Source organism: Primulina tabacum, chromosome 9 (assembly GCF_025594145.1).
Source record: "Primulina tabacum isolate GXHZ01 chromosome 9, ASM2559414v2, whole genome shotgun sequence".
NCBI lineage: Eukaryota > Viridiplantae > Streptophyta > Magnoliopsida > Lamiales > Gesneriaceae > Primulina > Primulina tabacum.
This window is the reverse complement of record NC_134558.1, coordinates 3461970-3533345: the sequence shown is the minus strand read 5'-3', so window position 1 is coordinate 3533345 and position 71376 is coordinate 3461970. Positions and strand designations below refer to the sequence as shown.

At 38.4% G+C, this 71376-nt stretch overlaps 6 protein-coding genes and 2 long non-coding RNA genes across 13 annotated transcripts in view; 5 read left to right on the top strand and 3 right to left on the bottom strand.

Annotated features, from left to right (window-relative positions):
- Positions 1 to 1340: 1340 nt before the first annotated feature.
- Positions 1341 to 4627, top strand: LOC142556868 (NAC domain-containing protein 19-like). Its single transcript, XM_075668366.1, has 4 exons — positions 1341 to 1570; positions 1678 to 1982; positions 2079 to 2727; positions 4473 to 4627. Exons 1-4 carry the CDS (start codon positions 1396 to 1398, stop codon positions 4625 to 4627), a joined length of 1284 nt encoding a protein of 427 aa, XP_075524481.1. The 5' UTR covers positions 1341 to 1395.
- A 3046-nt stretch (positions 4628 to 7673) lies between these two features.
- On the top strand, positions 7674 to 8117 carry LOC142556867 (uncharacterized). The gene has a single exon (XM_075668364.1). The coding sequence runs from the start codon at positions 7674 to 7676 to the stop codon at positions 8115 to 8117; it is 444 nt and encodes a 147-aa protein (XP_075524479.1).
- Positions 8118 to 16896: 8779 nt separating this feature from the next.
- LOC142556866 (uncharacterized) lies at positions 16897 to 17316 on the top strand. The gene has a single exon (XM_075668363.1). The coding sequence runs from the start codon at positions 16897 to 16899 to the stop codon at positions 17314 to 17316; it is 420 nt and encodes a 139-aa protein (XP_075524478.1).
- A 7582-nt stretch (positions 17317 to 24898) lies between these two features.
- LOC142556733 (uncharacterized) lies at positions 24899 to 28469 on the bottom strand. Its single transcript, XM_075668214.1, has 5 exons — positions 28166 to 28469; positions 26865 to 28054; positions 25657 to 26070; positions 25354 to 25562; positions 24899 to 25264 (listed from the first exon to the last, which is right to left on the bottom strand). The coding sequence occupies exons 1-5, from the start codon at positions 28279 to 28281 to the stop codon at positions 25019 to 25021; spliced, it is 2175 nt and encodes a 724-aa protein (XP_075524329.1). The 5' UTR covers positions 28282 to 28469; the 3' UTR covers positions 24899 to 25018.
- A 2267-nt stretch (positions 28470 to 30736) lies between these two features.
- On the top strand, positions 30737 to 34272 carry LOC142504606 (uncharacterized). 2 transcript variants are annotated; one of them, XM_075617476.1, is made up of 4 exons: positions 30737 to 30835; positions 31322 to 31895; positions 32022 to 32247; positions 32359 to 32912. In XM_075617476.1, exons 2-4 carry the CDS (start codon positions 31419 to 31421, stop codon positions 32793 to 32795), a joined length of 1140 nt encoding a protein of 379 aa, XP_075473591.1. In that variant the 5' UTR covers positions 30737 to 30835; positions 31322 to 31418; the 3' UTR covers positions 32796 to 32912. The 2 variants fall into 2 exon arrangements, with proteins under 2 accessions (XP_075473591.1, XP_075473592.1); XM_075617477.1 differs by lacking the exons at positions 31322 to 31895; positions 32022 to 32247; positions 32359 to 32912 and adding exons at positions 33027 to 33416; positions 33492 to 34272 and having other exon boundaries at positions 30743 to 30835.
- Positions 30738 to 38151, bottom strand: LOC142504607 (uncharacterized). The gene is made up of 4 exons (XR_012804252.1): positions 37761 to 38151; positions 37531 to 37593; positions 35459 to 36939; positions 30738 to 30808 (listed from the first exon to the last, which is right to left on the bottom strand). It is a non-coding gene; the product is annotated as an uncharacterized LOC142504607 (long non-coding RNA).
- An 11967-nt stretch (positions 38152 to 50118) lies between these two features.
- On the top strand, positions 50119 to 52406 carry LOC142556731 (uncharacterized). 2 transcript variants are annotated; one of them, XR_012822675.1, is made up of 2 exons: positions 50119 to 51536; positions 51696 to 52406. It is a non-coding gene; the product is annotated as an uncharacterized LOC142556731 (long non-coding RNA). The 2 variants fall into 2 exon arrangements; XR_012822674.1 differs by having other exon boundaries at positions 50119 to 51564.
- A 9877-nt stretch (positions 52407 to 62283) lies between these two features.
- LOC142556758 (uncharacterized) overlaps positions 62284 to 71376 on the bottom strand; it is an 11682-nt gene continuing 2589 nt past the window's right edge. For all 4 annotated transcript variants that reach the window (XM_075668246.1, XM_075668243.1, XM_075668245.1 and 1 more), the window contains exons 3-8: positions 64957 to 65028; positions 63907 to 63971; positions 63678 to 63834; positions 63411 to 63503; positions 62816 to 62905; positions 62284 to 62672 (exon numbers count right to left, since the gene is read on the bottom strand). In XM_075668246.1, coding sequence (XP_075524361.1) covers positions 62526 to 62672; positions 62816 to 62905; positions 63411 to 63503; positions 63678 to 63834; positions 63907 to 63971; positions 64957 to 65028 — 624 coding nt within the window. In that variant the 3' untranslated portion in view covers positions 62284 to 62525. The remainder of the gene's footprint in view (positions 62673 to 62815; positions 62906 to 63410; positions 63504 to 63677; positions 63835 to 63906; positions 63972 to 64956; positions 65029 to 71376) is intronic.

Here is a 71376-nt window from a genome sequence, read left to right as displayed (position 1 = left end):
CAATTTAGTTCCTCCATAATTTGTCAAATTTCACTTTATTCCATCGATAATGATAAAAAAATTGTACACACACGCATCGCGTGTGCAGAGTAACTAGTATTTATTATCGCTACGCATGAGAGCATCAATGTTAAATAAACAATATTATGTGACTTTTGTGGTTTTAGGCTAAAAAACAAAACTAAATCCAAATCATTATATGAAAACAAGTATCGACAAATTACATTATCAAATTTCACTTTATTCCATCGATAATGATAAAAAAATTGTACACACACGCATCGCGTGTGCAGAGTAACTAGTATTTATTATCGCTACGCATGAGAGCATCAATGTTAAATAAACAATATTATGTGACTTTTGTGGTTTTAGGCTAAAAAACAAAACTAAATCCAAATCATTATATGAAAACAAGTATCGACAAATTACATTATTAAAACAGAAACCAAAATACATTAGTATTTGAATAGCTTAGTGATTTTAATTATTCCCTTCATAAGTTATTTCTGGCCAACCCTATGTACAAATATATCTTTCGTCAATTATTTTAATTCAAATAAACATATTGTTTAAATCTGACAAGTCAGTGGAATAGAAGCCTGGGAATGGAATAGAAGAGGCATTTGTGGATCCTTAGACTGATTCCACCAAATATTAATTATATATATTCTTAATTATGGGAATTTACTGATTTAATAATTATTTGAATATAGTTTTGAGCTTTTGCATTGGGAGTTGGCTTTGGTCCACATTTTCACACAAAATTTGAAATATTAAATCGAAACATATGTTAATTAGAAGCTTGCTTTGTCTTGACTTTAAAATATATTTAATAAAACTCAAACTTTGACATATGGAAATCATTATTGCATTCTAACAAGGGCTGGTTATTTTTAAATTCCTTTGGATTCTGAGATTTGGACTTCAATCTTGAACACAATTTGGGATGAAAGGAAGACGAGTCGGATTTCGGAGTTGCTCGATTGGTTTTCGCCCGACTCATATACATAGATTAGGAGTTTTTCCAGTCAAATCCCCAACCATATATAAACTTTCTAAATAAGAGTCAATTTATCAAGAATCCCATCAAACTGAAATAAATATATTTTCTTGACTTGTGATTTTCTTGATAGTTGTTCTTAATGGATTTAATCAGTTTTTTTAAGCTTATATATTAGTACAAGCAATTTTAGAGAAACAAGCTCCTTAAACTCTACCAGAAATGGCGGCTGATCCTTCGGTTCTTGGGATGCAAGCCAGGGCTTCATATACTGCATAATACTCTCGCATTTAGTATTAGGTTTAAACTTAAAAGTGTACATCATATATGCACAAGATTTTTTAAAGTTCTTGTCCTGAAAATTTGCTTCAGAATCTACATATATTTTGAATAACATGGAGGAGAGAAACGGCGAAGTGGATGATATTTTGCTGCCAGGGTTCAGATTTCATCCAACTGATGAAGAACTTGTAGGGTTTTATCTGAAAAAGAAGATCCAACAGAAACCGCTCTCCATCGAGCTTATAAAGCAACTCGATATCTATAAGTTTGATCCATGGGATCTTCCAAGTAAGTTCAAGAAATACATGACCACATTCTTGATATCTCTTCACCCATGTGCTACGTGGACCTTCGATGTTAGATTTGATTTGTGTAAGAATATTGTGTATATATAGAGTTGGCGGCGACCGGAGAAAAAGAATGGTACTTCTACTGTCCCAGGGACAGAAAATACAGGAACAGTACACGTCCTAACCGTGTTACCGGCGCTGGATTTTGGAAAGCCACGGGCACAGACAGGCCAATCTACTCCTCCGAAGGATCGAAATGCATCGGCTTGAAAAAATCCCTTGTCTTCTACAAAGGCAGAGCGACTAAAGGGATCAAAACTGATTGGATGATGCATGAGTTTCGGTTACCTTCTGTCTCAGACTCAGCTTTATCCACAAGATATTTGGACAAATTACAAATTCCCGCAAATGTAAGAACCTTAAACTTTGTACCCGCTGTTCATCTTTTTCTTACGACAATAATGAAAAAAATTGTGATGTACGTATATGTTTGTTAGTTTTTTCAGGAAGCATGGGCGATATGTCGGATTTTCAAGAAAGCTAACTCGAATACACAAAGGGCTATCTCTAATTCTTGGGAGTCTCCAGCATCGGATACAAACCCTGTTCTTGTAAACAAGATTGAGTTCAGTTCCAGCAATGTGACATGTTCAGATCAAACAAAATATCCACCCGTTGGATTCAGTTTCTCCGGCAGTGACGTTCAACAGTTATCCGCTGCTAGTTTCTCTCTTCCTCAACCATGCAAACTAGTTTATGATCAAATGGAAGACAAACCAAATCAAATATCAATTTTTCATGGATATACATCTGATCCAGTCTCACAATGTACCATTAATGACACTTCAAATTCCTTGCTGCTGGAGAATATCTCGAGATCCATGCTTGAATATTTTGATACGGGCTCAGATATAACAGATTTTAGCACGTTGAGTGAGCAATGCCACCACATCTCAGCTGTGTTTGCCGAGGATGCACAAGGAAATCTTGGCCAACGTGAAGAGTTGGTGCAAAATCATGTGGAACAATTTGATGTGAATATGGGATTTGGTTTTAGTTTTCCATCGAGTTTAGGTGATGCATGGAGGTCTAATTTGCTGTGGGATTCTTCTCCTTGTCCTAGTGAATTGTCTGCTAACTATTCTACAGACAATTGTAACGGTTGACCCGTGGTAGCTAGTAATAGTACATTGCATGGTTCTTTCATTTGTTTCTAAATTTACCATTTCTTTTTAGTTTTCTACATTTTTTGGTACTGATACCTTGTAGTGATGCAAAACAACTAAAATCTGAATCGTGTAGGATCACAAAAATAATTTTGACAAAGTTAAAAATTACGTCCATATAAATATTTAACCTAAAAATTAACTTACTTAAAAAAAGATAAATGTTAATTCAGTAGTCTGTCAATAGGGGTTTCTCTTTAAAATGAATGATCCGCTCGGAAATCTCGTATGTGAATTTTTTGGCCCCATCTCCAAAGAACACTTATTTTTGACATGCCTTTCAAAAAAAATGAAGATAAAGCCCCAAAAAACAAACTCCTTGGCTAAAAGAGTGTCCAAAAATGATCTCAGGCCCAAGTGGAAACTTCAGGTCTTGGATGAAAGCTTTTCCTTCGCATTCCTGTATCTTCAAAACTTTCTTCACAATCTTTCACCCACACCAAGAAAGCTCTAATGATCCTGATAAACCATAAAACCACAACAACAATCGTTTGCACGGACCGCTGTCATTTAAATGCATGGAAGGGTCAAAGACTGGAAAAACAAAAGCCTGCCTTTCCCTCACAGCACCACCAGCCAATAGTTCTCCACCGAAAGCACGGCTGACAACCTTCAGATTCTGGATAATCTAGATCTCTTGTACTCGGCAGGTCTCAACTCTCAAGTGAGGCATCTGGTAATCATGAAAAAGGGTCGGATCAATGGAAATCATTACATAAACAGGATTTGAAGATAAATTGACAAGTAGAAAGCTCAGGCAAAACTCCCAAGATAGAACAAATACTTCCCTATGTAATCAATCATGGTATTCTATGTGCCAAACCAGATACATCAGTTCTCAGAATTTTCGTTCAATTCAATCCCATGAGCTTATTTTGAGCACAAACAAAAGGGTCGCAATTCGTAAATGGACTCCTGAATAAAGATCACCACTCACTTTTACCAGTTGTTGAAAATTATCCTTGTCATGTATTAACATGAAACAAATCAAGACAATGGATAACATTTGTAAGTAGATGGGGAAGTTCATTAGAGCCTCTACAAAAATCTCAGACCCATGAAGCCAAGATGCTAACTAGAGTGATACCTCGTGGATGAGCCCACTACCCTTGGCCCATCCCTAGCCCAAATGGAAGACAGACCCATTAAAATCAGGTTTGAGTGTTTAGTTAATTCATTCACTATATTGTTTTTCAGCAACATCCTTAGCTGCTCTCCACTTATATCCTCAGCCTCTGACTTGAGCGTCGGAGGGGCTACGCTAGGACACCCTCCTGGCCCCCTTCTAACAGTCTTATTCGTGATTTCAGGCTCGGGACAAATTTGAAACATGCGTCTGGACTAGTGACACTTGCTAGAATCGGACCCAAAATTTCCCGTGAGTATCACTTGGCGCCGTCTGTGGGAACATTTGTGTTGAGACGTGGAGATGGTAGGGAGGAGAGGGAGCAGAAGAGTTAACTCAGCATCATCGCGTCCTCAGATAGGGACCTGAACAATCTCATGCTGAGGCGAGGCATGAATAGCCGCGTCTCGAGACGAGGCAGGAACAACCCCGTCAGGAGACAAGAACTGAACAACCTCATCACGGGACTAGGACCGAGCAACCCTGTCCCAATGAGAATGTGGGAAACTTGACCCTGAAACAATTGAGTCAATTTATTACCCGGACAGTGGACGAGGCCATGAAGAGGAACCAAGAATCTATGTTCGCTGAGGAGCAGGCCACTCTCCAGGAGCGAGAGGAAAATGCTGAGGGCCAGCAGAGCAGGATTGAAGAGACACAGCCCCTCTCAAGCGAAGAGAATATGGATATGGGAGAGATGTGAAAGGAAATACGGATGTTGAAGCAGCAGTTGGGGAGCAGAGCGCCGGTACCCAAGAGAGGGAGTCCTTTTTTCACTAGCCATCTTGAAAGAAGGGCTTCTTCCAAATTTCCGACAGTCAAACGTGGGAGAGTATGACAGACATACCCGAAGAAAACTTGGGGAGATTTGAGAATGCGGCTTTTTTGCATCAGTATTCGGATGGAGTCAGGTGCAGGATGTTTCTGGGCACGTTGGTGAGGTCAGCCCAGCAATGGTTTAATACCCTGCAGCCCAACTCCATACAGTCTTTCGAGGATTTTTCTACAGCTTTCTTGCACTGATTTGCTAGCAGCAAGCGGCACCGAAAAAATTATTCGAGCCTATTTGTGATGAAACAACAAGAGTCTGAAACTTTGCGAGAATTTGTCCAGCGTTTCAATAGCGCAGCGCTGGAAATACCAGCGGCTACTCCTGACATCATGATAAGTGCTTTTACCCAAGGGCTGAGGGGAGGAGAATTTTTCAAGTCTTTGGTCAAGAAACCTCCGTCGAGCTATGATGATTTGTTGGCTCGGGCGGGGAAGTATGTGCATCTAAAGGACGCCCAGTGGTACAACAGGACGGAGCAGCGGCCAGGGGGAGGAAGAGTTGAGGGAGCGGAGAGAGGAGGAAGGAAGAGGGGTGCAGGTGAAAGGGAGGAGGACAGAACTAGAGGTAGAGGGCAATTTTCCTCACATGTTCCTCTGAATAGGAGTCCGGATAAAGTGATGGAGGTGAGAGAATCAGGGGAGAGGGGGGAGAAGTCGCAGAGAATGGAGAGTAGTGCTAGGTTTCCGCCGCTGGGTAGGCAAGAAGAGTCTTCATTCGGGAGTGAGCTGAGATCTCGCCCTTCCCCTAGGTGAGGTCGAGGCCCTCCGTGGATAAATCAGATGGTTGGAGAGCAGAGGAGGGAAGGTCGAGGTCAGGATATGCCTCGGGAGCCCGTCGAACCGAGGAGGGGAGTGAATGAGGTCAACCACCCTACGAGAGGAATGATTCATATGATCTCGGGGGGGTACCACTGATGGAGATTTCGGGCGAGCTCGGAAAGCGCATGGGAGAAGGTTGGAGAACTTTGAAATATCTAGAGGTACAGACTTACCCCAGGATCCTGTCATCAATTTTTGGGCCGGAAGACCTCCGAGGCGTTGTGGCTCCACATAATGATGCCTTTGTGGTGACGACCACAGTTGTCAATTATGATGTGGCACGGATCTTTATTGATAATGGCAGCTCCATGAATATCTTGTTCAAGAGCACTCTGGATCAGATGAAGGTGGAGGGATTTGAGTTTGAGCCAATCTGATCTAATCCTCTATATGGGTTTGCATGACATGCCATCCCGCCGCTGGGTCATATTGTCCTTCCTCTATCTTTGGGACATGAACCTCGGCGAGTAACAAAGATGACAACATTTACCATGGTGGACACCCCCTAAGCGTACAATGGAATTCTGGGGCGACCAACCCAAAAAGATTTCAGAGCGGTGGCGTCCACATATCATCAGAAGCTAAAGTTTCCTGTAGAGAAGGGGGTTGGAGTCATGTGCGGGGACCAGAAAGTTGCACGTCGGGGTTATGAAGGAATAATAAAAGAAGAGGGAAAGAGGGCACGTGTGGAGGTTAATATGATCAGAAGAGGAAGGAGCGGGTTGCCCGTGGTGAGGAAGGAGGTTCAGGAGGTGATGGATGAAGAGCCGGAGGTCATAACATTGGGACTCGGAAATAAGATGCTCAGAATAGCCCCTGACCTTGACACAAGGGTTAGGGAGGAACTCATTACTTTCTTACATGCCAATCTCAGCGTGTTCGCTTGGTCAGCTCAAGAGCTCACTGGGACGACCCTGGGTGTGGCGGAGCATCGGTTGAACATCTTTCCGAATGTCCGCCCCGTAAAATAGAAGAAAAGACACTTCGGATCTGAGAAAGATAAAGTTATACGAAAATAGGTGGGTGAGTTGCTTGAGGCTGGGCACATTCGGGAAGTGCAATTTCCTACTTGGCTATCGAATGTCGTCCTAGTCCCAAAGAGTTAAGGGAAGTGGAGGATGTGTGTGGACTTCAAAGACCTCAACAAGGCATGTCCTGAAGATTGTTATCATTTGCCCCGAATAGATCAAATTGGTGGACTCCACAGCTGGACACCAATATCTGTGCATGTTAGATGCTTATCAGGGGTACCACCAAATCCCCTTGGCTGCGGAGGACCAGGATAAAGTGAGTTTTATCACTTCTGAAGGGACTTTTTGTTACGTGATCATGCCCTTCGGACTCAAAAATGCTGGAGCCACATATCAACGATTGATGGATAAAGTCTTTTCTGAGCAGGTGGGAACGAATGTCGAAGTGTACGTGGACGACATCATGGTCAAGTCGAAGGATCCAACTCAGCTCATACCTGATTTATTGGAGACCTTTTCCACCCTCAGGTTCTATGGGCTGAAGTTGAACTCTCTAAAGTGTATATTTGGGGTGAGGAGTGGGAAGTTTCTGGGTTATATGGTGACAGAGAGGGGGATTGAGGCTAACCCCGATAAGGTTCGAGCTATTCAAGATATGGTTCCTCCTCGAGGACTCAATGATGTGCAAAAGTTAACAGGGAGGATTGCTGCGCTGGCGAGGATTATCTCGAGATCTGCTCACAGAAGCTTACCGTTCTTCCGGACTTTGCAAAAGGCGAAAAAATTTGAATGGAATCCGGATTGTGAGAAAGCTTTTGGAGATTTGAAAAAGCACCTTGCTGAGTTGTCTGTTCTGGCCAAACCGGCAGCAGGTGAGCCCTTGTGGGTATATCTATCTGTCACCGAGGGAGCTGTAAGTTCGGTCCTTGTCAAGCTAGAGGGATCAAATCAACAGCCAGTCTATTATGTCTCACATGCACTCAAGGGGCAGAGAAAAGGTACTCAAGGTTGGAAAAACTGGCTTTGGCCTTAATGATGACAACGAGACGTTTGAGACCCTACTTCCTATCTCATCCAATTGTGGTTCTCACCAATAGTCCATTGGAGAGGATCTTAACTCATTCAGATATGTCTGACCGTTTGATTAAGTGGACTACTGAACTGGGAGAGTATGATATTCAGTATGAGCCGAGAACATCTATTAAAGCGCAGGCCTTAGCCGATTTTTTGGCTGAGACTGTACATCAGGAGAATGAGGACCCTTGGAAAGTGTATGTGGATGACTCCTCGTCAAAGGCTGGAAGTGGAGTGGGAGTAGTACTGATTTCGCCAGCTGGGGAGGAGGTGAAGTTAGCGGTAAGGTTGGACTTTCGAGCATCCAACAATGAGGCAGAGTATGAGGCTGTGTTTGCAGGACTTCGAGCAGCCAGAAACGTGGGAGCTACCCGGGTACTTATTTTTTCTGACTCACATCTGGTAGCACAGCAGATGAAGGGAGTATATGATGTGAAAGATGAAAAACTTATTGAGTATGCTCAAGAAGTGGACAGATTCAGAGAGAAATTCACATAGATTACGTTTGAACAGATTCCTAGGAAAGAAAATGAAAAGGCGGACACTCTATAGACAAAATGGCTGGAACAATGGGAATTTGGAAGAATAGAAATGTGGTATTCCAAATCGAACTCACACCTCACACGAGTTCGCCTGCAGCTGAACAAGAGGATGAGGATTGGAGGACTGGTATTGTTGCGTGTTTTCTTGATTGCTCGCAAGCGCACGATATCAAATTATAGTAAAATGTAAGTAGAGTACGAGTGTCGATCCCACGAGGAATGTAAACTAAAATTATATCAATGCTTGTAATTAAAATAGTCTCAACTTTTAGATAAATTAAAAGAGATTTGGTTTACTCAAATGAATTAATTGAAAATAGATAACTAATCAAATCACCGAGTTGAGAAATAACAATGAGAGAAAATATCTAGAGAAATGATTTCACCAAGTTTCCACGATAATTTTTCCCAGTTTAATTTATATTCATGAATTCCAATTATTTAATGACTAAGAACACTTAATTATTTTATTCCCCATTTCCCAAGTGACGAATAAAATGTATCAATCAAACTTCGATTCGATTATTCCTAATAAAATCTAAGTTTAATTGATAAATGCAAACAATGTTCTTACCTAATCCTCGCTAAAGTTATGGCCAGTAAATTGTAGTGAAATAAACACAGAGAAACACAATTAAATATAAAATGAAATTCAATCATATGAAATAACCACGTCAAATTATCGTATCCACGAAGCTACATCATTCTCTAGACTGCAGAATTAGTTCATCACGAAATCGAAATAAAAACAATGCATGTTCAAAGTTTTAGACATCGAAATGCGAGAAAATATAAACACGAAAGAACAGATAACAAATCCGAAGTATCGTCTCTGTCCCCAGATTCGTCGTTCTTCGTATTTGTAATCGATCTATGCGCGCCTGGTCTTCGTCTCGTGTTAGCTCCGACTCTTTTCTCTGTATGTTCTCTAAAAACGGCGTCCCCTCTTCTGAACCCTCGATTTCCTTTTTATCCCCCCGTCTGGGCCGCGAGTCGAAGCCCATTTAATCTTGTTTCGCCGCTATTAGCGCCGCGGCGCTGAGTAAGTGGCGCCTAGGCGCCCGTCAATTATGAAGGTTAGCGCCGCGGCGCTTGTTCCTTAGCGCCTAAGCGCTTGACTCTCGGCTTTTAGCGCCTAGGCGCTGTTTAGGCAGCGCCTCGGCGCTTATACTTCGGCACTGATGCGCCGTGGCGCCTCTTGGGCAGCGCCTAGGCGCTTGTGTTTCGCACAAATGAGCGCTGTGGCGCTAGTTTTGGCGCTGTGGTTCTCGTCTATCGCAGTTTTACGCTCAAAAACATCTATAATTGCTCTAAACCATCAACTAGTTGTATATCCCCTGCACTACACAAAAACAACAAAAAACCATGCGTAATTCTGTTCGAAACCAGCATAGATCAAAAGGATTAACATATAAATTAAGTGCAATTCTTGTACTTATCAAACCCTCTAAACTTGAACTTTTGCTAGTCCCGAGCAAAATAAAGTAAAAATAGGAATGCAGACTTAAGCAAGAAGGTAATACTGACAACTATAGTCATGGATATACAAAAAGTGACAGTGGCCTCAGATTTATTTATTTTCATGTGATTCGTATTTGCTCGAGAGTCACGTGCGTGTGTGATGTGTCAATGTTTATTTACCTCATCGAATGCGCAAATAGATTCACAATGCCTAATCGCCTTATAAACTTAAGAAATCCTCAACTCGGTGCAACTCACACTTCATTAACATACACATTTACTTACACAGATCACAAAGGACTTTATTGGTGATTATTTGGCTCAAAAGATAGTCAACATAAGTATACCAAAGATGAAGTCACACAATGAGATGCTTGCATGCAAATGATTAAAGTCTATACTCGTTAACCATGTTTATCATGGTATCCATAAGCTTGACTTGAACAAATTTTCTCCACTAGTATATTGGATAAATGTGACAAGGTTAATAGGTCTTGTAGGCTTGTAACGTTAGGCTACGGCTCATGACTACAATAAAGGTATGGAGATCAAGATTTGAGAGAAATATTTGAACTTCATCAATTTCACTCATTTTCATTCTCTTTTCATTCACCATCCACTTATTATATTTTTCTCATTCATATCTTTCCTCTCCCATATATTTTCTTTTTCACATCTCTTTTTTTCTTTTTTTTTTGAACTCCTTTCTGCACATTCAATTTTTTATTTTTCTTTTCAAGGAGTATTTGAATCATTCCAACGCCAATGAACTTATTTCTCTCAAAATTTAGGTAGGACAATAAGTGCATAAGTTTCATTGGGTAGTTGTTGTTGGATGTAGAATAGATACAAGTGGGGGCTAATTGTGTGTCATTGACACACACCACTTGATTTTTAGTAGGCTCAAAGTGGGACACTGGGGATATTTCATTTTTTTTTGATAGGCTCAAAGGCTCAAAACGGCTCCAAAGATCGCCTAAATCATTCCTATGTCACATATTATCCGTATTTCGCCTCGAAAAGTGTTCAAACAAGTTCTAGACTTCTGTCAATCCATTAGTCAACTCATACAAACCAATCACACACAATTTTCAATCAAAATGATAAATGAAATAGGTGCACAAAGAAAAAAACAAGCATCTCAATCTACTCGAGGCTCGATGAGCTAACAATTGATAATGAATAAGGAAGATAGGCCCAAAGATATTGAGAAAAATTTCCTAGATCATCTCTGTGTTCGAAAAAGTGTCAGTTAATGTCAAGCGAGAATTACTAAAAATCAGACTTCTCTCGTTTAATTAGCATCACAGGCACACAAATTTTCTCTGAGCACCGATAATATCAACAAACATGACAGTGCATTAAAATGTGACTCCCAAGTAATCATGAAAACATTCCTGCTTCAGACTCACGATTTTATTTTCATCATCGGCCTCACGATAGCTTATCCATGACTAGTCCTAACAATTTTAACATGCAATAAACAATTTTTTTTTTAAACGAGAAGTGCAGGGAATAACTGATCAAGCAATTCCTAAAATAAGAACGAAAACTGAAACTCAAAAGTAACAAAGAGTAAAGCAGAGTAAATAAAAAGTAACGACAGTAGACGACCCCCCCAAACTTAAGTACGTGCATTGTCCCCAATGTACAGTAATAAAGCAAGAAAAACAGGGGAGTACGTATCTCATACAGCAAGTATCAGGACTCGCTGTCCTTGCCTGACAGCTCAGGCTCCTCCTCATCATCATCAGGTCCATGTCCAAATGTAAGCGGCGGTGGGAATGACTCACCAGATGGACTAGTAGCAGGGTAATGCTGCGCAAGCACGCAATGATAATCATACACGTACTCCTGGTGCTCGCACGTCATCCACAATAATCTCTCCAACTTACGCTCGACTTCATCCATCCGGGGGCTGTCAGTCTGTGCACGTGAATTCTGTGGGGCAGGCTGTGTCGGTGCACCACTGCCTGAAGCTTCTCTTGAACCACGAATAACCATTTGTCTTCTCCTATCCATCGGGAGGGGTCCAGACAGTGATATATCACCTTTTGTATGCAGTAATGTCTCATTATCATCCCACATGACCCCCGCTGCATGACAGAGGTCGGTGATAGTCGATGAATGGGGCATGCTAATAGTGGATGTACCTCTAGCCGCCTGCAAAATAGATGTCATAATCACCCGGCTTGCGTCCACTGTCCTGCCGGTGAGGATACAAAAGACCAATGCTGCCTTTGTCTTTGTCACGTCAGACACATGCCCAGATGGCATCAACCGCGAGGCCACAAAGTGATACCAGTTGTAGGCCTCCCTTTTCATCGACGTCGCTGGGAATCTGACCGGGGCTCGTTGATTGTTGAGTTTCCAAACTGTACCCGGTTCACAAAGTGTGTTTATGACTGTGTCGTCGGGGTACGGTTCTCTCATGAACAGTGTGTACCCGTCTGTCTCATAATCTGGCATCGAATACAGCGAATTGATCGTTGTGCTGTCGAAGGCAACCATCCGCCCTCGAATCCTCACGTGAATTTTCTCATGCTTAACTTTCAGATTCGCATAAAACTCCCTCACAGGGGACATCACAGCATCAGCCGGGGGCTTAACAAATTCGCCCCAATTCATTGCTCGAGCACGAGTCAATGTAGCACAATTTGGGTGGCTCTGATCCATGCCGCGCTCTCTATGCATGTTTTTCTCTAATAGTTTCATATAATTCTCGGCGGCAACTGCATCCCAGAACCGTCGTCTATCAAAGCTGGCATTAGACGACTCGCCCTCCCCAGATGGACCCTGTTTACTTTTTTTTTTCGGAGGCATTTTTCAATTCAAAATCAACTCGCTCAACACCTTTCCACAATAACTCAAACAATATTCCAATAATCAAGCAACCACAGTATTAACACAAGCAATCAATTACCAATCCCGCCAACATGCACTATTCCAAATCCAATAATTCTTAACAACAACTCACAGAGGCAATTTTTCAAACACCTTATGTGTACCAACCCAAGAATACAATTACTCTAAATCACGAGCAAAAGCGTCAAGAATCACAATACCTTACGATATGGTATCCACACGATGATTGCAATTTGGTCGGTGTCGGCTCGATGTAGAAGTTACGTCAAAATTCTTCTCCAAAGGCCTTAAGAGTAGGATATGAAGATGGATTTTGCTTGGGAGAGATTAGTGTGGTGTCTCGTGGTGTTTAGAGAAGGAATACGGTGGTGGTGGCGACGTTTTCTCGATGGAGGCGCTTGGGAGACGGCGGCATTTTCTCTGAGTTTGATTTAGAAGAATGAACTGAACCCTCTTTTTTTTAAAAAAAAAACACGAACTAGCGCCGCGGCGCTGAGTAAGTAGCGCCGCGGTGCTTAACCTTTCGGCTTTAAGCGCTGCGGCGCTTCCTTGGCCGCGCCTAGGCGCCATTCAGGTGCAACTTTTGCCAAAGTGAGTTCGTTGCTTGCCTTGTTTCAACTTGTACCTACATAAAAACACATAAATCAGTATCTAATCTTCACATGCCAAATTAAATAAAAAGATAACGTAAAATCAGTTATACTACTGAAAATAAAAGAAAAGCAAATAAAAAAAACGAAAGCAATAAAAGATACTGGTTGGGTTGCCTCCCAACAAGCGCTTGGTTTAACGTCGTCAGCCCGACTATCACTAGACTGCTCAAGGTGGGTCGTATGATTTCTTGGATGCCCTTATTGCCACCAGTTGACCTTCAACTTCAATGGTCATCTTTGCTCATTTCACGTCAATGCTGGCTCCAACAGCAGCCAATAATGGTCGTCCTAGAATGACGTGAACGTTTTGACTATTCTCCATGTCAAGTACCACGAACTCTGCTAGAACCTTCAATTTGTCGATCTGAAGTTCAACATATTCCACAATACCCAACGGTGTCCTGATCGATTTATCTGACATCTGTAAGCTTAGTCCCGTGGGCCTCATCCTGCTCAATCCAAGTTTCTCGTAGAGAGAACTTGGCATTATATTTATGCTCTCTCCTGAGTCACAGATAGTTTTTTCCACTAAATGACCCCCTATTTCACATGGCATAATAAATTCATCGGGATCTAGCAACTTCTGAGGACGATTTCTTCGTGTTCCTTCGGTAAATTCACCTTCCACCTGATCTGCAAACTCATTATTAGTGTGTAGGTTCTTGAGATCTTCAAGACCTTTTTTCTATTGAAATTCAGCTTGTAATTGTAAAAATCTCTGGGGGTAGGGAAGTAAAGAAATATCAATGCATTGATTTAAATCATACCTCTCATATTTCTTATCTTGGGCTCTTTTGGTTGGAGTTGGCTTTTCATCCCGAACAGGTGTGGGTTCAACCTCCTTCTCTTCTCTGCCTACCACACCAAACTCTTCATGCTGTATAAAAATGGCATTCACTTCTCTCAGATTTGGATCTGCAGTCTTTTGGACTGCGCCTGACGGTTGAGACGTGAGTTGCATTGTTATCTGGCCTACTTGCGATTCAAGGATTTTAAAGGTAGCACCAATACTTGCCATGTGGGTCTCTAAGTTGTCAAGCCTAGACTCAGTCCTAGCCATCCTCTTACCAGATTCAGAAACGAATGTCCCGACCAAGTCCTCAAATGATGGATTTCCTTTCCCATTTGATGTATTGAACCCCGGTGGAGGATTCAACACATTCTTTTTGTTTGCGTATGAAAAATTCTTATGATTTCTCAATCCCGGATGATAAGTATTAGGGGGAGAGTTACCTCGATATCTTCCATAGCTTCCAAAATTCTTGTTGTTGATGTATTGCACTTCTTCAGGAATTTGCGATTCTTCAACAACAAATGATGCTCCCTCAGTGTTTGATGTACTCACTTTATTCATAGTCACTATCTGTGTAGTCAATGCTGATACTTGTGCAGTGACTGATGTGATAGTATCCACAGCATAAACTCCAGCAATTCTCTGAACTTCTAATCTCTCAGATGGCCATTGGTAGCTATTAATAGTCATCTGCTCAAGCAAGTCATAGGCTTGAGCAGAAGATTTGGCAAAGATTGTGTCACCTGCCGCTGCATCCACTGTTGTACGTGTCTGACCATTCAATCCATTATAGAAAAGCTCGATTTGTACCCAGTCTTCAAAACCATGATTTGGGCACCTCCGCAACAACTCCTTATACCTTTCCCACGCCTCATAGAGTTGCTCAAAATCATTCTACCTGAAAGTACTGATCTCAATCTTCAACTGTGCAGACTTTGCAGGGGGGAAATATTTAGACAGAAACCTTGTTGCAAGCTCTTGCCACGTTGTAATGCTCCCCAGCGGAAGTGATTGGAGCCATCCTCTTGCTTGGTCCCTGAGAGAAAATGGAAACAAACGCAATCTAATAATATCGTCAGGAACATTATTAATTTTTACCGTATCTGTGATTTCCAAGAAGGTTCTCAGGTGAACGTGAGGCTCTGAAGTAGCAGTTCCAGCGAACTGGTTTGTTGAACCATATTGATCAGGGCAGGCTTCAGCTTGAAATTGTTGGCATTTATGTTCCCCTGAGCAATGCCAGAATAATGTGCATTGATCAGTGGTCTTAAGTGATATCTGATCGGTATAGCCTCTAGCGGCATATGTCTGTCATTCTCTCTGTTCTCAACCATGGCTAGGATTTCTTCCCTTCTATCTTTTCTTGGCCTCCGTGCAGTTCTTTCGATTTCTGGATCAAAGATAAGCAAGTCAGGGCTTTGCGATCTTCGCATGCACTGTCACACAGAGAAAAATGAATGACTCAATCGATATAAAATAAAAATAAAGGCTCTAAATTAAAATCTAGACTAATTGGTAACAATACTAATATAAATTCAAATATTGACACTCCCTAGCAACGGCGCCAAAATTTTTTTTCGTGTTTTCTTGATTGCTCGCAAGCGCACGATATCAAGTTATTGTAAAATGTAAGTAGAGTACGAGTGTCGATCCCACGAGGAGTGTAAACTAAAATTATATCAATGCTTGTAATTAAAATAGTCTCAACTTTATTTAAAAAAAATTAAAAGAGATTTGGTTTACTCAAATGAATTAATTGAAAATAGATAACTAATCAAATCACCGAGTTGAAAAATAACAATGAGAGAAAATATCTAGAGAAATGATTTCACCAAGTTTCCACGATAATTTTTCCCAGTTTAATTTATATTCATGAATTCCAATTATTTAATGACTAAGAACACTTAATTATTTTATTCCCCCTTTCCCAAGTGACGAATAAAATGTATCAATCAAACTTCGATTCAATTATTCCTAATAAAATCTATGTTTAATTGATAGATGCAAACAATGTTCTTACCTAAGCCTCGCTAAAGTTATACGTCTTCCGAACGATATAAACATTCAACGATGTTTGTCTAATGATCTATAATCCTAGTCCCACTCCCGAGTTATAGAATTAATCAAACAACACACAATTTATGGCCAGTAAATTGCAGTTAAATAAACACAGAGAAACACAATTAAATATAAAATGAAATTCAACCATATGAAATAATCACGTCAAATTATCGTATCCACAAAGCTACATCATTCTCTAGACTGCAGAATTAGTTCATCACGAAATCGAAATAAAAACAATGCATGTTCAAAGTTTTAGACATCTAAATGCGAGAAAATATAAACACGAAAGAACAGATAACAAATCCGAAGTGTCGTCTCTATCCCCAGATTCGTCGTTCTTTGTATTTGTAATCGATCTTCGCGCGCCTGGTCTTCGTCTCGTGTTAGCTCCGACTCTTTTCTCTGTATGTTCTCTAAAAACGGCATCCCCTCTTCTGAACCCTCGATTTCCTTTTTATCCCCCCATCTGGGCCGCGAATCGAAGCCCATTTAATCTTGTTTCACCGCTATTAGCGCCGCGGCGCCGAGTAAGTGGCGCTCAATTATGAAGGTTAGCACCGCGACGCTTGTTCCTTAGGGCCTAAGCGCTTGACTCTCGGCGTTTAGCACCTCGGCGCTTATACTTCGGCACTGGTGCGCCGCGGCGCCTCTTGGGCGGCGCCTAGGCGCTTGTGTTTCGCACAAATGAGCGCTGTGGAGCTAGTTTTGGCGCTGCGGTTCTCGTCTATCGCAGTTTCACGCTCAAAAACATCTATAATTGCTCTAAACCATCAACTAGTTGTATATCCCCTGCACGACACAAAAACAACAAAAAACCACGCGTAATTCTGTTCGAAACCAGCATAGATAAAAAAGATTAACATATAAATTAAGTGCAATTCTTGCACTTATCAGGTATGATGAACTATTTGAAAGAGGGAATGCTTCCTGATAACCCTCGCGAAGCTCGTGAGTTGAACACAAAGTGTTCGCGTTATGTGATAGTCGAAGAAGTGTTGTACCGAAGGTATTTTGCAGGGCCTCTCCTTCGGTGTCTGAGTTATCAAGAGGCTGATTATGTGCTCCGGGAAGTTCATGAGGGGTCTTGTGGAAATCACCTGGGAGCTTATGCTTTGGCTAGGAAAGTGTTGCTCGCGGGTTACTGTTGGCCCTCAGTGTTTAATGACGCCCAAGAACTAGTAATGTCCTCTGACAGTTGTCAATGTCACGCACGTTTACATCACCAGCCATCCGCGCTGATGGAGACTATCTTAGCCGCCTGTCCTTTTGACCAGTGGAGAATGGATATTGTGGGTCCTTTTCCTATAGCTCTTGCTTAGAAGAAGTTCCTATTGGTAGCAGTCGAATAGTTTTCGAAATGGGTGGAAGCAGAGCCTTTGGCCAGAATCACTGAGAGTGATGTCCTGAAGTTCTTGTGGATGAGTATAGTATGTAGATACGGGGTACCTAGGAGACTGATATCCAATAATAAGAGACAGTTCCAAGGGGCCAAGATCCAAGCTTGGTGTAAAGAGATGAAGATCCAACAAGTCTTTACATCTATAGCTTACCCGCAGAGTAATAGGCAGGTAGAGGTGACTAATCGGACGCTGGTACAGGGTCTAAAAGTTCGACTTGGCAAAGCTAAGGGCAATTCGGTGGATGAACTCCCAAGTGTCTTATGGGCGTACCGAACCACTCCGAGAGAATGAACCAAAGAAACTCCTTTTAGTTTGGTCTATGGTAATGAGGCAGTACTTCCGACTGATATTGGATTGGAATCGGCAAAGGTAATGTTTTATGATGAAGATAATGATGCTAGACGGGCGACTGACCTTGATCTTTTGGAAGAGAAGAGGAGGCTGCGAGCATTCACATGGAAGCTTATAAAAATCGCATTGCACAAACTTATAATCAGAGGGTCGTTCAGAGAAGCTTCCAGGTAGGCGACTTGGTCCTGAGGAAGGTGCAAGAAGAATAGAGAAGAAAGTTGGACCCAAAGTGGGAGGATCCCTTCAAAGTAATTGAGAGGCTAATCTCTGGAGCCTATTACTTGGAGGATGCGCAAGGCAAGGCTTTGAAGAGACCCTGGAATGCTTATCATCTTAGGAAGTATCATTCTTGATTCTATCGTTGATGTATTTTATTTTTTGAATTTTCTCATGTAATCCGTTGGAATTCAATAAAATCAAGTTCTTATGTTCAGTTCGACTTCTTCTGTTCAGTTCATGAACGTTGTTGTATTGCGATAATGATAAAAATAAAATTTTCCTACTAAAGCATCGCCTAGTAGAGGATCGGAGTGGAGGAGAAAAATTTTATTTTTCTACTAAGGTATCGCCTAGTAGAGGAGCAGAGTGCAGAAGAAAAATTAAATTTTCCTACAAAGACATCGCCTAATAGAGGAGCAGGGTGAATGAGAAAAATTAAATTTTCCTACTAAAACATCTCCTAGTAGAGGAGAACAGTGCAGGAGAAAAATTAAATTTACCTACTAATGCATCGCCTAGGCAGGAGAAAAATTTTATTTTCCTACTAATGCACCGCCTATTAGAGAAGCAGCGTGCAGGAGAAAAATTTTATTTTCCTACTAAGGCATCGTCTAGTAGAAGAGCAGAGCGGGCAGGAGAAAAATTTTATTTTCCTACTAAGGCATCGCCTAGTAGTGGAGCAGCGTTCAGAAAAAAAATTTTATTTTCTTACTAAGGCATCGCCTAGTAGAGGATCAGAGCGGGCAGGAGAAAAATTTTATTTTCCTACTAAGACATCGCCTTGTAGAGAAGAAGAGTGCAAGAGAAAAATTAAATTTTCCTACTAAGGCACCGCCTAGTAGAGGAGCACCGTGCATGAGAAAAGTTTTATTTTCCTACTAAGGCATCACCTAGTAGAGGAGCAGAGTACTAAGGCATCGCCTAGTGGAAAAGCAGAGCGGGCAGGAGAAAAATTTTATTTTCCTACTAAGGCATCGCCTAATAGAGAAAAGAGTGCATGAGAAAAATTAAAATTTTCTACTAAGGCATCGCCAAGTAGAAGAGCAGCGTGCAAGAGAAAAATTAAATTTTTCTACTAAAGCATCGCATAGTAGAGGAGCAGAACGGGCATGAGAAAATTTTTAATTTCCTACTAAGGCATCGCCTAGTAAAGGAGTATCTTGCAAGATAAAAATTAAATTTTTCTACTAAGGGATCGCCTTGTAGAGGAGCAGAGCGTGCAAGGGAAAAATTAAATTTACCTGCTTAATGTATGCCTAGTAGAAGGGAAGGAGAGGCAGAGATTTTATTTGCCCTAGTGGTTTAATAATATCAAGGATAAACTCGGAAGGAGAAGTAAATTCAAATGCAAAATACTTAGTGTTGCATAAAGCGAGTTCCATACATGCCCAAAATGCGCAAAAGAAAATAATCAAATATAAGCGTCACAAAATCCATAATCGCATAGTAGTGCGGAAAGTAAAGTAGTGCAGTACGTAACCATTATAGCCCGAGGGCATACATCATCTGCATAAATGAGAAAATAACATGAGTAAGAGAGCGTGGTCTAGAGATCAGGAGGGAGACTCGCTACAAAGTCCTCAAGGCTGATGAAGTCAGTGGGAGCACCGGCCGGAGGGTAGCCTTGAGCCTTGAAGAGGTCGAGTGCACCCTCAAAACCCACCTCCAAGTAGTGAAATGCTCTCGGGCCACAGATCTCGATAAATTCTTCAGATTTGGGAAAGTTTTCTTTGAAGGAGGCGGCTTCAGCAGCATGTTGTGCCTTGGTGTCTTTAAGTTCAGCTCAGGAGTGCTTTAACTCTTCCTTCAACTTCTGATTCTCTTTAGCCTGGTTCTCTGTCATTCGCTGAAACTCCTGTTTCTCCTTCAGAAGCTCACCACATTGAGCTTGGGACTCCTGATAAGTGCATTTTGTGCACTTAAATTATCCTTGTAATTCATATAGATTGTTAGTTTTCTTGGGCGGAATTATGCGTCTTTCGTTATTTTTGATGTGCTTTCAGGAATCTAGGTAAGCTACTGCATGAGCGTGAGAAGGAGCGAAAATGATGTTTAGAAGAAAATTATGAACATGGCCCAACTTTGCAGCAGCGAGACACGCGCATATGCGCAGCTCAGAGGCGCGCATAAGCGCGAGAGATACACCGAAGACAAAACACAACAGAGGGCCTGGCGCATATATGCCACTCAGGGCGCGCATAAGCGCGCAAGAAGGAACTCCAGACGCGCAAAACAGAGAGTCTCGCGCATATGCGCGGAGCTTGGGCGCGCATATGCACGAGAGAAGAAGCTCATGTACAGAAGGAGCCGCGCATTTGCGCTCAACGTGATTTCCAAACTTCTTAGGTTTCGACGTGGGCTTTATAAGGAATTGAAAAAAAAAAGAGCGACAACCAACATACGAGAAAAGGAGAGCAAAAATCTAAAGCGCACGGAAGACGGAGCGGGGAGAACGGAGACAGAAGAAGCTTAATCCGGACACGGAGACGCACTTTCATCTCTCTTCAACATGTTTCTAATTCGGTTCTTTACTTTTACATTTTTAATTATTACAAACAAGTTTTGTATTGATTTAGATTCGAGTATGAACTAATCTTATTTTCTAGAGATTGACGTAATCTTGGTTGAACCTATGTTATTGCATTTTGAATTTTCATTGAATTAATTCATCGTGTTTATTTGTGATTTCTTGTTCTTAATGCTTTTGGATTATTGGCCATAATTCGATCGATCAAATAATTAAGATCTAACACTCGAGAGAGGTGATTGAAATTATGACAGGGGAAATAACATCGTCTGATGTTTATAACGTGCAAAAGACGTATAACTTTGATGAATCCATAAAGAGAACCTTGTTTGCAATTATTACGTGTTACGTGATTTTGAATAGACATATTAAAATCGATAATAGATAATACAGTTCTATTTATCACTTGAAAAAGGGAATAGGAAAATTACGAGTTCTTGGTTAGTAAACATGATGCAATTTAATAACATGTTAGTCGATTTTAATTTAGCATAATGGAGACCAGACGAAGTCATATATCTAGATTGATCTACTCATTAAATTTTAACTGCGTGCTAGAAATTAATAGGATTCGTTATTTGTTTTGAATTGATTATCAACTATCTATTTGAATTTAAGGTTGAACTATGTCAATTATGGTACTTAATATACAGTTTTAGATAATTACTCCTCGTGGGATCGATATTTGTACTCATACTAGTACTAAAACTTGACACCGTACACTTGCGGTAGTGAAAATACGCAACAACTCCGAAAGCTCCTTAGCATATGTCGTTTTCGCCTCGTCTATGGTAGCGTGGAGTTGTTCGCGGAGAACCTCACTTTCAAGTAAGTCGCGGTGGGCGCGGGACCTGATAAGGTCGGCGCGCTCGGCCAACTCCCTGAGATACATCATGCCCTAAGTCAAGAAGACTAAAGTAAGATAACAAGAGAAATACCAATCATACATCTAATATCAAGTTAAAGTTGGAAGGAGAAATATACTTCATTAATATTGCTGCATGTCCGGCGGGATAAATCAGACCATCCCAATGAACCCAGGAAAGGTGCGTCTGTGGAAGAGGGGAGATGAAATAACAGCTTCTGAGCTATGTGAGTGGGGCCCCAACCCACAATACCTGACTCCGGGGTATACAAAGGATGTATCGTCGGCCCAGCAGGATGCTCATCGTTTGATCCAGATGCCGCTGGGGACGAGGTGATTGAGATCTCGAAGATCTTGCGCTTCCCTCCCTATTGGACTAACGGGCTAGGATCGGTAGACGTCTTCTCATTGCCAGATGAAGGATGGGATTCAGCCTGAGGACGTGGGGAGGAGGCTCGCTCCTGGGTGGAGGAGGATGTGCATGCCTTCTTTTTCTTCGAAGGGGTATGCAAGCGAGCAGGTTTCGTCGCAGTGGAAGAGCACGTTCCCTTCATTCCTATCTTGGCAGCTGGGACAACGGACTTCGGTGGTACTAACGATGAACCCTCAGTCTTCTTTTTCTCAATCTCACGGAAAAATAGGGCATTCGTAGCTCTAATACCTGCAATCAAAGACAATGAACCAGATGAGAATATTATAAAGAAACGTAATAAGCAAAAGAAAAATAATAAACATGAAAGAATGAGAATATCTACTAGCATTCTCCTTCAGCTTAATTTTTGCTAGGACTTAACCCGACATGGCACAAGAGATCATCTGATAAGAGTTGGGGAACACTAAAGCATCGATCTCCTAATACTCTCATTATGCGCAGATATTCCTTATCTTTCTTGTAACCCTTGAAAAGCTTAGGTTTGGTGAAGGTAGGGTACCAATCCGTGAAACAAGTCAATTCCTTAGGGGGCTGAATAAAGAAGAAATATTTTTTTCAGTCCTTCACATTACTGGGGGCCCCGTCAAAAAGTTTGTGGCTAGACCGAGAGGTCACATAGAAAGGTCCTTCTTTCGACTTGGATAAGACCAGGAGATAGGAGAACATGGTGCAACTTAAAGGAAGGTCTAAGGCCCGGAATAACACGACGAAACAGCTTATCGAGCGAAATGTATTGGGAGTGAGTAAACCTAGATGTACCTTATAGTAGTTGCTCAACTCCTGAAGGAAGTCATATAAGGGAAAACGAAAATCGGCATCGAGATGGTGCTGAAAGAAAGTATAGCAGCCCTTGGGGGCTAGGTAGGGTCGGTCCTCGGGGGTAGGAATGATAATCTGGTGGGAGGAATGGATATGCCACAAAGTCTAAGTTTTGACTCGCTATTAGGAGGAATGTGGGATGACAAATGACCATACCATAAGTTATCTGCGTTCGATATGTTCATCTGTTGAGTCACGTGACGAACTTCGTTACCAGGACGACTATGGGTAGTGAATTCCTCCTCAGGATAATCAAGGGTGAATTAAGGATCTTCTACGGAAGTCCTACTCTCACTAGACCCGCTAGATCTCTCGAAATCACTAGAAGAACTAGACTCGGACACGGAAGAAGACATAACTATCAAGGATAATCAAACGAATAAGTAAAGGAGAGAACTGACCCGGATGAAACATGGAACAATATTCAAGAAATAAGACCGCAAGAATGAGCCGGTGAAGAGCTTGGGAGAGCGAGGGCGAGGGCGAGGTCAAGCGTGTGCGCGCTGGTGGCGGCTGTGTGTCGGGGGCGGGAGATGCACTGTCTGAGCGCGGGGTCTGCGCTCTAGGCGGGGGCGCTGCTCGGTAGGGCAAAGGCGAGGCGCTGGCTTGCGTGAGGTGATGGCGAGCGGGTGCCGGGCGAGGCTGCTGGCAGTGTGTTGAGCGTGTGCGCGCTGGCTATGCGCGTTGGGCAAAGGCAAGGGGCGAGAGTGCAAGGCGCTGGGCGAGGGCGTGCAAGGCGAGGGGCGAGAGTGCAAGGAGTTAGGCGAGGGGCGAGCATGCAGGGCTTGGGCGAGGCGTGGGGTGAGCGGTGAGCCTTGGGCGAGGGCAAGCGTGAGGGTAGGGCGGGGGCGAGGCAAGCGTGTAGGCAGGGCGAGGGCTCGACTGGGCGGGGAGACGGCGAGGCAGTGGCTTGGGCGAGGGCTTGCGAGAGGGAGGCTCGACGGCGGGGTATAGGCGAGGGTGTGGCGAGGCGCTGGCTTGGGCGCAACGTGGGGCGAGCGGCGAGGCTTGGGTGAGGGCGAGCGTGAGGTCAGGTCGGGGATGAGGCGAGCGTGTAGGCGAAGGTGTGTCGAGGCGATGGCTTGGACGCAACAGGAGGCTCGGCGGCGGGCTGTAGGCGAGGGTGTGGTGAGGCAATTGCTCGGGCGCGACGTGTGTGCTGGGCGGGGAGGAGAAGGAGAGGCGAGGGTGAGTGAGGGCTGGGGCGAGGGATTGCGAGTGGGAGGTTCGACGGCTTGGGCGCGGCGAGGGCAGCAAGGCGAGGCTTGGGCGAGGTGATGGCGGGGCTGAGCGAGCGTGCACAGGGAGATGAGGCGAGGTGATGACACGGGTGATGGCGAGGTGATGATGAAGCAGCACTAGGGTTAACGTGCAGTTGAGGCATAGGCAGGGGAGAGCTGGTGAATGAATTGCAGAGGAAATTCTGTAGGGGAGAAGTGAAATCGAAGTGAGGAGGAGACCTCTATTTATAGGGGAAGTCCGACCAAAGCTTTCCTTTCAAAGCTAGATTGCGATTTGATTTGTTTCCAAATTTTTTGAGACTGACGAGTGGCTGGAAGAAAATGCACAACTCGCACCCGATAAACAGAGGATAACACAATTAATCGAACTTTTAACCTACGATTCAGTTCGACTCGGGAGGGGGAGACTGGTGATGCCCCATGGATGGGCCCACTACCCTTGGCCCATCCCTAACTCAAATGGAAGAAATGCCCATCAAAGGCCCACATATTCTCTTATAAATATCAGGTTTGAGTGTTCAGTTGATTCATTCACTATATTGTTTTTCAGCAGCACCCTTAGCTGCTCTCTACTTATATCCTCAGTCTCTGACTTGAGCGTCGGAGGGGCTACGCTAGGACACCCTCCCGGCTCCCTTCTAACGATCTTATTCGTGATTTCAGGCTCGGGACAATTTTGAAACCTGCGTCTGGACTAGTGACACTTACTGAAATCGGACCCTAAATTTCCCGTGAGTATCATAGAGTTTACCCAATTAGCTGAGACATCCAGAAGTATCCAAAAAGTCGTACGACCTCAGAAATAAGACTTTCAAGAAATTGCAAACCCCTTGGATTCTCTTGGAAAAAATTACAATTTAATTCATATAATTTTGATCTATTTTGAGTTTTAGTCCTATAACTTGTCAATGTTTGATTTTCATTCACTAATTTGTATTTTTTCTTGGTTTTTTTAATTTTTTGGCAAAAAAATCCTTTTTAACTCTTTCGAATATTGTTTATCTAATATCAATGCTCTTATGTGTTCCACATAAATACCCTCAATGGCCATTAAACCAACAAATTTTGAACAAAAAAAAGTGTAGTACACATTTCTTTCCTTTACTAGAATCCATTACACATTTTAATTTATACATATATTAAAAGGCAATAAAAATGTAGCCTAATTAGCAGGGGAAAAGCAAAAAAGATGGCTCCAAATGCACAGTCCTTCTGTTCACAAAGTTGATATTGCGAAGCTTATTATGGCACCATATCAATTGGTCTCTACTCACCCTCGAGAGTCCAATAACTCTTGAGACCAATCTCAATTCCACTTCACAAGTGCAAATCTGGTCACATTCTTCCTGTTTTTGCAGCATTTTCACTATGCAGCTCTTGCTTCTTATATTTTCTTTGAGTCTTCTCTCTTTCTGCATTGCAAAAACATCATTAAAACAGAGCTGTTTTAGTCACATTAGTAAATCAAAGGGCTTACTCGAAAAGTTAATGGATTGCGAACCTTTTGAAGGGTTGTGATTATATCGGCTAGAAGTGCCATATTTTTGGGTTCTTTAGTATCGACCTTGGCTCCATGATCTTTTGAGCTCTTGTCAGAGTGAAGAAAGTCCCGGAAAATCAGCATCGACTCCTTAATGATTCGCACTAAAAATTCAACTGAAATCGAGTCCTGTTCCTCTCCTCTTTCCTTCTTGTCCTTCACACAATCATCTGCAGGGAATTTTAAGCTCATTTTCAACTCCACAAACCAATAAACCTGATTGAATTATGCAAAATTTTATTCATTTTCGATATTTTTTTTTACCTCTTATTAATGGAACTTGAAGTAGACTCCGGATCATGCACCGGTTCTTGACATAGTTCTGTACTCTGGGACCTTGAAAGGGTTCATCTTCCAAAAATCTTTGCATCAGCACTTGGAACTGCTGGAATTCTTCCACGGCACGATTGTAGGAATGATTCCCTAGAGAGTCATATTGCAGTAACTCTTTGGCTTTTATATACAGCCATGATAAAATTTCCCACGAAAGGCAAATTTGTCCAACGTAAACCAATTCTAAGTCACGGTTCAATTCTACAATCGACCTAAGTGTAGGATCAGCGTGAATCCTCTGTACTTTTCCAGGCCAAATTTTCGGGAAAGTGAATGGTTTTAGCATTGAAGCAGATTTCTTCTTTCCAGAAGTGAATATTTCTGAATCTTTTAGCTGCAAGAAACCTGTAACATGTTCATAAAATTAGATTCCACAAAAACCAGAAATCTTAACAGTGGGGATGAACTTTTCAACATATGATATGCCAAAAAGAAAATCAAAATTTATGAATAAAATGTGAAAGTAGTAGTTATTTGATTGAGGCCGAACATCCTTGTTCATCATTGCAGTTTATAATATAACGACAGCGAACCAGTACTTCGGGGAAAAAAGAAAGTCTGTTCAATGGATTGAGCGCGCACTAGGTAACTTTACAGTTGAAGAATGGGAAAGGGACCAGCAAACAACTCTGTGCATTCTAAATTTAAATGAATTCATTGAACAAAATATCTTCAGTATTATGATATATGGCAAGCATTAAACATTGAAGATGAGGAAAAACCAAATTATATTCAACAACCAACATGAAAAATCTTAAGAAATTTAATTTGTTGATCCTCTCAAAAAATTGTAGGGCCAAACGTGCATCAAGAACAATATCTGTGAGTGGGTGGCAACACAATAATTAAGTGGGTAATTGTTGATTTCAAACACACTTCTCATAGCAATTGCTTCGACTCGCAATCGAATACATAACTTTGAGTCTAGAACCAATGTAGTTGCCCATGTTCAAATCATTTAAATCTTATGTCAGTCTGAGCGAATCGTTTCGATTCTTAAGTCAATTAAGCGGCTAGCAAAATAGCAGATGCAGTGACAATCTTGAGTCCAACAGTTCAAATTATGCAAATAAAACATGAAATTTATGTAAAATAAGAAACACAAGCATGAAAGCAGAAAAGGTTAGCTTTAATCTTACTTATTGCTTGTAAAGTCTGAAAATTCAAGACATCCAATTTCCTCATTTTCTCCGCATAAGTCCTGTAAAACTTGTGAATTTCCTCCATTAAATCCTTGTACTCAAACTTCTGATCAATTTTTAGAGGCTTCAAATATTCCACCATTTTCGAAGTCTCGCAATCTTCTGATATAGTAGGAAGCCCTCCACTTTTACAGTTTTTCAACTCCATTTTGATCTGTTGAACTAAGTGCTGGTGTTCACACAACACATCAGGTTCATTTTCAACGTTAAAATTTGAATCCCATGAGTGTCCTCCGCCTTTTGGACGGTCCAATCTTTCGGGTTCATTTAATTCCTTGGTTTCCTTAGATTGCTCACTGGCAAAACTTTCTTGATTAAAACTAGTTGGATTCACTCTTGTAGGTTCCAGTTCTATGTACTCATCATCTGAATCGAAACGTGTTTGATTAATCCTTTCTTCTTCGATGTTTGTTCCAACATCTTCGGGTCTTCTATGATCATATTCTTCAAGAAAGGTTGTATTATTTGAGTCAACCTTCTGAGGGCTAACCAAGAACTTAAGTTCAGAAAAATTAGACGACCTACTTGCTTCCAAAGTGGATAATTTACTCCGTGGAAACAACTCTATTTCATAAGAAAAATCTTGATCATCCATAGATTCAACGTCCATGGACTCGATCGCTTCAAACAACAGAATTTTGTCATCGAAGGTAGCCGAATTATCTTCGCCGCAAAAAAGACTGATGGCGGCGCTCTCTATCTTCTCCTGATCAATAACTTCGAGCTCTTTATCAAATTCTTGTATATTTTCTTCCATTTTTTGTTCCAAATACTCTACTTTTGGAGAAGTTTCATTATCAAGACTCTGATCACTGCAGCTCAAAGTATCATTTGATCCAACAAACATTTCCTCAACGCGAAATTTGACAGTCTTGTGTTCGTCTACTAACCCGCTTACATCTCCTCTAGGCAAAAACTGATACTTATTATTGCTAGAAACCAATTCATCTTCCATGAAAACAGAGTCCTCTGTTTTCGAAGTAATTTCATCAAGATTTTCACTTTCGGAATTCCCTTTTTCTGCAGGCCCACTTAACAAAAAATCAGTGGATTTCCGGGAAACAACTTCGTCACCTTCTTGAGAATGATCGGCAATAAAATAAGAATCATTCCCTTCTGTATTTGATCTGTAAACCAAAAAAAAAAACGCAGAAAATATAATCTAAAAATCATTCGGCACAGAGAAATCCCCATAAATATAACTACAGAAAGATAAGTTTCATAATAAAAACTCATACCTGCAAATATATTTGGCGACGAATCCAAGAATCTTGAGTGTGAAAGCATACACAGAAATGAAGAAAGTACTACCAGCCCTAACAATTTTATTTACACGAGTAAACTGGCTCATCATTTCACAAAATTGAATCTTGCCCGACGAAATATACGATCAATCCAGAAAATTTTTCATTCCGAAGCAAAAAATATATAAGGAAAATCAAATAAAAATCATGCACAAAATTCCTCCTTTCATATCTCTATATATGTTCTCAAACAGTGCTATTCACTAGTAGATTTTTTTGTTTTACACACACGTAAGTGGAGTAATAATTAATTCGACACCATCATACGTGGAGCATATAATATATATATATATATATTATTATTTATTTATTTATTTATTTATCTTACACATTGTATTTTATCACCGATGAGATGTTACTATATATTAAATATACAATTTTTTTTACATTTTATCTCATATCTATGTTCGAGATATTTGGATTTTTCAAAACTCCATGACATACAAAAGAGAAATGATATCCCCACTCGCACCAACAGAATTTTGACTTGTTCAAATATCCATTAAGGTGAAGCTGGTCCAGGAACGAAGAATCTTTTTATGATAAACATATCAATTTTTCAAGTTCGTTACTACGGGTAGTTTCTAGACGTATGCAGTACTTGAATCAATAAGTGAGTGTCAGCTCATAAGTTATCACATAAGTGTGCACGATTGATTGACAATATCTTAAAACTATATATATATATATATATATATATATATATATATATATGTGTGTGTGTGTGTGTGTGTGTGTGTGTGCATGCGCGTGTGATCAACGATGATATGACCTATTAGATGTACAATTTTTCTATGCTTCATCATTAAAGAATTGTTTAACATAAAAATATAAAATACTAAGATTGTGTGTATCATATTTAAGTGTTGTGTGCATGTGTTGTAATTGAAAGAATTGTTTAACATAGAAGTACAAAAATACTAAGAATGTATGTATCAGATTTAAGTGTTGTATGCAAGTGTTGTAACACTCATTCACAACATGCAGCGCAATATATTAATTAAACAAATAAATAAATTTTAATGAATAAAATAAGACATAAATAATCATGCACAAGTATAAAAACTTGTGTGGTGCCTCAGAAAAAAATATTAAATTGAAATTATAATTAGTTTATAAACCAATACTAGTGAAAGTATGAAAAAATGTTTTCCTTAATAATTCAAGGAAATAAATTACATCTCAAATAAACAAAAACAAAACCACGAATGCAACAACTGAATCGTCAAAACCCGAAGCCTCAAATAACTCTTCAACCAACACTTACAAGAGTGTTGTCTTCGAGTGTCTCGCAAAACTCTAATGAAATATTTAACAAAAACCTATGAATAAGGAAAAGATAATTTAAGTAATAAATTATATCTTGGAAATCAAGACATATTTTTATTTTCAATATCTCTTTTTTTGTCTTTCTGGACAAAATATCCAAAACTGATATTATCTTTCTGATATGCATTTTCTCCCCATGTATAATAACTTCTCACGAGTTAGATAGTTATCTCCCCCTGAATTCAAACATGTCAGTGCAGTGTTGTCAAATAGATGTTGTAATATTAAACCAGAACACTCGGAAATTTCATTAACAAAACAAGATATAACTAAGCAACATAACTAAAAACTCAAAGATAAAACAATCAAAGAAAAACCAAACAAACTACGGAGCATTTCCAACAGTATCTCCATCATGATAATCATCTATATCAACATTAGACTCGTCCATTTTTGCATTTGCATATGCTACTCCCCTTTTTTGTTCAGTAAAGGAAATCCTACTTCTAATAACAACTCATACTCAGCTACTTGAGCTTCATAAAATGCAATAACCTCTCTTGTGGTCGAAATTTTTTGTCGTCCAAAATCTATTTGGGCTTGAATATGGGAGGTATATAGCACAAGATACTCAGAAGGTTTTTCCCTATAAACAAATTTAGCTTCAGTTGGTTTGGTTCTAGATGATGAAGCACCCATGTAGCCAACATCTTGGGCAACATCAGAGGTATATTTTCATGTTTCCTTTCAAATATGCAGGTGATATCTTCAGTTGGTCACCCACATCAGAAAGTTCTTCATCTACATCCTTCACAAATCCTTGAGACACCAAAATCTCATAAATCAAGGAAGGAAAAGGGAGCATGGTGGATTTGAATCCTCTATCTGCAAACTATATAATTGTGCTGAATAACATCTGACAAAATTGAAAGTGGTACTACTAGTACCAATCCTGTAGGGGTCTGTTTGGTAGGTTTGATTAAATGTAGATAGATTGATAACCCCATGTTTGACTCGATTTTAAAGGAGGTTGACTGACAAGGTCATAGATTATTGTACTATTTGGATGGGAAAATCGGTCCACCACTTTGCCAAGTATAAAATCAATCCCTCCCCAGTGCAAATGACAATAGTTGGAAAAATATGATATTGTCCCTGCATAAAATCAACCAAATTTGACAACCTCTTAACCTAGCTTCTGATTCCCAATCTCGTTGCCGACAGAAAACTTTCAAGTGCCACCCACATCTGAAATAGAAGATCCGAAATGGAAGGAATGAAGGGAAAGAAGATTATTGGAGAACAGATCTGAAAACTCATCCGCCTGTTTCGTAGGTGAAATTTCAAAAATTAAATTTCCAAGATTGTTGTTTGTTATATGCTTAGCATGAAGAAATCCATTCCGAATGTTTTAGGAATTTGTTCTTCAAAGTGTTTTACATACGATAATGTGTATGACACAAACTTTTGTGGGATTTACGAATCTCGTTAGATCTGCTAGTGCAAGAGAGCTCAGTAACTTCATGGTATTAGCAGTGTATTTTCTTTGAACCTTCATACTAGAATATCTTAATTTATTAAACTCATATGTATGTAATACTTTATTTTCTGCCTTTGCTGATGAACCTTTAAATATCTCATATTTGTGAGATGAAATATTTGTCCCCTTATACTTTGTTTTTTTCTTGTTATGTGAATGGATTTTTTGGTTATGTAATCCCTACGATGCTGATATATCGTCCACATGATTTTGTTGTTGTAATGTACTAAATTATACTGTTGTACTAGATTTCAAATTTTTATTCACAAATTTTGTTGCAGATTAAGATATTTTTTTAAACTTTACTCGCTTTCAAAGTAACTTTGGGAATGGACTAGTAGACGTCGTTACACTATACTGTTTGTGCTGCTGCAACACATGATGATTCGTACGTTTTTTATGGTTTGTCTGTTAATACGACATCGTACGAGATTACTCGCAAGACGCCGAACTCAAGTACGTAGAACATCATCTTCCTACACCATGACTCAAAGAATGACTACACAAATAAACCATTTGCGTAGGATTATCGAGATTGGAGATGTTCAATGTGTTGTGAATTTGAGGATGAATAGAAATGCATTTGCCAATTTATGTTACTTGCTAACTCATGTCAGGGGCTTGGGAGATTCTAGATATGTTAGGATTGAAGAAAAAGTGGCTATGTTTTTGTCTATCTTGGCACATCATAAGAAGAATCGAGTAATTGGTCATGATTATGTACGAAGCGGTCAAACAATCAGCGCTCATTTCCATGAAGTTCTAGGTTCGGTCCTCAAGTTACATACTATACTGCTTGTGAAGCCTTCTGCAATCGATGACACCTGCACCGACGAGACATGGAAGTGGTTCAAGGTAATATTTAACTAGTATATATATTTTTTTGGAAATGTCAATAGAGAAGAAGGATATGTCAAGCATACTGATGTGCAATACCGAGAATGACATATAATTTTTATATGCGTAAAATTTATTTTTCAGGGCTGTGTTGGTGCATTGGATGGTATCTATGTAAACGTTCATGTCCCAATTTCTGAAAAAAGAAAGTATAGAACTAGAAAAGGAACCATTGCCGTTAATGTCTTGGGTGTGTGCAACCGAGATATGAACTTCATTTACGCACTATGTGGGTTGGAAGGATCGGCCGTAGATGCAAGAGTTCTTCGTGATGCATTAACTCGGGAAGATGGACTGAAAGTTCAAAGAGGTTAAAATATTTGTTTTAATATTGTGCTATCAGTTCACTATGTTGTATTCATGTGATCATGAATGTAAATCAATATTAGTTATTAAAAAAAATGTATGACTTTAATTGTAGGTTGTTATTATTTGTGTGACAATGGATACGCAAACGTACATGGATTTTTGACTCCATATAGACGAGTACCATACCATAGGGATGCTTGGGGCAATCGCACATGTGTCCCACAGAATTTTAAAGAGCTCTTCAATTGGAGACACAACAAAGCGAGAAACGTGATAGAAATAGCTTTTGGTTTGCTTAAAAAAAGATGGGCTATCATGCGAAGTCCTTCTTTCTACTCATTGAAAACTCAAAATAGAATCATTATGGCTTGCATTTTATTACACAATTTCATCCGATCTCAGATGCCGGACAGTCTTGTCGAGGACATGGAAGATGACACACTAAACCCACCTTCCGAAACAAATGATGATTTCGTTGACAATTTCAATTCCTCTACTGCGTGGGATACGTGGAGAGATAACTTTGCGATGTCGATGTACCACAACTAATACAAAGTTGTTTCTGTTTTTGTATTGTGTTTGTAAACTTACTTTCGTTTTCAATTAATATACCGATGGTGTTCGCTTATGTTTGCAACCGTGGATGCACAAATGTTATGTAGCAATTATTTTCTATGAAATTGGTGATATTTTATAATGAATTTGTTGTTTAGTTGTGTTTTTCTGTATACCCTACAGTATTTTTTTTCCTATAACTCATGTTAGTTTTATGTTTCCCAGGAATACGTCAAGGGAATACCTGAAGCGATGGACAGCTTAGCAACAACCGAGAGCATTAATGGCCAAGGTAAAAAGGCGGATAAGTCGCATCGTTGTTGGACAACTCCTGAGGAAGAGGTGCTAATTGTAGCTTTGAAAGATATAATAAGCAAAGGATATAAAAGTGAAAATGGATTTCGTAACGGCTACTTACCTTTATTGGAATCCGCCATGAAAAGTGCATTTTCGGATACTGATATACGTGGCCATCCACATTTAACTTCCAAAATCCACGTGTGGAAGAAAAACTACAGCTCTTTGTCGTCTATGTTAGCCAAAAGTGGAATTGGGTGGAATCAGACTGAAAACTTGCTTGATGCTACAAATGAGGCGTGGGAAGCACAATTGAAGGTAGTTTGTTCCCGTCAAATTGTTTACATTCTCTTTTTTGTAAATTATGTGATGTCATTGCAAAACATGTTGTAGGTGGACAATAGTGTACGTGTTATGCGATACAAGCGGTGGCCATACTACGAAGACTGGTGTGAAATTTTTGGTAATGATAGGGCAACGGGTAGCCGAGCTGAGAGTTTTTTAGCTGCTGTCCATGATGTGTTAAATTTGACAGAACAAGTACCTAATGATGTCCAAGTTCACATGGAAGATATATATCGCCCCATGGAAGGAGATGGAGAATCAATGTCTGTAAATCATTCGTCACCGTCCAACCCAAGTGTAGGTACCAAGGTGAAGTCAAAAAAACGAAAAAAAATAAATTAAGGTGACGATAAAATTGTTGTTGCAATCAATAACTTAGCAGATATCACGAAAGAGAAAATGTCAAACCTCATAAAAGAAATGGCTGCTGAAAAGAAGTTAGCTGAATCACAGATAACAAATGCTATGGACAGCGTGCTGGACACATTACAAGCCATTACGGAGTTAACTTCTGATGAGAAATTCCGTGTTGCGGAGATGTTGGTGGATAACCCGAACAAAATAGGTCTGTTCTTGAATCTCGATCATGACGGTAGGCTTAGCTTAAGCAAAAGGCTGTTGAATCCATAAGTCTTGTTGGTATGTGTTCTGAAATTTTTGATGGAATAACATTTTGGTACCTACTGGAATACGACTAGGCTGTGTTTGCTCATTTGGTATGAATTCGGTGTCTAAATTATGTACACGTTAAGTGTGTTTGGTTAGTTACGATCGTACCTCGATGTTGGTAGATGTTGTGTTGAAAGTGGCTTATATATGTACGTACACTATCTGTGACATGTTAATGGATTTTGAATATCTTCTATTACGTTTTTTAGTATCTTGCCATTCTAATTGCACATATGCTAAAACTACTTCAAATTGGGACAAAAGTATTGGTCCCTTGGTTGCAAACCGGTATGTATTTTTGGTATGATTACGTTTAGAATTCACATGACCCGTGTGCATGTGACTTTAATCCAAGGATTAGAGTCTATTCTTTACGTCAGTTTTTCATTACATGTCTCAAGTTCGTTGTCCTAAAACTCATATTTTTCTTTGTTCGGGATTCTATTGGGAGACTTATATATATCACATTAATCAATAGGCCTGCATATCAAAGTATATTAGATCGACAAGTATTATGTGTAGATTTTTCTTGTGCGATTACAACAGATGTATAACAAACACATACACTATACCATCAATCATAAATGCATAGTTACAAAGCAAACTGACGAAGTGGCTCTTACTGCACACATTGCTATATTTTCATATGGCAAATCTTAGTATCCGGAATGAATACAAGTGTAAAACCAATATAGACTTGTTTTGATCAATTTTATTATGAATACGTAAAATGAGAATTGGTTGAATGATTAAATATCCAGTTACAAATAAAATAAACAAGTTCAAACATGTTGTCAAATAATATAAACTAGCGAAATAGTGCTCAACTTCAGATGCTTAATAAAGTAAGGATTGAATTTGTTGGGAACAACTATTTATACAAGCAAAGACAATATTACATAGAACTAGGATGCATTTTCAGTACATATCATGACACCAACACCAAAACACATTAAAATAAACTAAACTCAGTGTCATGTTGCCTTTCTGTGCATATACCCAAAAGACTTCACCACTGGGAAACCAACACTAGTACATTACACCGAATAAACCTTAGGACACCAGTACGTAAATGTAGCAAAAGGGTAGAAGACAAACAACAAAAGCAACTTCGAAAGCAAACTGCAGCAAACAACACATCCAATAAAATGAAGTACACAGATGAGATCTGTAGATAGTCTCATTGTGCATCTTTCTCGTCGTCGGAGCTATCAAGTACTATATACGGAGTTGTCTCATTCCTGATCACAATCCGCTTTGAAGAGTTAGCTGCGGAATTATTGACGCAACGTTTTCTGGAGGTGTTTATATGCAGCTTCATAGCATTATTGTAGTCATCCATCCACTTGCAATGTGTATTCTCCTTCTGTTTCGTGGACTTCAACTGAACAGTTGGACTTTTGTTTGCAGCAGATTGTGTCTTCTTCTGGTTTGAAAAAACTATCTCTTTTTTCTTCTCATGTTCGTCATCTGAGAGGGTAATAACTTCGACTCTATACTTCGTTGTTACACTTTCATTGGAAGCTTCTTTATATGTCACAAACATTGTGTGCCTGTTGACAATAACTTTCAAAAACTAAGAACACTCACTGGATTTGCACTGTAAAAAGGAAAGCAACATGGTATTTAAGGATTGGAAAAGTAAACTAACCATTAAATATATTTACCAACCCAACTATAAATGCAAGTTAGTGCAAAGGAAAAATTTATCACAATGATGTGATATACCAATATAGGTCAACACCTGCTCAAATTATGAAAACTCATGATGACAAAATACAAAAAAATAAAAAAACAAAAGGAAAAACACGTTTTGGAACAAGTAAGAAAATTATATTGTCAATTGAATAATAAAAGAAACAAAATTATGGGGACATTATACAGTACACTTTGCACAACATGTACCACCTTGGTGAAACTTTAAGTAATAGTTTGAAATTCATTGTATTAGCTTTTTAATACAACAACAAGAAATATAAACATTGTGGCACTATTATTTAATGTTAGTTTTCTTCTTATAGCACTGCAAATGAAAATAAACTATAAAGTAATACAATATTGAATTATTGAGAAACATACCTTACCGCTGCTTGACTCCTGTACATATAGACATTGCTGCACTATTATTTGATGTTAGTTTCATACTCATATAAGTTGGATGAATGCATGAATCACACAAATTTAATGAACAGTCAGTAACAGATTGAATAAAACACTTGCACACAATGCATTAATAAGGAACTTACGGAAAATACATGGCAAATGGGGTTCAACGATGCAATGTTTCATTTTTATAAGCATACGTAGACAACATATATCACATTCTAATGACAAGGATTACGATGAGTAGAAAAAGGACACAGATCAACGCGCAAAGGAATCCAAAACAGCAACAAGCTTGTTAACGTCCATAAAATGGGCTCTTCATGGTCTCACTGGGTAAACCTTCTGTTGCAGAGGACCTGGCACATACTGTTTCGTCAAATTTATTCGTAGAATACGGATGACCTTGGTTTGAAGGAGAATCATATGGGCTCGAGGATGAATTCATTGTGTTGTGCATACAACACCTTCTATTACTACTATAACATGAATGATCTTCAAAAGCATTTGAGTTGCTTTCGTTGTTAAACGATTGTTCAGTGGTCGATGTTGCATTTCTGCCATGGTACTCATTGTACCAGAAAAATCTCTTCCGATGTTTTAGTCTCACGGGACATATGTAATATTTGTTGACCAGGACGGGTTGAGTAATTACCAGCTGTCCTTAAAACCATGGCCCCGTTCCCACACTCACATGGTGGTGGCATCTTCAATTCCATGATACCTACGCAACAACAAAGAATGGTGTTTGACATTGTAAGTACTCATAAATTACAAACCGAGTAGTTCAATTGTTGTGTTACAGCAATATCATAAACATCGATACACGAGAATCATCTTATAACAATTTATATTATCTTAAAGAAAACTTTGCACGTGAAAAATGAATTCTGTCAAGCAAACTTCTCCGACCACATTTAACTACTGCATAAACATCAAAATCAAAATGCATATACATCAAACAATTATTATTGTTTCAGATTAATTTTTTGACAGAGTATTCTAAGAAAAGTTCACCGACAAGACTTATGTAGACGACATCTCACTAACAAAAGTCCTTATTTATCTTCATATGTATTCTTCAAATGGGTTTGCACGACAATACTTAATATTATTACAGCAAGAAAATGCTTGCCAGAGGAAAAAAAGTAACAACATCCACTTCTCGCCAATCAAATTTAATAAGTGTATCAACATGGAAGGAGATTATAGTCAACCACTATGCTATTTATTTGAATTTGTATAAAATTGTGTACAAATTCGAAATAGTGAAAATTATGCAGATCATAGCTTATTCAGAAAAACTTATTCCTACCTTCCAATATTTTCTTCAACTTGCTTTGGACAACAGCTTCCAAACAAATTTATAATTTTCTCGCTGTACAAAAATATTAAATGAGAAGTTTATAACAAAAAAAAGACTTACAACAACCATACGTCTCCCACAGATGGCAACCGCCCATCTTCAGATCTATAAATTTGTGTGTTCAGTGTAAAACGTAAGAAAAAAATATGCAGTAATTGCATATATGAAAATACTCATACCCAAGCAGAATCGCAAGTCCGCGTTGAATAGTGCTTCGTGCTTTCACCCTTCATTTCCGTTGAAGCACTATACAAGAAGAAAAATCGCCTTTGACCTCATCTTCAAGGGAAGACTTTGAAGAAGATATTTTCTACCCTCTGTCCAAAAGAATAGGGTATTTAATTTTGTCAAATTCGATTGTGGGATAGGGATTGAATATTGAAAGGTATTGTGGGAATTAGTTTGAGGGTGTGAGGGCATTTTTGTCAAACAAAAAATTATCCAACTATTAAAAACTCTACCACACACCAAATAATTAATCACACAATATTACACATCATTCCTTATCAACTACATATCAATCAAATTATTAATCATTTACATATCCCATCACACATACCAAACGGAGCCTAGATAGCTATGGCATGTGATTTAGTAACCATTGTAGTGTTGGTGGAGGTTGTTCAATTTCTGATTGTGGTTTTGTGCAAATAGAATACAATGAAGTTAAATTTGCAGCATACATCCTTTTGGGATGATCAGAAAACACCTTGGATCATGGAAAAATGCCCTGCCAAAATTCACTGATATTTCATCTCCAACACTAGATATAAGATTGCAGTACAATTCCACAAGAAGTCTTCTGTCGTAGGGAGTCAGAGAGCTCATAGTAGCAAACGTTCCTCAATCTTTCAAGAAAAAAATCATATTCTGCTGTTTGTAGGCCTCCACATCAATATTCTTTTCATCAATAAATTCTCTATTGATATACAGTGGCCACAGAGCTAAAGGAGCTTCAGAGTAGAACTTCAATAGCTGATTTTTCAACAGTAGCAGAAGAAGTTGGGTCTTTTGTAGTCATAGCTAGCTTTGGTCTTGCGACCAACTCAAAATCTTCATCATTCGAGTCATTTCCAAAATAGAAATTAGGGTCCAAAAGGTTTTCGGAGGAGGAAGACCCGTTAAATTTCTTGTATGGGACAAAGTCATGGTCATACCCTCCTTGTCTCTTCGATCTTCTTAGAGGTGGACGGGGAGTAAAAACTCTATGCAGAGCCTCGTAATCTGGTGGGTTGTAAATATCAATTGCATTGTCCGGTTCTCTGCAATGGTTTCAATGGTAAAAGGATCCTCTTCAACAACAACCGATTAGAGGTTCTCAGCAGTAAGTGTTTCTGTGGGTGGTGTTGTCACGCTTGGTGGATCACCCAAACATTATGTCATCTTGTTGCGGATATCAAGGGGATTTACACATTTCTTGCCATTTGAGATAAAAGATAAGTGATTATAGATGAAAATATCAGATGAATCAAATCAGAGAATGAAATTGCAAGAATCACAGAAAGAACTCGCGCAGATGAATAATGAGAATAAGGGGAGTATGATTCGAGAGGTGAGTTAATAAAGGTAGTAAATTTGTTCGATTATGGTAATCATTTAAAATCTATAGCTTCCAACGGTAATTTTTCCCGAAACAAACCAATTTCCCCAATCAAAATTCACTCTCTCATCCAATGGTAAAACAAATATAAACCGGTGCGATCTTTATTTCAAGAAAACATCTAGGCTTTAACGACACGTCGATTTAACCCACTTAGCATTAAAAACCAAGAAAATTCAAAATCAAGAAGATTATGGTTCTCTTTAAATGTTATAGGTTAAAAGCAGATAGCCCATTGAACAAGATAATGTCACAAAACAATCAGAATGTATGTCCAAATTATGCCTCAAGTATGATATAATAATGAAGTGTCGGGCAGTGATTAAATTGTATTATGTTTGTACTTGGTGTTGGCAACACTCCTAACAACACTACTGATTTTGAGTCAAACTTTCATAAACTTTCTTTTGATTTAGAAATGGTAGCTCTCACACTAGAAGAACAGACTTCAATGGACTCCTCTAGGTAGCTTTTTCTATCTGTATTTTGACTTAAAAGTGATAGCTCCCTACCTAGAAGAACGACCTTCATAGGACTATTCTAGATAGATTTTTCCATTTTTTTCTAAAAATTTTCTCCTCATTTCTATTTTACTCCTTTTTGCTCAAATTTTTCAAGGCACTTTTTCACATTGTACAAGATCATGGAATACACAAACATCCTCAACTACTTGATGAAATGTATTGAGCATTTCCAGTACTTGATTTGAAGTTTTAACAACATCTGAGAGAACACGTGGAAATAGCCATCACTATATAGACTTTACACAAAACAAGATGAATGATATATGCGATATGTCTAGCATCCTATAAAATTACATGCATGTAAGGTGTTATCTTGCAATACCCACGACAATATGCTTGAGTGATTATTGTGCACACAAGCTGAAGGATCGAGTGTGCTAGTGCCTTTGAAGGCATTTCGAACACTATATTATTCATTGAGCTGCAATAGCTCGTGTTCTAAGAATGTTAACACCGATGAATTAAATCAAGTTTGGTTTAAAACCAAGCGGAAGAAAGTCGAAGTAATCATTCGTGAAGAAGACTATTATATTAGAAAATATTTTCACTCATGTAAACTGAATAACTGAAAAAGGGTAGATTAGTTTTTGCATTCATCAGTTCAGTTATTGTGACAACTGAACTGACGGATACTCTAACTGATCCAAACAGTTTGAAAACAGTATTTAATCAGTTAAATACACAAGATGTGTTTATGAATGTTCGGAAACTTCAACTTCTCCTACGTCACCCCTTCTACCTCCATGGGTAGGATCCACTAGAAGACTTTGATTTATACAACTACTTGTACAAATCCACTTAGCTAGGACTTACACTACTGCCTAAACTGAACTCCTAGCTACGACTAAAGGCAGCACCTTCCAGCCAACACTTCTTTAACATCTATGTGTCAAAGACTACATACACAAGTTTAACGTCTTTGTGCAAGACTGTATTTGAGTGGTGGTGAGAGTGTTTGTGTGTGAGAACTGAACAAGGATGTTCTCACACACTAAGGGAGATAAGCTTCTAAACTAAGCTGATATGTCTTTGGTATCCCTCTGGGCTGATTGCTTCTTGAAAACTGATGAGCAAATAGGCGTGCTCTTTCTTTTACTACACTCTCTCTAGGTATTTGCATTTTAGCTCTCTTTGTCTTCTTTGATCTTAATCTTTCATTTATAGGCGCAAAGTTAGATTGTACAGTGAGACTAATTTATTATATTCGTTGCATTTTGTATTCATTTCTTGGACTTTGTGCCTTGACTTTTCGACTGCCCTTCTGAAATGTTTGTCTTTAATGTTCTGATGCAACGTTCATTATTGTCCTTTGACTGGACAATTACTTTGTATCTTTGTGTTTAACTGGAATCCACTAGAAAGAGCTTGTTTTGATCTACAACTGAAAGATTCTGAATGATGCTTCGAACTAGTCAGCTGAACTGATCTTCAGTTGGGCTGGTGAAATCAGTTGACTTGTCAGTTGAACTGATTTCACTCTCGTTCAGTTGTACTGATCAGCTGGGTTTCTTCATCAGTTGAACACTCTTTCGGCTAGGCCAGGCTTCTGAGGTTCTCCTGCTGAACCACCTATCAATTGGACAATCAGCTGGACTGCTCAATTGACGTAACAGTTAGACTGATTCAGTTTGAGCGATCAGTTGAGTCTTCAGTTTGCGATGTAAACAGCTCGTGACTGATCCTAGCTTCTGCACACTAAGGTAGATTATTAGTAACACAAAATAACAAGTTTTGTTAACATAAAAATCAAGATTGCGAACTTGAAAAGTTCCAACAATCTCCCCCTTTTTGATGATCACAAAACATGAGCTTTGAATGCAACAGACTTAGTGCAGATCCTTGTACATATTTCAAGAGCTCTATTGATGATTATATCAAATTTGTTGTTGTACGTGGATGGTATGTTGGTAGCAGGCTCCAACAAAATCATGTTTAAGAATTAAAGACACAGTTGACTAGAGAATATGCAAGTTCAGCGAGACAGAAATAACACAAAGATTTTGCTTTCCCAGAAAAATTATTTGAAGAAAGTCTTGCAACGCTTCAACATGCAATATAGTAAGCCAATTTCGATCCCTATTCTTCTTAACTTCAAGTTATCATCTGATATGTGTCATAGCAGTGAAGTAGAGAAGATGGAGATGTCCGCGTACCATATGCATCAACATTACGAAATTTGATGTTCGCCATAGTTTGTACAAGACCAGATATTGCTCAAGAAGTGAGAGCACTTAGTCGGTATATGGCGAATCCTGAATGACAATATTGGAGCACTGTTAAGAGGATCCTTAAATATATTAAGGTGTTTCATAATGTTATGGAGGATCGAATTTTACCCTAAGAGTTATGTCGATTCAGATTATGCAGGTAATCCTGATAAGAGAAAATCTACTATTGATTATGTGTTTACACTTGCTGAGGGAGCAGTAAGTTGGGTTTCAAAACTGCAAAAAGTTTTGGCATTATCAACAGCGGAGGCAGAATATATGGCAGCTACTCAAGCTTTCAAGGAGACAATATAGATTAAAATCTTATTGGAGGAATCTCGCACAAACAAGAGAAGGTTTGTTTTGTGACAGCCACAGTGTCTTGCATATCGCAAGAAATCTAGTCTTTCATTCCAGGAGTAAATACATTGGAGTTCAATTTCACTTTATTCGAGAAGTAGTAGTAGAAAAAAGTGTGGATATGTAGAAAATCTATACGAAGGATAACATAGTTGATATTCTGACCAAGTCAATGAACATTGATAAGTTTGAGTGGTATAGATCCTCAAGTGGCATAGCGGAAACGTAAGCAGTATGAAATGAAAAAATTTAAAAGATATGTTTGATTCTCAATCAAATCTCCAAGTTGGAGAATGTAAGTGGAGTTAGGTGGAACAATAATGATATGCATTAATTGTGCAGAATTTTCAGATGAAAAGCAATGAAGTTTTTGACAGACTTGTTGAAAAATGATGGAAACACGTTTTCATATTAATGAAAATACCTTTCACAGTAATAAGAGAGCTCTCTAAATATATCTCTCTCCTCTCATTGTAATGCATCTATTCTCAACTTTTCTTCCCTCATAGCATTTGAGTACTTAATTCTATAATATTTGTGAGGTATTTTGTTTTCCTCTAGTAAGAGAGTGTATGTTATATTTGAAAACACATTGAGCAATTTTATACCATAAATATTATAGTGGAATTCTTTTCATCTTACCCGTGATTTTATCATAATAATTTTAGAGTTTTTCCACGTAAATCTTGATGTCCAATTTTATTCTTTATTTTTATATTTATATCTCAAGATGCCGAGCCTGAGACTAACACTAACATGTTGATGGAGAAGTGAATGTTAATATCGGATAATAAAAGAACGATAAGTAAATACTGATCATTATAGAACTGTTGGCTGTTAACGATGCGTACTGTATCATATACAAGCATCATATTATATGAGTAATTCTCTTTTGAAACGGTTTCACAAATCTATATATGTGAGAAAGATTGACATGATCCATATTTACAAAAAAAAATAATATTTTTTGATGGATCAATCAGGCTAGACGTCTCACAAAATTGACTTAAGAAACTCTTTTATAAGAATTGTTTTTAATATGAAGCCCATTTTTTTTTATTCACACATTCGAACATTTTTTGTATTCTTACCTTAAAATAATCTTGGATACCTAGTTTTGGAATTTCGTATTTGTCATTACTTATTACTGTTCATTATGTTAGAGTAGATGCCCTGCAAGCCAACTGTTGGCTATGGATTTTATTGACTCAGTTGTAATAAACAATCTTTATTTTAATATAATTCATTATTTCATGGTTTGTTATTTCTTTATCTGTATACCCATGTTATCAAACATAGATAAAGACCTTGATTATACTTTAATGCAAATGAATCGTAATTCGATGTTGAAACTCGTTTGTAAACACTGTATGATCTAAATTTGTTCCTAGTCGATTCAGCCGCCTAAAACATGGATAAATGTCGCTTGAGCTCGAGACTAGCATATGTGATGTTGTGTACTGCTTTTCTTGGTAAGGGCATAGAGATGTCCAAACATGCAGATGAGTAGTCATATGATGATTATACCGAACAACCCTCCCTCGGACTTTCCAAGTGGTTATCATTCATCGAGATGATAAGTCCGTGGTTATGATTGTACACCATTAGTCATTACGACCCGGGACAACACTGAGGCTCTATATGCTAGGGCTGTGATTTGACTCGTTTACCAGCTCAGGAGAGTCATCAGGTGGTGATGTTGGATACAGTTGCGACACATATAGGAGCCAGTGCATTGTAGTCGGGAATTCACCACTCACCTACGGGTGTGGATATCCTATGTGATCTGATGAAATAATAGTGCGTGAAATCTCTGGCCAGAGTATGAGATGTACAATGGAGAAGAAGTTCTCCAATGGTACATGAGATACCACTATTTATATGTATCACATAGTTATCGAATTATTATGCAACCCTCGATGAACCAATGGTTGCAGATTCGATGGGGATATATGAGATGAAGGGACCGTACTATACGCTAATCATAATCGACTGGTTCTTGCAGGCACTATCAGTGATACCTAGGGAATCATGGGGCGATGCTACTAGACGCTCTTACTATGGTTCGATGGATTTAATCAGAAATATGATTTCTGTCATTCTTATGATCAATTGTTGATACATAGAATGAGACAAATAAGGGTAAGCCCGAATAAAGGATTATGTCCTGAATCACAAGGAGTTGTGAACACATGGCTAGCTATATCCCTGAACCATTGAGGGTCACACAAGCTGTAACGACCCATTATAGGCCCAGTGGACCGCCCATACGGCCCACTGCCCCGATCGATCCAAGGCTATCCCGATCTTGGGCTCCCTCAAAGGGGCCTTTTCCCTCACGGGCTTTCCATAGGCGTCGTACGGGTTACTCATAGGATCTCCCCCTCCCTACCAAGGGGTTTCTTTCGCCTCCCCAGGACTCGATCACATGACCTATAGGATAAGTACATTGATATCAAGAGTCCTGGTACCTATAGGTCATGGAATCGAGTCCTGGGGAGGCGAAAAGAAACCCCTTGGTAGGGAGGGGGAGATCCTATGAGTAAGCCGTACGATGCCTATGGAAAGCCCGTGAAGGGAAAAGGCCCCTTTGAGGGAGCCCAAGATCGGGATAGCCTTGGGTCGATCGGGGCAGTGGGCCGTATGGGCGGTCCACTGGGCCTGTAATGGGTCGTTACACAAGCACTGGATCGTTTGTTCCCGTTGAGATAATAAATTCAAGAAGTTGAATTTATATTATGATATAATAAATTCAAGGAGTTGAATTTATGATAATTAAATTTTGGGAGAATAAATTCAAGGAGTTGAATTTATAAAATATGATAATTTAATTTATTAAACTCAAAATTTGAGTTTATTAAATATTAAATTTTGGAGGTGATAAAATTCAAGTAGTTGAATTTATAATTTAAATAATTAATTCAAATGTTAAATTTATAATATATTTAATTTATTAAGCTCAAAATTTGAGTTTATTAAATATTAAATTAAAAATAGTGGGAGTAAGTTTAATGTGCTTGTAAGAGTAAATAATTAAAGTTATTAATAGACTTTGATTAATTAATTAAACTAGTTGGACTAGTCCAATTAATTAATCAAGCTCATTAATATTAATTATGGAATTTAGGGTTAAGGCTCTTGTTTTTAAAAAAATAAAAGAAAAAATTAACCTAGCCTCCACTTATTCCAATTGTGATTTTCGAGAATCACATCTCAAAAATCCTCTTAACTTTTTTGGCCACTTTTCAAGAAAAAGATATTTGAGTCCTCTCTCAAATTTTTTATCTCAACGTAAAAACTTCTTTCAGATATTCTAGTGCTATTTGAAAGAGGAACAAATCTTCTGGTCGTGGACTTGATAGAAGGAGACTCGAAGAAAGTTCTTAGAGAATTTATCAAGAGCTATCTCCGCTAACACCGGAATAGTTGGAGCCATGTGAAATTTTCACCGAAGGTATAAATTCTAACATCATATATATGTTTCATTATAATAAACCATATGAGTGCCCAAAGCAAATATATTTTGATTGTCAAAATAAAATAAAATATTTTAAAACTTCCGCTGCGTTTAGATACGTGAAAACCGAGATCCAACACATTAGTTAAGATTACCGCCTATGTTGCTTTTTCAGCTAAATATATGGTTGAGACAATTATTATTTAATTTCTCTATTTGTTATAATTATTTATTTTCATTTAGCCTGGAAATTTTTTTAATTACTAAATAATATTTCTTGAAGTTAATTTTTCGAGTTCAAATTTGTAACTTGTGAGATTGCGTGATAGTTTAATAAGTCCATATCCTATTTTTATTATCAAAAATTATAGGACGAGAGGAAGGAACTCATCACATTTGACCATATAATCAATCAATTTTCCTTGCTAAGGAATGGCCAGCCAATTCATTGATTGATGTGCAAAAACAAAACGACAATTAAGTAACTCCAAATCAGGATTTTAGAATCATCTACACTATAGAACTAGGCTAGAAAAATCTAAACTGTGATTATGAAAGACAATCAAGTTTTGGATTAAAGGTATAAACGAATCGAATCGGTTTGAAAAATATTTAACATATACTTTAAATTATTGAAATCGAGTCGAACTCAAATATGTTCGAACTTTTTCCGAAACCTAAATTGTTTTGTTCAATTGGTCGCGAGCTTTAATATTTTATTGATATAATATGATATATATTAAATACATATATTTCGAGTAACTTGCTAACATGTTTTAATATTTCGAGTGGAACTTGAGCTTTGAATTAAACCGAATTCGAGTAAAAAATTTAGCTTTGTTCGAACTCGAGCATAACCAATTCTAGTCGAATTCAAACCATTAATATTCCATTCGATCGGGTCCATTTTATTCCTTTTTATGAACTTGTAAATCTTTGAGCCAGCTGGCCATATTCCATTAATTTCCGAAATTCTGTGATGTTTTTACGGATAATGATTTAATAGTCCACGAATGCATGAATCTGTCTCCCTCTGCTGATATGATTAGCCGCTCGAAATTAAAGCAAAAACAATATGCCCACCGCCAACGTTTGATTGACTGCGATTTCTACTTAACACCCAGTCCACGAAAATTGCTTATAACTTCTTCAATAATAATAATAATAATAATAATAATAATAATAATTCCCCATAAATCTAGGCGCAAAAAATACTATAAATTTATAATATTGCATTTAGATTGACAAATTTATAGTGATGAGATGTTTTATATGAAATGTCTATTATTTGTTTTAATTTAAAATATATTAGAGAAATTTTTTTTTTCTTTCCTCGTGCTACGGCCGAAATATGTATAAATATATGTGTATATATTTTTGCACCTTTTAAAGTAAACTCACCAATTAATTATTTGAGAATCCAAAACGTAGTGTAAAACATAACATCGTCAAACCAAACCTAAAACTAGCATTTTTCAAAAATAGCATAAACTATTAAATCTTCTCAAAAACCACTCAAAATCATAAAAGTCGGAAAATCTTTAAAGTACTCTTAAATCATAATAGTGCGGAAAAACTAGCAATGTTCATCGGGTTATGTGCACAATCAGTCCAGCCACTTCAACCATCAAGTCATCCAAGATCATCAAAATTATTCTCACCTTCACCATTAATAACAAGTAGTGCGTATACATCTACATGCAACAGTGAAAATACTTTTAATATAATAGTTTTTCATGAAACTTTAAATATTTTTCCTTTCATCATAACCTTTCCTTTCTGACTTTCGTATCAGCTGTTGGTCGATTGATCAATCTTACGTATTACAATGGTACTAGACGGCAGGGACATCTGCGACAATCTCACATTCTCACCCATCAACTGAGCCTTAGCCTTACATTTCATCATATCATTTCGTATTCGTATTCGTATTAGTCACAATCAAATCATCTTCTTCAAATATTTTATCATATCCATCATTTATAAAAATTTATGCATAGATATCATTTTTCTTTTAAACCAAGCATGCAACACATATTTTAACTTTGTCGTTTTTCATCATGAAATCTCATAACTTTTCAAAATAAACATTTTAACATTCATTACAGCATTCAGGACACTGCCATGACGTCTAACATTTTTCAGCTGTAAAATAACAGTTTTGCCCCTGAAACCCTAACTTTTCCAATTTACCCTTGGGCCTTAAAACGACGACCCGTATCCATCCAAACTTTACATGACACCTTAAAATACACACTTAAATATTTCTTAGACGTAAACTTAATCTCCTCGACTAAATTCGTAACTCGTTTTAAAACTTGAACTCATGTTCCGGTTTTAACCCGAATCGACTCGAAACTTAGTCAAACTTTACCAAACTCAAACCATAGCTTATAAAGCCTAACTAACCATTTTTCAACCCAAATCAAGCCAAACCCTAGCTCAACCACCATGGGAGATCTTCGACCCTAGCCCTTAACCAACAAGATCAGCCCCTAACCAGCCACCCTAGGACCTAGACCGAACCCTTAGGAACCTACTGGACCAGTCTCTACAGCCCATGCACGCTAGACTCCTCCTCACGTACGCCCCTCCTGATCGCACGACCAAGCTCCTCAGTTCCTGCCCTAGTCCTTGCACCAGCCGTCCCTTAATCCTTATAGGACCCCGACTAGATCCTCTTAGGACCCTTGAACACGTCCCAACAACAGCACACAGCCTGCGCCTTCCTAGACACCAAAATCGAAACCCTAGCCCTTTAAAGAACCCAAATTTTCATTCCTTATTTTCCCTTGTAATTGTCCAGACCTTAGACATGCCTCTTAGGACTCTTAAACCTACTAAAAAACTTCCCTTCTAATGGTCCTACCATGACAGCCCTTTTATGCATCAATAACATGAGTTTAAAAGCATAAAAATTAAAGTTTGATAATGTATAAGGCATAAAAACGAAAATAAATAGAGGGTAACCTATTTTTCATGCAAACATGTATAAATATACATAATATGATATGAATGATGAGTAAAGAAATATTAAGGCGGTGCCTTTGTGTAATTCACGCATGAAAAACAATTCTAGACGTGAGGGACGTTGGCGGAGAGACTGTGAAGGAGACCTTGCTGTAATTTCCTCTTCAAAAGTGACGTGAAAAGCCTTTGGGACGTGGGGGGGTGTGGTGTGTTGATTGAAAGAAAAACACTAGGAGTCTAGGTTGCTTGAGGCGTGAGTTTTTCTATGTAGATTAGAGTTTGGAACTCAATCTTTTGATATAAATAATTGGGCAGGAGTTTAGGCCAAATACATAGTATAATAGGTCCATTATAATGTAGGTAAAATATTTCGTTTAGGAAAGTTTTCGAAAATATTAGCCGAGTTCTCAAAATGTCCTCATTTTCATCAAAAATCGGTTACCAAGTTTAAAATAAGCTTCAGCAAGTAAAAACATTTCAAAAACATCATTTCGAAATTTTCATATTAAATAATTAACAAAATCATTTAATAAAAATATATTTCTTTCACGGTCTCTGGTCTCCGTTTCTCGATTGCGTCTCGAATGACCCTTAAAAACACAATTTTATGAATTCTGATAAAAACCCATATTTTTAACATGTAAACATGCTTACCACACTCAATAAATAGAATTAAAATAATTTAATTAGGCATTTTCTATATTTTCTAGATTTGCATGCATTTGGATTACGTTATCACATTTTGGACCTTACATTATATCAGTTGGATTAAGTATTTGGAAGTTGTATATATGGACTTAGATAATCCTTCGACGTTGAGCTAGTTTTTAATAGTTGAGTTAAGTTCAAGTCTCAATCTTAACATTGTTTCAGAGCTCAGGCTCATCCGTTATGTGTTGGTCTGTCATATAGACAACCCGATAATATATTGTAAACTTTACGATTCGATTTTTCATTCATGTGCGTGATATGAGTGTGTTAAATGTTTCATATCGGTGCGATTAAGTTTTTCAGAGTTATGAACTTGAACAATCCTTCCTTCTTAAGCTAGTTTTTGTGGTTGATTTAGGTCAAAGTCTCGATTCTAACAAGAGTTAAAAATTACCAATCCATTGTATGTATGCTCGAATTTCGGTTTCCGATGTACAAGTAGGAGTACATTATATTAGGATCATTCACCCAGGAAAACAACCCTCTCTTACAAATATTCTACATAAAGTAGAGCAACGGAAAACCGTCTATTATTTTTCTCACCAATTTTAAACTAGATTTGGGCCTAAAAGTATGCACTTTGGAATAATAGTATGAGGCCCAGAACAATATCCCAATATGGGGAGGAAAGCCCATTACTAGTATTTGACGACGTCGTTTCATGGAGGCCCTTAATAATAATTTTGTAGTTTATGACTTAATTAAGAGCCCTAATTTGATTCCCCCTCTCCATTTCCTATCCTCTGGAAACTTTGTATGCATGCAAGTGGGACACCTATTTGATACGGAAATGCAAGAGACGGGTAAATTCTATGGTTCTGTTTGGTTCATGTCAAGCAAATGGGGGGAAATTTTTCTAGATTTCACGGGTTATCTTGCGATTTTTGTGCTGCTCAGTGAAAATAGTTAAAGATCATGCAGTGTTTATATAGCCGGACGAGTCTTTGCCGAGTGTATCTTAATTGAAGTGGCTTGAATGAACGTTTATATGAGTGAATTTTACTCACTGTGGGAGGGGTTTCGAAGCAGTGTTTTTTATTCATTGATATGTTTCTGGAATTCAACATTTCTTTCTCTCTGCAGAATATTTAGGGATTTGAAAACTAATATTTGCTTTGTTAAAGGTGTTATCTAAATGTTTTCACTTATCCACTACTTCCCTCTCGATGTTCTTGAATTTTAATTTCGACCCACTATTAGCTGCCTTATGTTGGTAGGTTCATTCTGTTGACTCAAAACTAAATGATCTGATATCGTTTCTTGTACTCGGAAGTAGTATATTGCTACTGTTTCTTGATACTCATACAGAAAAATGTTTCAATTGCACCAATTCCAAATCACTTGTATGTGGGGAATATTGCCATATCTTGGAAGAGTGATCTGATTCATTTACCCGTGTTCCAATCCATGTAAATAATCAAAGAGATTTTATTACCGTGGAGAATAAAGCCTCAGTCTGCCATTAATCACGTGAAGCAAATTCAGGTTTTCTATTTATTCTGAACTTTTGCAAACAGAGAAAGAAAAGTTGTGCTAGTAGTTAGTGATTGAAAATGGTACACCAAACTACAGAGCGTAGAGATAGAAGTATGGACTGGGTTCTTGATGAATTCTTGCAATTTATAGAATAGGTTCCTGCTTTTGCAGGTGAGATTGAACCAATTTTAAGTGGTTTTTATGTCAGACAAAGAAAATGGCTCTTGTGGATGATAAATTTTTGCTTACTTATTTTCCCAGGAATTAGTGAGTATATTTTTCGGTGATGAATTGGTGTTTTTCTGCTGCTGGGACGGGAGTTCGGAATCTCCGCTCCCAACTTTATGCATCACTGTTTAATACTGAAGAGACTTATTATTAGAACAGGACAAAGGAGAAACAAAATACTATCGAATTTCTGAAAAACTAAGATAATGAATCCAAACAGACCAAATCTTCAGATTGAAAACCACTTGCATGATGGCCTTTATGTGTCTTGCTCTATCAAGATGTGCAACAGCGACTGTCAACTTTGTGAGTGCTTATATGGCCGATGAATAACTATTCTACACTCAATATGCACATGATCTACTGCTAAACCTCCAAACTGGTAAAGGAAAGCCATCCAAGCGAACAAACCATACTAGAAGGTACGATGCATCACCTGCTTCTTTTCAGGTACGTTGTATCTGTTACGATATAATTTTCTGAGAGCTTTTGTTTTCATCAAGTCTTGTTGTGGATCGGGTTTGATCCTCTACCGAATCTTCTTTTGTTTGATTGATTTGAATCAAATCTCTTGTTTACAGGCACTTGTTTCTTGTTTATATCCAGGCTCTGCTTGTCTGCTGCCTTGAGCGTTCGATGATTCTTCATCATTTCTTGTTGCTCTCTTCTTCCTTCTGTGAAAGCTAAGTCTGCATTTTTTGACCCGCAGACCTCATTTGGTTGGAACAGTAATAATCCTATGCAGATGAGTAACATAAATGCACTATGGATGTGCAGAGCCATGGTTTCTCTGTAGAGGATGAAGTGCAGACAGAATGTGTGGGGGTTGTGGTTTCCATTCCTGTGAATATAACTCTTATAGAATTTGGAGGGGAATTTAAAGCATAAAGCAGGATGGCCCAGAATCCATATGTGAGTTTTAGATTCATTCCAATCATATATATCAGCAAATCTAAGCAAAATAAGGCTGATTTAGGAAAAGGAATCTCAATTGGATAAAGGTGACTGGAACACAAACATCCACCATAAGGGAGTCACTTTTTCATTGGTCTCCTTACATTTCTATCATTTTATCTGCTTTTGTCTCTCAAAAAACAGAGACCAATCCAGTGACTTGGGACTGCCAGTCATCCCATCTCACAATGTGGTGACGGATCAATTTCCAGAACTACTTGGGTACAGTTCGATTTTGGGATCCTTGACGATTAAAGTTTCGATTTCGAACTGATTTGAATCAAAGTTCGTATTGTTCATGCTTCACTTTCTTTTGGGGTAAAGAAATAAAAACAAGGCATGAACTTATTCACATAAATCAAATAATTTTAAATATATAAAATAATTTATTTATATTTAAATGTGGTCTTAATATAAGATGAATTTGTAGTCGAGCTTGACTCATGGAGTTTGTTCCATTTCAATATTCCTTAACCACTAAGAAAGATGCGAGATTTTGAGCAGCCAAAACACAAAGATCTCAATCAAAGCATATCATAAAGCGAAAGAGAAGGAAGAATAGAACATCTTCCCTTAAAAAACCAAACATTAGCTTTAAGCCATTGATAGATCTAACTTTAGAATCCCAATAACAATTTTGAATTTTCTTGTTTTCCAAATGTTTCTATTCTTTTTTTGTCTAGTTTCTTTGAGTATTTAATTGAGTCTCATTCAAATGTCTCTTTTTCTTTAAAAATAAATAAATATTTTTTTTCCCCATTTAACCATGCAGTCCATCTTTTTTCCTTACCCTCTTTCTCTTTTTTTTTTTTTTTTTTAAATCAATATCTTATTATTTAAAAAATTGGAACATTCTAAAGCATATGTTCTATCATGTCGGGCTGATTGGTCATAATAAAGAGGTTTACTTGAGTCGGTATATGCTAGACTTGGAGCAATACTCCTGATATATTTTAATACGATATATTTTATTGATCATCTTTCATGTGTAGCATTTTTTTTCCATTCATGGCATTCTTATTTTATAAGAAGCACAGTCCTATATATTGAGGAAAATATTTTTAAAAAATGATAGGTCATATAAACACATTCTTCTTATCCACTTTTAGCTTAAAATATGGATTTTACCAACAGATCTTGTGGAAAAGTTAAATTTAATAAATGAAAATTAAGCTCAGATTTAGAAGAATGTAAAAACTTGAAACGAAAAAATTGAAGGAAAAATCGGCATTCCAAATGCTGCCGGAGAACTTCCCAGGCAGGCAGCAGGGGAAGCGCTAAGGCGTCCAATGTCACGTCCCGAGACCGGGGTTAGTCGACACCGGCGTTATTCAACAATCACATAATTGCTAAACAACAAGCCTCGTAGTACAGTATAAACCAAAACCAGTTTATATCATAAATACCATAAAAATATAATCGTTTTTACAATAGTAACTCTGAAAACGATACAAATCTGCGAAAGCGTTTATAACTTGAATTAAAAACTCACAAGACAATATTCTTAATTAAAATTCTTCATGCGTCCACTATCAGTCCAAAAACTGGTGTCTGATTCTTCTTTCTCTATTTCTTCTTCTGATTTATCTGGGGATGGTAGAGTAAGGGGTGAGTATTTTAGGAAATACTCAGCAAGTAGGGGCCGTATCGAGAACAATATAACAATATGCATAATTTCGAAAATCACATGACTTGCATACATAATTCATAACAACTGCATAACATTGACCAGCACTGAGATTCATCTACTTTCTATGATTTACTGATATCAGTCCCTAATTTTTACTCCTCTATGGGGGCGAGGCCGTATAGCGGTTATATCCCGCACCGCGTAAGGGTACGTCATGGTTGGGATTCCCACTCATATACAGTAGATTCCTCACAGTGCTTAAAACCATATGACAAATACAAGAAAGAAGTAGAAGAAGAATTGTGTACTCGATCGTGTTTTTGAAAAAAACGAAATAAATATGCATAAACGAAACTTAATCTTTAAAACAAGTCCACTTACCTTAGACTTGAAGAAAACGTGAAGAATTCGAAAACTGTAGAAGAATCATGCAACCGACATCTCGAAACACAGCAGCACATCTACCGAAAAATCAGCCGCCTTGTAAAATTCCTTGCGCCTTAATGAACCGTTGGATCGGGCTCAAAATTTACAGTATGTTCATAAGTACCTCAAATAAATTATGAGCGATGGAGATCGGGTTTGGAAATGATATTAACCTGTTTATGCACGAATAACCGTAAGTATGCTATTCTCGTCTAGAATCTAAGCAGTTTTCTTGAGAATGATATAAACGGAAAAACTAACCGTTGTAGTTTGCTGAAATTTGGATATGTTGTTCAAAACATATGAAAGCATATTATGAACGGTGGAGATCGGATTTTGAGTACCCAAGCGAGAGAAACGAATTTCTGAACCTGGACAGAATTTTGATGACTTGTGCAGAATTTTTGGGAGAAAATTTCAAAAATTCTTGGGAGCACTTGTGAGAGCAAATTTCAAAAATTTCTTTCTAGAATGAGGGTTGAAATTTTTAAAGGCTTAGGGGGTATTAATAGGTGCTGAGTGAGAATCCTACCATAAACCGATTGATTTTTCTTCCAAAATTGTGAGATAATTATTCCTTAATTATCGAGATATGCATTTTATATTTAGAATTATGTCATAACAATTAATTCGTGCAATATATTGCAAATTTCGAATTTATGGCTTCTGGACTGGATGGTTGAACGTAGACTGCTTTCTCGTACATGTTCGTGATGTATCTGGACTATATGGCAAATTTGCTAGCTTCCTTGTTGAGAAAGCTGCCTTGCATGCAATATACTCTTCTAAATAGGTTGATATCCTTCCTAAATTTCGAAAATAATGTGTATATGTTGTACTGGATTTCGATTACCATGCATTATTTATATTTTTGAATTTATTATAACTCGAAATAATTTCTTATATATGTCTATATTTATTTAATTATATGCCCAAAAATTTAAGTTCTCATATCCCTCCCTCCTTATTAGAAGTTCGTTCTCGAAACTTGAGTCGGCTTGACTTTCGAAAAGGTTGAGATATTACTTGCGCATTTTCTCTTCAAACTCCCAAGTAATTTTCTCGTGCTGTGTGTTTGACCATTGCACCTTGACGTAGGGAATAATAGGTCGTCTCAGTACTTGGTCCTCGGTATCCACAATATGAGTAGAGACATTTTCATATTTCAGCTCTTTCCCCAAGTTACCTTTGATCATGCGCGGTTTAATTTTCACAACATGGCTTGAGTTCGGGATGTATTTCTTTAGTTCGTGAAATACATTGTGGATTCTAGATATATCTGGTGGTAATGCTATTCTGTAAGCCAACATGTCAATCTATCCAGAATTTTGAATGGTCCTACGTATCGAGGATTCACTTTTACCGCTTTACTAAATCTAAGGATTCCTTGCAATGATCAGACATTTATATAAGCCTTTTCACTCACTGTGAATTCCATTGGTCTTCTTTTAAAATTATAACTCTTTTGCTGGTCCTATGCAGCCTTGAGTATGTCTTTGATAATGGCCAATTTTTCCATTGTCGCTTGGAATAGTTCTGGCCTGTTATGGAAGTCTCCTCTATTTTGTCCCAGTACAGTGGTGATCGACACTTCCGTCCGTAAAGACTTCAAATGGAGTCATTCCAATATTGACGTGATAACTGTTATTGTAGGCGAATTCTATCAGGGGTATATGTTCACTTCAATTAGTACTGAAGTCTATGGCACATGCCCTTATCAAACCCTCTAGGATTTAAATCATTCTCTCTGTTTGACAATCATTTTAAAGGTGATAAGCCGTATTAAGAGTAACTTTTGTTCTCATGGCTTTTTGAAAGCTCTATCACAGACGTGACACAAATCTTGTATCTCTATCCAACATTATGATTGTAGGCACTTTATATAGCCGTATAATGACTTTGACAATTCTACAACGAAATCCATGGAAATATGTTCTCATTTCCATAGTAGGATTCTAATGGTTGCAGTAGTTCTTCCAGTCGTTGATGCTCGACTTTCACTTGTTGGCATACTTGTCACTTAAATATAAACTAGGCGACATCTATTTTCATCCTGCTTCTCCAGAAATTTTCTTTCAAATCCGTATACATCTTTGTACTGACACGATATAGATCTGGAATGTCTTATGCGCCTCTTACATCACTTCTTATCGAAAATTGTCGATGTCTGGCACACACAATCGTCCTCTCATCCCTAGGATTCAGTCTATTTCCACTTGAAAATATGACTACTTTATTTACTTGTATTGTTCTTTGTACTTCTCGAGTGTCGCGTCTCGACTCTGATTTAACTTGACTTCTTCCCGAAGGCATGGTTGCGCAGAGAGTGATGCTAGGGTTATCTCGCCCATGTTACTCTGACTTAAAGCATCGACTACCTTAGTTACCTTGTCGGGATGGTAGCTTATTGTTCAAGTCATAGTTCTTGAGTAACTCTATCCATCTTCTTTGCCTCATTTTAATTCTTTTTTCATGATAAATACTTGAGGCTTGGTTGTCTGTGAATATTTCACACTTGGCATCGTAAAGATATCGTCTCCAAATTTTCAAAGCAAAGATCACTGCTGCCAACTCGAGATCGTGAGTAGGGCAGTTTTGCTCATGCGACTTTAGTTGAACTAAACGGTCTTTCATGAGTACGCCTGTGAGATCTTTCTTTGATACTTCGTCGTAGATGGTAAAATCCTTGTCTTAAGTAGATAATATCAACATTGGTGTAGATGTTAGCCTCTCCTTTAATGTTTGAAAGCTCTTTCACATCTTTCTCTTCAGTTGAATTCATAGTTCTTTTGTGCGAGTCTTGTCAGTGATATGACTACTGAATAGAAGCCCTCGACGAATTTCAGCTAATAGCCTGGTAATCCAAAGAAGCTTCTAATTTCGGTTGCATTCTTATGTTTTGGCTAATCTAGAATTGTCTTTACTTTCTTAGTTCCACTGATGACCTTATTTGTATGCTGACATTGGGGTGTCTTCTGCTCTGACCTTTAGCTGATTATAGCTGGACTTCAGGTCGAGCTTGGAGAAGACTGTATCTCATTTAAGTTGATCGAAAAGACCGTCTATTATTGGAAGAAGATACTTATTTCTTTATTGTGATCTTATAGAGTTTTCTGTTTTCTATACACAATCTCATACTTTTATCTTTTCTTTACAAATAGGACTGCAGCTCCCCAAAGGGATGCACTTTGCCTAATCTGCTTTTTGTCTAACAACTCTTGAAGTTGTTCTTTTATCTCCTTGAGTTCATCTGGAGCCATTCGGTACAGTGTATTGGAGATTAGTGCATCACCGGTACCAAATTTATCTCGAACTTTGCTTCTTAGTCCGAGAACATTCCAAGAAGCCTTTTTGGAACAACGTCCGAAAATTTTCGTATCACTGGAATATCTTCCAACTTCAGCTCAACTCCTTCCTGCACTTTGTTCACCATTGCTAGGTAAACTTTTTCTCCCGATATTATGGCTTTCCAAGTCTGGAAACATAAAAATATTTTTCTGTTCTTTAGCATCGCCATGGTACCTGATTTCTTCTTGATTCGGGGTTCAGAGTTTGACATTCTTACTCTGGCCATCTACTATCATGGCTCTTAGATAACCAATTCATCCCTAGGGTGGCGTCGAAAGTATGCTTAAGTGAGTTGAATCAAGTCGGCACTAAACATATGTGAATTGATACTAATTTTATCTTAACTTAAATTATCCCGATTACTATTTCAAAAATTAAAACTCATATAGAATATTGTACTTAACTCAATATCGATCTATAGCTTATTGACTTAAATCCCGAAAATTATAACCTATTTGTTATCTCAAATAATTATTCTTTTACTAAATCTTACTTTCATCAAGACCATGAGCCAATCACGCTCTAACACAAAGGATTTCATTGCTTGTCATTCTCTTTGAATCATTCTTAGTACCATAAAAGTTAAAACTTATTCACTATACTTTCCTTGATATCCATCAATATCTCATAACTTATTTTATTTACATAAGGTCATAGCCTACTTGTTATCCCTAAAATAACATAAATTCCTTAACCTAAGGATATTGTCTACAAGATATTCCAATGTCTTAAATATTTAAAGTTAACGCTTAACATTTTTAATAACTCAAACTTAATGCCCACACAGTAAACTGCTAACACAAAAGCAACTTCTCTATTGGAATACCCAAAATTTTGATATAATCTTATATCAACTTTTCTCATATTGGTTTTCATAAATAAATTATCATCGTCAAGTCAAATTTTTTATCTTAAATTGAAAACTTATTCGATATATCTCTTATATGTATAATCCCAACAATATAGACAAATACTAATTGTCCTCATAATAAAATTCCATAAAAATTTTCTAACTAGCACAAAAAACGCGTTGAACGAGATTTTTCGAGAAATTTTCCAAAAATAAAATTTTTGGATATTGACCCATGGATAGAAGGAATACGTCGAGAGAATTATAGAACAGTTGACGAAATTAAATTCCGAGTTTCCTACGAAAAGTTATGAGTCCTACGAAACTTTCCTAAAATAACAAAAACGCGATTTCATAGGTCTAAATGAAGGAATTTCTTCTTTTTTTTCGGACCATGCCTCACAACAAAGTTGTATATTACTCGTTGGTCGTTACGAAGGGGACTTCATCAGCCCTTTGCCATAATATGACAAATTTTTCTTCCAACTGGATTATGAACCTAGCGGCTCTGATACCACTTAAATGTCACGTCCCCGAGACCGGGATAAGTCGACACCGACGTTATTCAATAATCACATAATTGCTAAACAACAAGCCTCGTAGTACAGTATAAACCAAAACCAGTTTATATCATAAATACCATAAAAATATAATTGTCTTTACAATAGTAACTCTGAAAACGATACAAATCTGCGAAAGCGTTTATAACTTGAATTAAAAACTCACAAGACCATATTCTTAATTAAAATTCTTCATGCGTCCACTATCAGTCTAAAAACTGGTGTCCGATTCTTCTTTCTCTATTTCTTCTTCTGATTTATCTGGGGATGATAGAGTAAGGGGTGAGTATTTTGGGAAATACTCAGCAAGTGAGGGCCGTATCGAGCACAATATAACAATATGCATAATTTCGAAAATCACATGACTTGCGGACATAATTCATAACAACTGCATAATATTGACCAGCACTGAGATTCATCTACTTTCTATGGTTTACTGATATCAGTCTCTAATTTTTACTCCTCTAAGGGGGCGAGGCCGTATAGCGGTTATATCCCCCACCACGTAAGGGTACGTCATGGTTGGTATTCCCACCCATATACAGTCGACCTCTCGCATTGCTTAAAACTGTATGACAAATACAAGAAAGAAGTAGAAGAAGAATCGTGTACTCGATCGTATTTTTGAAAAAAACGAAATAAATATGCATAAACGAAATTTAATCTTTAAAACAAGCCCTTTTACCTTAGACTTGAAGAAAACATGAAAAATTCGAAAACTGTAGAAGAATCATGCAACCGACACCTCGAAACGCTAGTAGCACATCTACCAAAAAATCAGCCGCCTTGTAAACTTCCTTGCGCCTTAATGAACCGTTGAATCGGTCTCAAAATTTTACAGTACGGTGGAGATCGGGTTTGGAAGAGATTTTAACATGTTTATGCACGAATAACCATAGGTATGCTATTCTCGCCTAGAATATGAGCAGTTTTCTTGAGAAGGATATAAACGAAAAACTAACCGTTGGAGTTTGCTGAAATTTAGCTATGTTGTTCAAAACATATGAAAGCATATTATGAACAGTGGAGATCGGATTTTAAGTACCGAGCGAGAGAAACGAATTTTTGAACCTGAACAAAATTTTGATAACTCGTGCAGAATTTTTGGGAGAAAATTTCGAAAATTCTTGGGAACACTTGTGAGAGCAAATTTCGAAAATTGCTTGCTAGAATGAGGGGTGAAATTTTTAAAGGCTTAGGGGGTATTAATAGGTGCTGAGTGAGAATCCTACCATAAACCGATTGATTTTCCTTCCAAAATTGCGAGATAATTATTCCTTAATTATCGAGATAAGCATTTTATATTTAGAATTATGTCATAACAATTAATTAGTGCAATATATTGCAAATTTCGAGTTTATGGCTTCTGGACTGGGTGGTTGAACGTAGACTGCTTTCTCGTACAGGTTCATGCAAATTTGCTAGCTTCCTTGTTGAGAAACCTGTCTTGCATGCAATATAATCTTCTAAGTAGGTTGATATCCTTCATAAATTTCGAAAATAATGTGTATATGTTGTACTGGATTTCGATTACCATGTATTATTTATATTTTCGAATTTATTATAACTCGAAAATAAATTCTTATATATGTCTATATTTATTTAATTAAATGCCTAAAAATTTGGATTCTCACATGAAGCTCCCCAAGAGCTGCTTGGAAAATTCAGACAGCAAGTGTAATCGCGCCCTAACGCCCAGTCTTCTACCTGGATTTTCCGGGCGGTGCTACTCGTTCACGAACCAATGCATAGTTTTTCGAGTTTTTCTATATCATTTCATCAAAATGAAGTCTTTTGATTTTTTTTAATCAGTTTTTTGGACCATGAAACACCCATTTAATTAAAACATCGTATTTTTTCAGTTTAACAACACTAAAATATAAAAGATCAAACGTAATTTTGATACACTTTTCAGACTTGGAAAAACACTTAAATTTATATTGAGTCTCTTCTTATTCCTTCAAAAGAAAGAGGAGTTTATATCATTTTTTATTACTGAACTTGTGATTTATTGTGTTATTATCACAAGTTGTAGTTTCTGTATCATAAGAGAATATTGACATTTTCCGAAGAAACAAAATCTTCTTAAAAGCATAATGTTCAGCATTAGCCTTATCTTTGATATCTCTGTTGTCATCTTCATAATTTTTTCATTCGTAGATTGATACCAACAATTCTCATTCTCCAGATGGTACAATATACGTAACCCGACGTACAACTGCATTGCATGTGCTCATACACAGCTACCATATCTGTGTGTATCATACAGAAAAATGAGGTATATAGTACAGTCATATTTGCATGTAAAATGGGCTACATGTGAAACTGACTGAATATATTCTTCAGAGAACTTGGTTCTTGGCTTCTAAACTTCATATTTAACTCAAAGGTGAAGGAAAAGGACCTGTAGGGAGACAATCGTATACTCATCTCCAACTTTTTTACTTACATCTGTAAAATTAATCCAAACATGATTTTTCGATTTCTTTATCAGCAAAGATTACGTATTATCTCGACCCAACAGATATACTAATCGAAACATAATAGATTAAAAAAATCGAAACAATATACTTTTTGGTATACATGACAAGTTGTTTCAAAGAGAAGCAATTATTATTTTTTAATAAAAACGTGTTTCAATGTGACTTATTCCATATGGCTTTTGATTCACGCTCCTGCCAAATGAATATAACTTCCCATCGAAGATGATCAAGATTCTTGGGCTTACAGGTGTAGTCTAAAACCCCTTGGAACAATTCCATTTTCCCGAGTAATTTGAACCATTGACATCTTGAATATTTTGATTTTATATTTCATGTATCTAAACAAAAGGTTATTTGTTTCAAATATATAAAATTGGAGATTACAACCACCAAATATCCAAAATTGGCAACACGATGAAATGTCAAAATCAAAGTTTAGAAGGTTGCTTCTTTTTTCTAGTAGGAAAAAGTTTTGTTACAATTAAGTTTTGAACCTGAAATCTCATATCAAACTTGAGATATTGATGCAAGATCGTCTATAATATTATTAATGTTTCAAGAAAGTAAAGTACTCTTGACCAGATCAAAGGATTAATGGCAACTTCACTTTGAAATGTAATTAAATAATGTTCTAAACAATTATTTTAAAAGGCAAATGGGGATGTCAGGCAAGTCCATAGCTAGCCCTTTGGTTTGCTTTAGCTTGAGATCAAAGCATCGAAAGGCGAAGTGTTCAAAAAAGATCATTTAGCTTTAATCATGTCAAGTTTATTGTTTTAATATATCATCTCATGTATTTCATTCTTTTTGCATGTGAATGTGATGTAAACATATCATTCCCCTAAAAATGATTTTATAAAAATGAAAGTATTATTTTGGGACAAGAAAATGAAAACAAATGAGTTAAGAGAAAAAAGAGAAGAAAACAGATTTTTATTAGATCCTTCAGCACATATGTACAAACTTTTATTTAACCAAATAATACACAACATAAATACAAACTATATATCTTGATTTTTATTTCCTTATACACCAGGAACAGAAACAAATCTTAGTAAGAATGTCGAGGAAAGAAGAAAAACTCATTGTGTATGGGAGCTTCATGTCTCTTCTGCATAATAGTGCACCATAAGAAGACTCCCATAAATGTCAATTTTCACCTAAACATCTTCCTGGTGGCGAGCCACCTGTGCAGGGGTGGCCTGTGAATTGATTGTTGGTGCAGCTGAGGCTACAAAAAGGCCGCCTCTGTTCTGTGACGACTGAACCACAATAGCGAACCGGGTTGCTGCCAGTGCAGCAGCCTCCTGTTTCAAGAAACTCAAAATATGAAGGCATGTAACTTGAAATCTTTGACGCTCATTAGCGATGGTTTTTAGATCCAAAAGAGTTGAATAGCATATGCAGAAGAATGGAAGACGAGGTGTAAAAAGGTTAAAACGAAATTTACCTGTGTTTGCCTCCGATGCTGCAAAATGCTGATGATCCAGAGTACAACATAGAATGGCAACAGAAAGCCAATGATTTGTGTCATGAAAAGCTGCATTTAAGAGAGTTGAGCACAAATCACAGTCTCAAAATTATGATAGGTCAATACAAGACCGTGACGGATTTGATGGAACTGTTGATACGCACCTTTCGTGAGCTAGACATTTTGGGAAAAAAAGAATAAAGTTAATTTTATCAAAGACAGAGGTTATTACGAGTTCAAAACCTGGGGTGCGCAATCCCCTTAATATTTCACTATGTTGGTCTGAGATGCTTATTTTTGGACCTTCGCCATCCAGTAACCGACCAATATACATGTGCCTATCTTGAATTTTAATTCCAGGCACATATCCCCTAGTATAAGCAAGGGTGCATATTCAAACATAAAAATTAAAAATAGCATTGAATCACCTCCTATAATCAACTCGAGGTTTTGGACAAAATGGTTGCCAACAATTTTGAGGGGTATTGTGATCTGATATCAATTGCGCATAATACAATGATTTTTGAGCTATAGCATCACAATGTAATCATATAAATAGTTCCTACACACTCACGGTTATAGAAGTCAATGCATCGTCGTCTCCATTCCCATCACTACCATCATCCGTGATTGATATTCCATGCCTCAGTACCAGAAGAGACAATAGCTGCAAATCAGAATACCAATAATTTTACTTCATATGGCCCTCAGATTTTAGATCAATATGGTTCAAGAAACTTCCATTTTTTTTTTTGTTTTTTATTTGATGAGTACTCAAAAAATAGTTGAATTCTCTGTTGAGCATTCAAACTTTAATACGCGAAACTTTTCAAAGACTTACGATTGTAGCAGCTGAACGGTAAAACGGAACACCACTGCTATGTGTGCCATTATAATCAGCATATTCAGTTTGGAACAACTGACGCTCAGCATCGGTAAGTGTCAAAATACGAGGATCATGCATTTCAAATGGTGTGCCAGAAATTTGCCAAACTCCCCTAAAAAAATACAGAATTTAACTGAATTCACAGTTAAAAATAAAAATTTTAACAAGCAAATATGAAACTTACCCAATATCAATAGTGGTTTCCTCATGTGGAGGTCGTGGAGGGACAGTATAACCAGGTTGATAAGGCTGAACATAAAACAATATGTCAAGAATAACATCAAAAGAATACACAAAATATCAGTTCACTAAAATTTTGCTCAATTACACTTATTTCCAATAAAAAAAAATTCAATTTCAACAACCGTCGGCTATCTAGCAACAGATTATCAGTTGGTTTTAATTCTCCAGAAATGATAATAGGCAAGGATGTATACATCAAGAGCATATGCAGCTAAAACCTAAACCAGACATGTGTGTGTATCTTATACATCTACAGGAATCTACATTTTCTCTTCTGGTAACAGGCAAAATATTTTTTCATCCCGACAATAAAAAATTGTTCCAGTTTTCCAAATCCAAAGTTATTATAAAAACTCCTTCCGAACAATATGTTGTTGCAAATTTAATTCCTCTCTGGAGGTTCTGTAATCGAAAAATTTATTAACAAGATACCACTACCAAATGACTTGTTTTTGCTGTAAAGTATAATGGTATCAACCACTAGTCACAACTGGTAGATTCCACCTACAAAACCATGAGTAAATGATTATTGTTCAAATTTCATATTTTTATCATGGTGACACGTAGCCTGTCACACAAAAATAGGCATAATTTTACTCCCCAACAATTCCCATCCCCAGTGTGAGCTTGACTCCATTAATAATCATAGGATCGATCACTAACAAAAGCTATATTTCCTAGTAACGAAGCAACTAAAAGCTTTTAAAACCATACAACAGACCCAGCAACATATTCAATCTCTAATATCAAAGACAAAATCACATATTACAGTAGAGATATCGTTGCTGCCAAATAATTGTAGGACAATCAAAGTACTCGAATACCTCAAGTGTATCCTCGTGAGGGAAGATATGATATTTAGAAACCAACATAATACTTCAAAAATTGAAGTTTGTACAAGCATGCCACTAAATTCACATCATTAGTCTTCGCCAGCATTCGTAAAAGATTAAAGAAACAACTTACAAAGGCATACGGAGCCATAACTAACCTGATGACAGATCTCACAAATAATGTCACCCTTCTCATTGCACCAGTGCTGAACACATTTTCTGTGAGCATACTGCAAAATCATGGGTCTCAATTATTTATCAACTCGAACAATCAAAATGCACAATATCAAGCAACAAGTATATATGATAGTCTATGTTGCATGGATACGGGTACGAGTATCGTATCGAATACGATACGGATACGGCGACACGTCAAATTTTGAAAATATTAGACACGATACGGCTAGGATACGACAATTATTAAAATATATATAAATATTATATATATTTATATTTATATAAATTTAGTATTGAAAAGTAAAAATTATAGAAATGGAATGAAAGAGACGGACAAATGTATTTATGGATTTAAAAGCCCATCCAAATTTATTTTAAATTATTTTTCTTTAGTCCCTAGAAATTTTAATTTTTTTTAATTAACCCCTAAAACTTTTAAATATTTGCAATTTTGCCCAAACGTATCCGAAAAACGTATCCATGCCGTATCCATGACGTGTCCTCGCCGTGTCCAAAACGTATCCGGCTGGTCAACCCTAAACAAAGTCAACGATACGGATTTTGTGGTATCCGACACGCGTATCCGTGTGTCGTATCCGTATCCGTGTCGTATCCTTATCCGTATCCGATACTTCAAAAAAATTTTTTTTTAAGGTATCCGTGCTACATAGATGATAGTTAACCAACTTAAACTAAAAGTGATGATACCAAATTTTCCCTGAGTCCGTCTGGTGAGCTTGAGCTTCAGATCAGCAATGTTTGAACCGGAGCGGATGGAACACTACCGGTCTATGCGAACTAGTAGATATTGGAAGGTGCCGAGAATTTTTCCGGCATAATCACTCTAACGTTTTGATCAGATTTTTTGTTTAGGAATAAAGAAATGGGAAGATGCGATATGTGGAATAGTGATGAAGGAAGTTCATGTCCCCTTCACCATGAAGTATACATGGGTATTTATAGTGGTTGAGAAGACTTCTTACCATACTGTGCCGAAGTTTATTTTAGGTAAATTTCCCTATAACATTAAACTCTTCTCCAATCACTGAAAGTTCGGGCCGGATTTCTTGTCACATCTAATCATACGGCGAGATTCTAGCGTATTTAAAGATCATTCACGCTTTTGACATTTGACAAAGTTCCTAGGATAGAAACAGGACACCTGGGCCTAAGATTCATGTCACAAGCATCTGTGCTTGACAGAACCCTGGTGGCCGAGCCCTGGGTAGAGCTCCTAGGCCGAGCGGCAGAGCCCTGCCCCAGGGCTCGGCAAACAGTGGTTCGGCCGAGCACCAGGGCTCGGCCGAGGGCTCAGCCACCGTGGTTCAGCCGAGCACCAGGGCTCGGCCGAGCTCTGTCCATCACTTGGCTGAGCACCATGGCTCGGCCATCAGGGGATCGACCGAGCACCAAGCTCGGCCGAGGTGCTCAAGAATAACGGCTGAGCTCGTCTAGAGATGATATCGCATTCGGATGAGTCGCGCTCGACGGGTTACGTTTAAGGTCCTCGGAAAGCAATAGAACTCGAGCACGGTTGAATATTGGGGCATCAGTAGTAACCTCCCTCTGTGGTCTAAAAGAAGTATTGAATTTTAGACCAGTGAATCGCTATGATAGAGCCTTAAGCCCTCGAGTTCAACATTGGTTGCGGGAAGATCCAAACCGTTTAAGTTGTTTGTAAGATTTTGGCCGGCTAGGATCAAACGGTGGTACGGATCCCAAGGCCTTTGAACAAGCATGATCCTAGTCGTCTATTCTTGATTTAATCGGACGGCTCTCCTTCGTCTGACCCTCTTATAAATACGGCCTTCCCTTCATGCTCAAAATCCCACAATTCTCTCAATTTCTCTCCCGAGTTACAAAGCGTCTCCCGTCCCTTCGACGTTCTCGGTTCGGCCAACTGTCCTGAGTTCGATAACCTCTCGCTCCCAACTCTGTTCTTCTTGACCACTTTAGTAAGTTCTTCTTCCCGTGTTAATTGCAATACTTCGGTTAAGGAATGGATGAAGCTATAGGCACTTCTTCCCCCTCCCCTTCGAAGACTTCGGCGGAGCTTCCCTTGTACGAAATTAAGGCTTCGGTCCTAGGGTATGATGATTTCTCTAGGATTAGAGAGTTATCGGGATTGTCTTCGAAAATCGATATTCGAATTCCTGAGATTACAGATAGGGCTCATCTCCCTCTTAACGGATATTACACATTTTACCTGGACCAACTAGAGATGGGTCTTCGGTTTCCCATCCCCAGAATAGTTCAGTGCCTTTCTGATCACTATCTTATATGCCCAGCCAACTAGCTCCCAATTCCTTTAGCACGCTTCTGGCCTTAGGGGTATTGCTTAGGTATTTCGATATACCCCTCTCCGTAGCCCTCTTAGATTGTTTCGTGCAGATCAAGAGAAAAGAAGTAGGTCGATTTTACCTATCACCCCGACCCGAGTGTGATTTTCTGGGCGGAAACCCTTCATCTCACAAGGGTTGGATGAACCGATATTTTTATGTGGAGTCTGAGCTTCTTCCTTGGCACTGCGATATGGCTTGAGCTGACCAATTAACCCTTAGAACTCCACATGCGCCTAGGCGTGCCATCAATCTGACCCGCTTCCTTGCTAGTACTTCGGAGAGGTGTTTTGATGTCATTTTAACTTTAGGTTTTGCAAGAAAGGAGTCGAAGTGAAGAGGGACATAAGTATATTTTCCCTAGCCTTTCCACTTTCCTACTAAAAACCAATATTGTGCTGACTCGATGCTTCTTTTGCTTCTTCTGTCTCTCCTCTTTTTTTTTTTTTTTCAGACGAACGAATTATGAAATCTGAAATGCTTCAAAACATGAAAAGGAGGAAACGTAAGATCGGAACCTCTTCGAAGTCCTCTACTGCGGAGGCCAAAGAGAAACAGAAGAAATTGCCTATGGAGTCTGAGGGGCAGCCCATGAAAAAGACCCTCAAGGTTACTGCTTCGTTTCCGTTCCCCAGGGGCTCTGGTAAGGGGACTCGAGGTTCTTCCGCTGTTCCCGATAACCGCGATTTCGATGAGGTCGAGCTGGAGGCATCGGTCGAACACGGGACCTCTTTCATAGCCCATCCTTCCGGACCAGAAGCTCTAAGTTTTGTTCGGCATTTAGTGTCCTCGGATGCTCGCCATCGTGAAGACCGCTACCGACCTTCAAGCCATAGAGGCTATGTCCCTTAATTTCATGCAGGTAATTAGTTTTTGTCTCTTTTGTATCAATAATTCTTCTTTAACGAACTTATAAATGCCCTTCGCAGGCTCTTGTTTGGGGAGGGGAGGTCACAGATCGAATTTGCGGAGCTTGGGAGACGGCTAGTTCTTCCCAAAAGTCCCTGAATGACGTCCTCAGCCGACACGGAGAACTTATGAAGCGAATGGAGGATAACCATACTAAAAGTGAAACAGAGAAAGCGTCTTTCCTAGCCGAGCTCGAAGCCGCCCGAGCTCAAGTGCAGATCTTTGAGGACAAGGCCGCTTGGGAAGAGCAGAGAGCACTTCATCTTGAGGAACAACTGCGCCAGAAGGAGCATGAAGCCGAGGCTATGTGGCTTCAGAAAAAAGAGGAGTTCATCCACTCTTCGGAATTTGATTCGCTGTGTTCAGATAAAACCACCTCTTACTTCGAGCATGGATTTAATGGGAGCATTGCTCAAGTACGAGCCAATGGGTATTCTGAAGCCGAACACCATTTTTCCTTCCTTGATGTGGTTAAGGCCCTAGAAGATATGCCAGAGGATGAAGAGATGGGTGATGGAGAGTGAAGGCTCGGACACCCGAGGGAAAGTGAAGGAGCCCGCTAGGCAGACTTTTGGCCTTTTATTTCTTTGTTTTAGGTTCCTTTTGCTCAATACACTTGTACTACTCATGTTTCTGTTTCGGGTGTTTTTTCCGTCATGTTTCCCTTTACTTTATCATTGGCCAGTGTTTTGAACCTATGCCTTTAAATTTTATCTAAGTGACTAAACAAGTGTTATGCTCAAAAGATAGGACGTCCAACTTTCACCAGGAGAAATGCATCTTCCGAATTATAAACTCATTACCATAGGAAGATTGATTAAGTGGGTGACCGAGCTCAGTGAATACGATATCAAGTTCGAGCCCAGAACTGCTATTAAAGCCCAAGCTTTAGCCGACTTTCTGGCGGAGACTGTTCAAGTATCGGAGGAAGAACAATGGAAGATCTTCGTAGATGGTTCTTCTTGTCGAACAGGAAGTGGGGTCGGAATCGTGATGATATCTCCTTGGGGAGAAGAGACCAAGGTGGCGGTGAGGCTGAACTTCCGGGCCTCCAATAACGAGGCCGAGTACGAAGCACTTTTGGTCGGGCTAAAGGCTGCCCGAAGCATGGATGTTACTCAGGCCGTCCTCTATTCTTATTCTCAATTGATAATACAGCAAAGTAAGAGTAAGTTCGAAGTGAAAAATGAGAAAATGGTCAGATACGCCCAAGCTATTGAGAAAGCTAAGGAGGACTTCTCAGAGTTAATCATGAAACAAATCTCTCGAACTGAGAATGAAGCGGTAGATAGGTTGGCTAAGATGGCCAGTTCTCTGGATCAGCCCACGGAACCAGAGCTAGTCGGACAAGAGCTTGTCTCGCAAATTGATCATCTTCAAGCTGAGAAAGTAGATATGTTGGAAGAAGACTGGAGATATGAGGTTCAGCAATATTTATGTCATGGGAAAGTCCCGGCTGAACCAAAAAACGCTCGAGAAGTCAAGAGGAGAGCACTCTGTTTCTCACTCTTGGATGGGATACTGTATAAGAGGTCTTTTTCTAGACCTCTCTTGAAATGCTTGGGCCCAGAAGAAGCTGACTACGTCCTTCGAGAAATCCACGAAGGATGTTGTGGTAATCACCTAGGGAGTATAGCTTTGGCTCGGAAGGCTTTGATGGCAGGCTTCTTCTGGCCAACCATGATAAAAGATGCGCTAATAATGGTGAGGTCCTGTTATAATTGTCAAAAGCATGCTAATTTACAATGGCAACCAGCCGAATTTATGAGATCAGTTGTTTCCCCTTGCCCTTTCAATCAGTGGGGCATAGATATTGTGGGACCATTTCCCATAAGCACAGGTCAAAGGAAATTCTTATTGGTAGCCGTCGACTATTTCTCTAAGTGGGCGGAAGCTGAACCGTTGGCCAAAATCACTGAAGGAGAGGTCTTAAAATTCTTATGGAAGAACCTAGTATGTCGGTTCGGGATACCAAGGAGACTTGTGTCCGACAATGGAAGACAGTTTTGTGGCTCTAAAATCCGGGAATGGTGTAGAGAGATGAAGATAGAGCAGATATTCACGTCTGTGGCTTATTCCCAGAGCAACGGACAAGTCGAGGTCACTAATACATCCATTGTGCACGCTCTTAAAGCACGTCTTAACTCTGCAAGAGGGAAATGGGTCGATGAATTACCTAGCGTATTGTGGGCTTACCGAACCACAGCTCGGACAGGAACTGGAGAAACACCGTATAACCTAGTATATGGGACTGAGGCTGTCTTGCCAGCGGAAATTGGACAAGAAAGTGCTCGGGTAACAGGGTATGGACCAAATAATGATGAATTGAGGGCCATGGATTTGGACCTAATAGAGGAAAAGAGAAATTGAGCAGCTGTTCGGATGGCCGCCTATCAGAAGAGGATGGCCCGAGCATATAACAGGAGGGTGCGACCCCGATCGTTCGAAACAGGAGATCTGGTCATGAAGAAAATCCAATTTCAGGAAGAAAGAGGGAAGTTAGATCCGAAGTACGAAGGACCTTACAAAGTTATTGGAAAAGCATGAATTGCAGCATACTACCTAGAGGATGCTGAGGGGAAGAAGACCAAACGCCCGTGGAACGTCCAACACTTGAAAAGATATTATGCTTAACCATAGTCTCGATGAATCCTGTTAGTTTTATTTTTAATTGTGTCTTTATTTTAAAAACTATGATGAATAAGATTTAACGTTGATGGCACGCCTAGGCGCAGGTGGAGTTCTAAGGGTTAATTGGTCAGCCCTAAGCCATATCGCAGTGCCAAGGAAGAAGCTCAGACTCCGCATAAAAATATCGGTTCATCCAACCCTTGTGAGATGAAGGGTTTTCGCCCAGAAAATCACACTCGGGTCGGGGTGATAGGTAAAATCGACCTACTTCTTTTCTCTTGATCTGCACGAAACGATCTAAGAGGGCTACGAAGAGGGGTATATCGAAATACCTAAGCAATACCCCTAAGGCCAGAAGCGTGCTAAAGAAATTGAGAGCTAGTTGGCTGGGCATATAAGATAGTGATCACAAAGTCATTGAACTATTCTGGGGATGGGAAACCGAAGACCCATCTCTAGTTGGTCCAGGTAAAATGTGTAATATCCGTTAGGAGGGAGATGAGCCCTATCTGTAATCTCAGG

Coding starts and splice junctions, on each gene's coding strand:
- LOC142556866 (XM_075668363.1), top strand. CDS start 16,897: ATGAACTATTTGAAAGAGGGAATGCTTCCTGATAACCCTCGCGAAGCT.
- LOC142556867 (XM_075668364.1), top strand. CDS start 7,674: ATGTCTGACCGTTTGATTAAGTGGACTACTGAACTGGGAGAGTATGAT.
- LOC142556733 (XM_075668214.1), bottom strand. CDS start 28,281: ATGATGAGCCAGTTTACTCGTGTAAATAAAATTGTTAGGGCTGGTAGT. Junction 28,055..28,165: donor GTCGCCAAATATATTTGCAG/GTATGAGTTTTT, acceptor TTTGGTTTACAG/ATCAAATACAGAAGGGAATG. Junction 25,563..25,656: donor TCAAGTTCCATTAATAAGAG/GTAAAAAAAAAT, acceptor AATTCCCTGCAG/ATGATTGTGTGAAGGACAAG.
- LOC142504606 (XM_075617476.1), top strand. CDS start 31,419: ATGATGATTCGTACGTTTTTTATGGTTTGTCTGTTAATACGACATCGT. Junction 31,896..32,021: donor AGACATGGAAGTGGTTCAAG/GTAATATTTAAC, acceptor TTTATTTTTCAG/GGCTGTGTTGGTGCATTGGA. Junction 32,248..32,358: donor TGGACTGAAAGTTCAAAGAG/GTTAAAATATTT, acceptor CTTTAATTGTAG/GTTGTTATTATTTGTGTGAC.
- LOC142556868 (XM_075668366.1), top strand. CDS start 1,396: ATGGAGGAGAGAAACGGCGAAGTGGATGATATTTTGCTGCCAGGGTTC. Junction 1,983..2,078: donor AATTACAAATTCCCGCAAAT/GTAAGAACCTTA, acceptor TAGTTTTTTCAG/GAAGCATGGGCGATATGTCG. Junction 2,728..4,472: donor TAACTATTCTACAGACAATT/GTAACGGTTGAC, acceptor TTACCCGGACAG/TGGACGAGGCCATGAAGAGG.